This window comes from Diaphorina citri, unplaced genomic scaffold (assembly GCF_000475195.1).
Source record: "Diaphorina citri unplaced genomic scaffold, Diaci psyllid genome assembly version 1.1 scaffold194, whole genome shotgun sequence".
NCBI lineage: Eukaryota > Metazoa > Arthropoda > Insecta > Hemiptera > Psyllidae > Diaphorina > Diaphorina citri.
This window is the reverse complement of record NW_007377631.1, coordinates 134,742-191,297: the sequence shown is the minus strand read 5'-3', so window position 1 is coordinate 191,297 and position 56,556 is coordinate 134,742. Positions and strand designations below refer to the sequence as shown.

Here is a 56,556-nt window from a genome sequence, read left to right as displayed (position 1 = left end):
TAGATGCTAAATTCAATAATTATATCCTTTTGTACCAATTAGTTTTTACTGGTGCACTGAAAGACCCCATTTCTTACTCCCACTGGCTTCAACTACAAAGTACAACACATACTTATGTACCTTCGTAATTATTGTAATAATGTCCAGATTCTTTTATTATAGATGCTAAATTCAATAATTATATCCTTTTGTACCAATTAGTTTTTACTGGTGCACCGAAAGACCCCATTTCTTACTCCCACTGGCTTCAACTACAAAGTACAACACATACTTATGTACCTTCGTAATTATTGTAATAATGTCCATAATTAATTTCAGATATATAGACACTATTTATTGTAGGTATGTAGTATGTGCTTAGAAAGTATTTCTGTAACGAGCAATTTCTACGGCGAATAGCTCCCCTAATGGGTCGTGGCTCATTTTGGCACCCGCTGTCTGACATTGGCTAGCACGCTGTGTACTATCAGTAGAATCAGTATATTCAGTTCAGAATCGGGTATCGTTCACTCAACATGTGATTCTCATACAAATTGTCGCTATCAATTGAATTTCATTAACATTCGATGTGTTACGGTTTTCGAGATATTGTCCCGGTGCAGTTTTGCATTTTCAGTTGTGTTTTTATTTAGTTTTGTTGTGTATTTTCTAATGCGTACATGTAGGTGGAAGTGAGTGTTTGTGTGTTTTCCGAGGCGATTTTTGGAGCTCGGATGGAATTGGAGATTTTGAATTTGGACTCTGATGGGAATTCGTCGGCTATTACTTCTGGTATGTTTACATTGTTTTTTGAGATGCTATTCTAATGCATTGATGGGGTTTGTAAAGGTCTGGCTGGAGGACCTTAAGGAGGCATACACTCGAAAATTTTGTTTGCGAAAAAAAATTTCAGCCCTTAGACCTGATTGAGAGGCTGCCGTAAAACACCTTTGATTCTATCAATTCAAAATTAATGAGGGGTTGACAGACGCTTTTCTTACAAGATTCCCCTGTTATGGAGACTTTTTATCGAATCTACTCGTAAGTAGAAATAGTTCTACTAGATGTACGTAGATATTTAAAACTTTTATTATGATACGTAGGAATATAATGTAGTTCTATGTACCTTCTTATTTGCTGATGGTCTGATAGATGGATGAGTGACAGAAGATAATGAAAAATATAATAATGGAATCGGAAAAAAGAAAACTCTCTTCTCCGCGGAGTATGTTAGGAGACACAAAAACATTTTGTATTACTATTTAGGTACATATGCATGAGTAGATACAGGTTACTTTCAAATAAACACATTCAATGTGATACTTCATTCTAGTTTTCGCTATTTATAAAATAACCTACGTAAGTGATGTGCGAATGTAGAAGATGTTTCTGTGTGAAATTAATGTTTTTATGAACATCATGTAAATATCATAAATTATTACCAAGCAGAAATTCAGAACATTTTCCTTCTTTCCTCGAGAATTTTTGTTGGTATTTGGCATACTCTACTTGTACTTCCATGAAACACACTAACTTGAAAAAAAGAAGCTACGACCTATAAATGGATTAATCGCTTTATTTTATCTTTTGACACTAAAGTACCTATCTAATTTTGTTGATAGAACAGCGGGCTAAGGCAGAATCACCAATTTTCTCAAGAATTTGAACGATGAAACTTGAGACTCAGAGAAAAGAGCGGTAACTATAACATTGATTGCATATTCTTTAGTCTGCATCATTTTTTCAACGCGATTTGAAAAAGATCACTTGACTTGAGTGCACCTCTCAATTGAATCATGTCCTTTATGGGAACACAGGAAGATGTTGCAAATAACGAGGCTTGTTATGAGGTCACCATGATGTCACCTCATGAAAATGACATAAATTAAATATCCAGGTCAGAGCTGTACTTGTCATTATTCGTAGCTCAAAAATCTTGCAACCAGCCTGATTGGTTTCAGGGAATATGTTGTGTTCATTCTCAGCTGTACTAGTAGGTAATCTTCTTAAGCATAATTCTGCTAATTTTCTGTATTGTTTAAGTCTGCGTGTGTGCGATTCTAGAATCTTATCGGAACAACTGATTTTCTTTGCTGGAATTCTTGATAAACTCGTCAGTCATTAGTTGTTGCATTTTTTTTTTTTTTTTTTTCCTAACCACTTTGCTGCATTAGGCTCGCTGTATGTTTCTGTCGTCGAGGTATTTTTCTTTGGAAAATTGCTGTTGGAATATTTTTAATTTTCCCACCCATTGTGAACCCCTAGAATTCCAAGACATGGGTCTTGGTTCCCTGTGGTACAATTGCCATCGGGTTAAGTCAACGTTGAAAACCATTTTCAATGGTGATTTTTCTGATTGTTCTTTATTCATAGTAGATAGAACATGGTATACTATAATTATTTAAGTTTTCAAGTGCTACTTGTCATATGTGTTGTAGTACGAACCACTCCTTGCAATATTTCTTTAGTTTATTATGTAGTTTATTAATTGCTTTTCTTTTCCAATACAAGTACCTTTGGGTTTCTTTGGGGTATATCTAGGTCTTGGTAGCTCGTACATTCATTTGCATGTAAAGTTCTGTCTATTTTCTTCAGTTAGTTGCCATTGTACCAATATAATCTATTGATATTGCGTCCTCTGACATCATCCCCGAAAGACCTCTTGGCACATATCACACCTACACTCCAAATTTCAAGCAAGATCATAATGTATACAGAACGCCTAGACTTGTACCCACTCACATTCTTTGTCAGACCGGCTTCATTTGTCCTTTGTTCAGACATTATCTGTCTTGTCTTGCAGTCTTGTACCTGTTTCTTTGTAGCGGTAACTTCTTATTTGGCAATTGAGGATAGAAGTTGAAACTTATTTTAAACCCATTAGTTTGTTCTTCTGAGAAGGTGTGTTAAAACCTACTTTGTCCAGCTCTTTCGTTCACAAAATGTAACTGTTTCATGGGTTTCAGATTTTTTTGGCAGTCAGATGATTTGATGAGGTAATACGTATTCTAGTTAGAAGCTAAATTTACGATCTCCTAAAGCTGTTATCACGTCCTAACCTACCTCTACAGAGACCCATGGATAGCTTATTTAGCTTATTATATTTTTTTTGATGTCATAGATTGGACGCCTGCCAGCTTCTCTAAAAAATACCTCCTCAGTGGAGAGTGCACGGAATATTATTTATATAAAAGAATTGGTTCCGGTTTACACCTGTGGTTATTAGTTAATTATACCTGACATTGTACCGATCACAAACCTTACCAGTGTAGCAACCTATTGACAAAATAATATTTCAAATTACCATCAGTGTCTTCAGATTGGTCAAATCTTCTCATTCGGGTTAATAACTCTTGGTGTACTAATCTTGAACTTTGTTTACAAACAATTGCATAATCTACTTTGTTGTTTACAAACGATCCAATGTTTTCTTACTTTACCTGTCACGTGTTGGTTCCATTTGCATTCAGGTGTGTTGATCTCTTGGTCACCTTAACTGGACAGCTAGAAATTCCCCGATTAAATTACCATCAGACCAGGCCAACTTATGGAATCAAAAGATCGAAATTTGACACAAATGCTACAATACTTGTATGTTCTTCTTCCGCTTGATTTCTTAAGAATACTTTTCCAAATAATTTTGGTGTTTCAAGTGTTAATAAGTATGTGCTAAAATGAAATGCAAATTGCCAAAATATGGAGGACAACAGTTTCAGACAAAATGGTGTCCTTAACATGTTCCCAAGAAACATGTCAACCTTAGGCAACAATATTTCACTCAATACTCAATTCTAATCACAACAATCTTCTGTCACTTTACTTCACCGTGCGCATTAAATGTTGCAAATTAGGATACCTAATGTTATTAGTTGCCTTGACAGGCAGATGTAAAAGATAAAAGAGTATCCCTGTATAAATAGTATCAGCGTTCACCATTTAACTAGACCATGTTAGCGAAATAGTTCGCTAGAATGACATTCGATGTTTTCTTCAAATATTTCTGCACTTGTGTGACGCTCTAGCTTGCACTTTCTATTTGTGTCATGAATCCACTGACATTTAAATCTACGCGACTGAGCGAATCACTAGAAATGTTTAACCATTACCCAATCTCCAGTGTTCACTCGATGCACGACGGTATTCAGTTTCGTTTCACGTGTTTGTGGTGGTTTTTCGAAAAGAAAAAAAAAAAAAAATTCGTTTTCCCCATTTTTAATTAATTCGAAGTATACAATTCAAGGTTGCGTCATTTGTTCAATAAATCTATACCAGTATAACACACCCAATAGATACTACCATTAGAATCTAACTAGATCCTGATAATATTATCAGATCCTTTTGTCTAATTTGTGAAATGAAAGTTCAACTTTTGCAAAGTGAAGTGTTAAATCATTGGTGATGCTTATCCGTGCCAAGTGTCCGTGGTTAAGTTTACATTGTGTGTAATTATTATTGACATTTTCCAGAGATCGAACCAAGCGAAGGATAAACCGATCTTGCACTCTGACCTGATCTGAACTTTGAAGTCTTGGTTGGATTTCAGACTGGGCGATAATTAACTCATGATGCAATGCGAGATTGAGACTGTCCTGTCTTGACGGTCTGCAAATATTGGAATTCTTAAACAACTCACGAAGTGAACTAAATGAACTGTTCGTATAGAGTGGAACCTTTTTTTTCGTGGGAACTTTTTCCACCCCTGATAGGACGTTCTTTCGTCCTACTTAAAGGTTCTTTTCACAGGCCAACTTCAAAATCTTCGATGGTTTCGCCACCTTGTCCCTCGTCTACCACTCGTCTATGACAACCCAAACATTGAACCCACTGTTCATCTCCGCTCGAAACGAGTTCACAGTTATGTGCAGTCAACATTGAAGTGTAACTAATTGTTCTGGTAAAGATGAGCAGAACTCGGGAGTCCTGTGCCTGCAGTTGTTCCCATGATCGGGACAGCGTCACGTCGATCGGTACCTCGGGCCGGGGCTTTGGGCGCCGATATCTTCAAATCATGGACCTGTTCTATTCTCTCTACAGGATCCTCTTCTATCCAGGCATGTATTACTTCGTTAGTAAAGCTCCTAGGAAACCATCTTGATATGGTTCGTATGTGTCGTTCGCGTTGAGTATCTGGTCTTGCCCCTAAAAGCAAGAGTCCCAGGCACCCAGAGGTCAGAAGTCACATTCACAAAACGAACGGGTTTACAGTCCAAATTTAGAAAGCCATTAAGCTTAACTCTAAAGGATGGGTTAAGATTCTACAAAAATAGAAAGCCATTTCATCCTTAATTTTGGAACTAAACTGTAAAACCGACCGTTGGACTTAAACTTTAAATAAAGACAAGAGCACAAATCCGAATACTAACTGTACATACGAGGGCACTGACGTCAAATACAGAACCAACTTCTCATAGTCGGGCCGACTAAGGAGATGAAAGTTGCACTCGTTTTCTCCGACTTCCGTCTGGTCAGACAAAATGTTCAAGTAGGTGTCCAATAATCCCTGCAAGAGAGAATAATCTGAATGAGACTCGAGTCATAGCAGGGCCGTATTTGGTCCCTCGCCCCCACCCTTAGGCTTCTTTTTTTTACTCTTTACTGTACGTTAGACTCAGAGCTTTGAGCTTCATTTTTCTCTTGCACTGTAGGCCAGACTCCGAAGATTTGGAGTCCCAATCATTAGGTTACCAAAATTGTTCTTTACAAGCGAAAGTGACATGCATTTTAAGACTTTTTCAGAGTTTAGCCCTATCTCAATTTTACAATAATTTTACTATGTAGGTATACGTAAAATACAACAGTAATGAGTAATTTAGCATTAAAGAAATGAACAGTACCTGAGTTTCTTTGAAGTTATACTCGAACGTCCGTAGCTCCAGCAGTTGACGCAGCTTGGCCGAATGGTTTTGCCAGAATTCATCAAAAGTTCTCTCTGTTTCCTCTAGTTGTACCAGTAGCCTCTCCACTGCCGTGATATTGATGAGGACGTAGCCGGAGACACCATAGCCTCTGCATTGTATTACCATAGCCTCTGCATTGTGTGTTACTTCACACAGTGTATTGTCATGTTTTTCATAACCATTGCCAATATTATGAACTCTGTGCTCGGAATCTTTATAATTAACATTGTTATTATGAACAACATTAACCCTTCCTCTCTCTGGGAAACGATTGTGGTTTTTGTAAACCAAAAGTGAAGTAATCTTCCAACACTGTGATATAGGTTTTTACTTTTTTTTATTCAACGAAAAATTTGTATTGAAATTGTTAATTCGTGTGATGTGCCTAAGGTATATCGATGTATTACCTACCTGGTTAGGGATTAGCAAAAGAATAGAATATGCTTTTTTTGCCAGTATGAGACTGAAAAGTCCCTTTAATGTCCCAATAATGTCACTCAAGGAGGTATGTTGATGGTACTAATGGTGTATGAAAATAATTTTTAGCCATAAAATACCAAGGTAATGAAATACCTATAATGCCCCCATGGTTTATTTGAGAAAAAAAAAAGACTGCTCACTTAATACTTGTCTACTTGATGTACAGCAGCTATCCTACATAAATTACCTTTAAGTATTTTTTTCTGAACTGATTATAAATTTATCAAATTAACCAGAATCCTTCAGTGTATGCCTATAAGTTTACCACACATTCACACATCCCATGTCAACCCATACAGGTTCATTAAGAGATACTTAAGTGCAAACCAATTATTTCTAGCTGAGGATTACAAGCTGATTCTCTGGGCTAGTGAAGGTTGTGAAGGGTAACTTTCATTCTATCATTCCTTGTATAATGTACATTCTGCAATACAATCTGTCCCATGCCAATTATGGTGTTTTAATAGGCACTGGATACGAGGTCCGACAATAAAGTTCCCGGAATACCCCATAGTTCCGCCCCTAATACACATCAACCAAATTTTCCAGGAATGAACCTCGTTCTTTCCTCTTTTATATGTATGCGATTCCATTCCTTTCTGATCAGTAGTTTTTAGGTAGTCAGCCGTTATCGATCAACTCATTTTACATTGTATGCGTATTCGTGGTTCAGAGATATATAAAACCTAGAAAATGGCCCCTACGGGGTTCCTCTTAGAAAAACCAAAGTTTCTTCGTTCAATAATGAACAGTTTTGTAAGATATTTGTCCCTACCTGTCCTAGTTAATAGGCGATGTAATTATTTATCTAGCTAATTCTAGCAGGTAGGAACGACTTTATATTTACGTTTGAGGCATAGCATTGACTTTGTCAAGAAGATGAGGGAACCTTGGCAGATAAAGAACCCTACCTTGATTCTTCGCATGTGAATAAAAGTGCATTACTGAAGTTTGTTACCTATCCATAGGATAATATACCTTATCATAGTGTTTGTAGTGGCTATATCTACAGTATTCGTAGTGGTAGTGGCTATATCTACAGTATTCGTAGTGGTAGTGGCTATATATATCTACAGTATTTGTAGTGGTAGTGGCTATATCTACAGTATTCGTAGTGGTAGTGGTTATATCTACATTACAATGACTTGAAGTTGCATTGAACTTGTATAGTGGCTCAGGTACCTGGTACCTACAGACCTACTCTAGGCGGAAGTAAACATTTCCAAAGAAGAGGAACCTAACTTCTCTGCCAATAGAGATTTTGCATTTCCCTATAACTAGGGTACACCTAAGGCCAGCCACTCACTAGCAGGTAGACCTGATGGCAGGTACACCTGATCAGATCTACCTGATAGTGTGTGAGCGCTCATCAGGTAGACCTGAGCCCTGACAGACGGACCTTTTCAGCTTTACCTGACAAGTCTACCTGATAGTGTGTGTTCATCAGGTGTCAGGTATACTTTATCAGGTGTACCTGTCAGTTCTACCTGATAGTGAGTGGCTGGCCTAAGAAAACCCGTACCTAACGAGCTAATCAGTACTGAAACTATAGTCAAAGATCCTCTAATGAATTGGCCATCAGTAGCCATCTCTAATCTCACTGCCCTGAGCAAACTACCAACACAAATATCAATCTCTAATTAAGGTCCGTATTCTGGTACACTGATGATTTTTGATCCTCCAGTATTCAATTTAATTAGAGTTGAATTGTAACTCGATTTAGATTAGATCACTGATGTGGATTTTAACGATTGCATGGTAGAGATGAATCGAAACTGGCAGATTTAATTTGAAAGTATCAAAAGACTGAGTTCGTTTTCATGTTCTTCTCTTGGGTACAATCTACAGTCGATGAGATTGAAAGCAAAGTGACGTAAGCAAGCATGTAGTGAAATATTGTTTAGTAGTTTCGTTTATTGAAGTAGGTATAGGTACTCGAGAAATTGCTCAGTAGGTTGTAGGTACTCGAGAATTTGCGTGGTGTTCACTTATATTGAAAATAGAGGACGGAAACCAAAGATTGGGAACCGGATCAAATATCGAATTATCTAGGGTTCAATACCTATTGGGAAATAAAGCAGTGTTAAAAATCTCTAGTAGGCACGAGTATTAATAGAGCGACGTTTGGATCTTAACAGTATTCTTATTTACACTGATGATGTCAGCAATGGCGAAACATGTCTGTCTGTCTAAAAAAAAAAAAAAAAAAACCTCCCCCTAACTGTGAAGAGTATAAGTTACTGGTGTTCTTCTTTTCAAGATGAATCTTCACAAAGTCATTTTAGAATCTATCAGTAATAGTCCTCAAAACCCTTCTTACAACTTTGGGTAAACATCGACAAGAGGAGCTAACATCATTGAAAATCGCTCTAATAATGTCAATTACATCTTTTGCTGTTTCAGATGACATGTGTGCTGAAACTGAGGAACTCAATGTGGCAGACATTGCGGATATTCTGCATCACCAGTTTGTCACCTTTACCGGTAAGCCCTTTAAGTACTCCTAAGATGAACCGTACACAACCCACTCTGAGTCTTAGGTGTAGGAACATGGGAAAAACAGCCCCAAAGGTTGGTTTAAGCTATACTAATCTACTCCGCTAGGATCTCAAACAGCTCTTCAAAGACACAAAAGGTCGTAGTGACATAGGTCTTGAATAGCCGGTAGTCGATGATCCTATTTATACCATTACCAACCGTCCTCTCAGCTAAAGTTTTCAAAGCCGTAAAGGACCTGACACCTGACCAAAAGGAAGGCCTTTAACTTTCTCATGACCATCAATATACATATGGTTGGGTGGAAGAGCTCCTTCAGGAGAATCCTGCCACATAAAAGAAATCGTAAAAATAATAATTTTGGTAACCTAATGATTGGGACTCCAAATCTTCGGAGTCTGGCCTACAGTGCAAGAGAAAAATGAAGCTCAAAGCTCGGAGTCTGACGTACAGTGAAGAGTAAAAAAAGAAGCCTAAGGGTGGGGCGAGGGGCCAAATACGGCCCTGCTATGGCTCGAGTCTCATTCAGATTATTCTCTCTTGCAGGGATTATTGGACACCTACTTGAACATTTTGTCTGACCAGACGGAAGTCGGAGAAACTGTGGACAGGGTGACCACTTTAATCAAGGAGTTCTCAGCGTTCCACAACATTTGCATGGTACGTATGTACTCTTGTGAAGAGCAATATTCTAAGGTCTCTAAGTGATCTAAAAGATTTTTATATATATGATCAATGATTTATATATATATGTTCTTTTGTTCTATTTTTCTAATACCTTTTTCTCCCTCCTTTGTTTTTCTCTTTCCTTTTAATGTCAGCTATTAAGCTGACAAAAACCGGTTGGGTGGAAGAGCTCACTAGGTGAGAATCCTGCCATTAAAGCCTTAAAAAAAACAAGCTGGGCCCGTCCCTCCGGGAATTTTTTAGCCCGTAGTTTATTCGATCGTGATTAGAGAAAATCAGTACCTATGTACCTACCTAATTTGTTTAATATTCAGTTTATTATCATTCTTGATTTGATTTTTTGATTTTACTTTCATGTAATGATTTAAAATCAAGACTAGAGCCCGTTCTCCCTTCATTCCCATATCATGTTTAAGTCACCCATCCATTTATTGGCCTTCCTCGGCGTAGCTTAACATAGGTAACGCTAAAACCGGTCCTAAATTAACGACTGAAGTGTTATCTAAAACTTTCTCGCTTTGAGTTCATAGGTCGTCGCGACAAATTTCAAGATCACAGCTCATTTGTGTGAGAAAATGTGAAAAAAAATCCCCCAAAAACCACGCTTAATGGCTTTCTAAATTTGGACTGTAAACCCGTTCGTTTTGTGAATGTGACTTCTGACCTCTGGGTGCCTGGGACTCTTGCTTTTAGGGGCAAGAGGTAGCAACATTAGTGCCGTCTTAAAAGTAGGCTAAATCTTCTCTTCCTATCCCGTTAATTATTTTTGGTGAATGCTTCATTTGTAAGAAAACGAATGAAAGAAAGCTATATCAAGTTTTTCATTTTCATCTTCTTCAACCTCTTTCTTTCTCTTTTCGTTTTCTCAACCAATTTTTACAACTTCTTTCTTCGTTTTCTATCTTCCTTAATTTTTCATACTCTTCTTGTTCTATCGCGCTGAAAATCTAATAGAAGAAGCTAGGAGTAATACTTAGTCCATCAGTACCACTATAAACATTGGGTCACAATCACAAATGTCACAATGTTATTGGGCCAGGTGCAGAATTGATTTCTTACCACCGATTCTGGCGAGAATCACGTCAGAAGATTGAGTTTTGGTAGGTTGTACGTTGTCATAATAATGTATTTGAGTGGAAAGTTGATAACATGGGAAGGTTTTTTGAAAGAAAATGGAAATAGAAACCCTTTTAAATTTAGAGATATCCCCCCCCCCTCAACATACAGGGTGTAACGAGAACATCCAGAATATTCGCACTTTAATTCCATTTCCTCAATAATAAACTTTCAACTATGATTTATATTTGTAGAATGCAAGAGGCAGACATGGGCTTTGTGATATTGGTGGACAGGCGAAATGACAAATGGAGCTCAGTGAAGCACACGCTGCTAAGGATATCCGTAAGTATGGCCAGTCGAACCAAATTTATATTGTGATTTATATTTGTAGAATGCAAGAGGCAGACATGGGCTTTGTGATATTGGTGGACAGGCGAAATGACAAATGGAGCTCAGTGAAGCATACGCTGCTAAGGATATCCGTAAGTATGGCCAGTCGAACCAAATTTATATTAGCTTAATGGCTTTCTAAATTTGGACTGTAAACCCGTTCGTTTTGTGAATGTGACTTCTGACCTCTGGGTGCCTGGGACTCTTGCTTTTGGGGGCAAGAGGTAGCAACATTAGTGCCGTCTTAAAAGTAGGCTAAATCTTCTCTTCCTATCCCGTAAATTATTTTTGGTGAATGCTTCATTTGTAAGAAAACGAATGAAAGAAAGCTATATCAAGTTTTTTTCATTTTCATCTTCTTCAATTTCTTTCTCTTTTCATTTTCTCAACCAATTTTTACAACTTCTTTCTTCGTTTTCTATCTTCCTTACTCTTTTCATTTTTTTTCTTGAGTATGAACTATACAACTATGGTCACTTACTGCTTGTCGCTCTTAAGACATTGCTTCGGGAATGGCACGCTGAAATTTTTCATACTCTTCTTGTTCTATCGCGCTGAAAATCTAATAGAAGAAGCTAGGAGTAATTCTTAGTCCATCAGTATCACTATAAACATTGGGTCACAATCACAAATGTCACAATGTCATTGGGCCAGGTGCAGATTCTGGCGAGAATTACGTCAGAAAATTGAGTTTTCGTAGGTTGTCCGTTGTCATAATAATGTATTTGAGTGGAACTAGCGAACTATTTCGCTAACATGGTCTAGTTAAATGGTGAACGCTGATACTATTTATACAGGGATACTCTTTTATCTTTTACATCTATGTACCTGTCAAGGCAACTAATAACATTAGGTAGGTATCCTAATTTGCAACATTTAATGCGCACGGTGAAGTAAAGTGACAGAAGATTGTTGAGATTAGAATTGAGTATTGAGTGAAATATTGTTGCCTAAGGTTGACATGTTTCTTGGGAACATGTTAAGGACACCATTTTGTCTGAAACTGTTGTCCTCCATATTTTGGCAATTTGCATTTCACATTAGAACATATTACACTTCAATGTTGACTGCACATAACTGTGAACTCGTTTCGAGCGGAGATGAACAGTGGGTTCAATGTTTGGGTTGTCATAGACGACCGGCAGACGAGGGACAAGGTGGCGAAACCATCGAAGATCTTGAAGTTGGCCTCTGGAAAGAACGTCCTTTAAGTAGGACGAAAGAACGTCCTATCAGGGGTGGAAAAAGTTCCCACGAAAAAAAGGTTCCATTCTACCACGAACAGTTCATTTAGTTCACTTCGTGAGTTGTTAAAGAATTCCAATATTTGCAGACCGTCAAGGCAGGACAGTCTCAATCTCGAATTGCATCATGAGTTAATTATCGCCCAGTCTGAAATCCAATCAAGACTTCAAAGTTCAGATCAGGTCAGAGTGCAAGATCGGTTTATCCTTCGCTTGGATCGATCTCTGGAAAATGTCAATAATAATTACACACAATGTGAACCTAACCACGGACACTTGGCACGGATAAGCATCACCAATGATTTAACACTTCACTTTGCAAAAGTTGAACTTTCATTTCACAAATTAGACAAAAGGATCTGATAATATTATCAGGATGATCAGGATCTCGTTAGATTCTAATGGCAGTACCTATAGGGTGTGCTGGGTGTGTTATACTGTTATACCTATGTGTTATGGATTTATTGAACAAATGACGCAACCTTAGATTGTATATTTCGATTCAATTAAAAATGGGGAAAAAGAATTATTTTTTTTTTCTTTTCGAAAAACTACCACAAACACGTGAAACGAAACTGAATACCGTCGTGCATCGAGTGAACACTGGAGATTGGGTAATGGTTAAACATTTCTAGTGATTCGCTCAGTCGCGTAGATTTAAATGTCAGTGGATTCATGACACAAATAGAAAGTGCAAGCTAGAGCGTCACACAAGTGCAGAAATATTTGAAGAAAACATCGAATGTCATTCTAGCGAACTATTTCGCTAACATGGTCTAGTTAAATGGTGAACGCTGATACTATTTATACAGGGATACTCTTTTATCTTTTACATCTACCTGTCAAGGCAACTAATAACATTAGGTATCCTAATTTGCAACATTTAATGCGCACGGTGAAGTAAAGTGACAGAAGATTGTTGTGATTAGAATTGAGTATTGAGTGAAATATTGTTGCCTAAGGTTGACATGTTTCTTGGGAACATGTTAAGGACACCAATTTGTCTGAAACTGTTGTCCTCCATATTTTGGCAATTTGCATTTCATTTTAGCACATACTTATTAACACTTGAAACACCAAAATTATTTGGAAAAGTATTCTTAAGAAATCAAGCGGAAGAAGAACATACAAGTATTGTAGCATTTGTGTCAAATTTCGATCTTTTGATTCCATAAGTTGGCCTGGTCTGATGGTAATTTAATCGGGGAATTTCTAGCTGTCCAGTTAAGGTGACCAAGAGATCAACACACCTGAATGCAAATGGAACCAACACGTGACAGGTAAAGTAAGAAAACATTGGATCGTTTGTAAACAACAAAGTAGATTATGCAATTGTTTGTAAACAAAGTTCAAGATTAGTACACCAAGAGTTATTAACCCGAATGAGAAGATTTGACCAATCTGAAGACACTGATGGTAATTTGAAATATTATTTTGTCAATAGGTTGCTACACTGGTAAGGTTTGTGATCGGTACAATGTCAGGTATAATTAACTAATAACCACAGGTGTAAACCGGAACCAATTCTTTTATATAAATAATATTCCGTGCACTCTCCACTGAGGAGGTATTTTTTAGAGAAGCTGGCAGGCGTCCAATCTATGACATCAAAAAAAATATAATAAGCTAGAAAAGTTCCTAGTGCAATAATACAGACGGCTATTATTATTCAACACGTTGAGTGTTGACGTAACGCTATGACAATATAAACATAACAAGGTACCTACTTGTAGACATTGGAAAAAATAAACATGACAAATGAGTGAGAATGAAAAATACAAATATAAAAACAATACTTAAATGATGTTTGGGAGGAGGGCAAAGAAGGCACTCCCAAAGTTCCTCTCAAACTCGCCGAGATTCCTCTCTGCAAATGTCAATCTTTGCTGAAATAAATCTCGGCCACAAACTCCACAAAGATCTGCGCAAGATTTAATATCAACTTGATACATACATATTACATATTGCTTACAAAATAGTCCGTGTGCATAGAAACCACACAAATCACAACATTGTCAGAGAGAGTCTCCTGTTACACCAACACCTTGGTCAGACAGTATCCTGGTCACAACAACACACTGTAAGCAATGGTCATGAAATCCACTGCTAAAATTATTATGAAGGGCCTTGAAATATCCCAGGCTACGTCACTAGTGATAACAAATATAGTACACAGGAACGTATGTAGTATGATACGTGTAGTATGTATCTAGTATTTAATGTTATTCCGATGTATACTAATGGTTAATGTGATTTCATTAGCTATAGTAATAGTAATGAGTCGAACATAGTGCAGGAGTAAGGTATACATTTGTGTTGATAGTAAATAGATACCTTCTTCAACTTCATAGTAAGTATATCTGGATTCTTTTAGGAACCAGGAATGCTGTGTTCAGGTACGTCTTCTCATAAGTTCAGTAGGTACAATGGGAATCTAATATCAATACAATAATACCGACGATCACGTAGGACGTGATAACAGCTTTAGGAGATCGTAAATTTAGCTTCTAACTAGAATACGTATTACCTCATCAAATCATCTGACTGCCAAAAAGAACTGAAACCTATGAAACAGTTACATTTATGAATGAAGGAGCTGGACAAAGTAGGTTTTAACACACTTCAGAAGAACAAACTAATGGGTTTAAAATAAGTTTCAACTTCTATCCTCGATTGCCAAATAAGAAGTTACCGCTACAAAGAAACAGGTACGAGACTGCAAGACAAGACAGATAATGTCTGAACAAAGGACAAATGAAGCCGGTCTGACAAAGAATGTGAGTGGGTACAAGTCTAGGCGTTCTGTATACATTATGATCTTGCTTGAAATTTGGCGAGTAGGTGTGATATGTGCCAAGAGGTCTTTCGGGGATGATGTCAGAGGACGCAATATTAATAGATTATATTGGTACAATGGCAACTTGCTGAAGAAAATAGACAGAACTTTACATGCAAATGAATGTACGAGCTACCAAGACCTAGATATACCCCAAAGAAACCCAAAGGTACTTGTATTGGAATAGACAAGTAATTAATAAACTACATAATAAACTAAAGAAATATTGCAAGGAGTGGTTCGTACTACACATCATATTATGACAAGTAGCACTTGAAAACTTAAATAATTATAGTATACCATGTTCTAGTGAAGTAACACACAATGCAGAGGCTATGGTAATACAATGCAGAGGCTATGGTGTCTCCGGCTACGTGACCACAGGTGAAAGAGTTAACCAACACACAACACACACAATATGGGTGGATGACTTGATAAAAATTATGTAGGTACTCCATTCTTCAAGAAAATAATAAAAATTTGAACAGGAGAACAGGAAAAGCACTTCTGAAGATCATTGAGACCGTCTTTGTAAACGAGGAAATAAGTGAAGGAGCAAAAAATCAAGAAGGTTAACTATAAAAGTTCACTCGGGAATTTTAAATGAAATAAATGCACCTACATAGTCCATAGGTAGGAACTAGCAAGCTAATGCAGCAAAGTGGTTAGGAAAAAAAAAAAAAAAAAAATGCAACAACTAATGACTGACGAGTTTATCAAGAATTCCAGCAAAGAAAATCAGTTGTTCCGATAAGATTCTAGAATCGCACACACGCAACTTAAACAATACAGAAAATTAGCAGAATTATGCTTAAGAAGATTACCTACTAGTACAGCTGAGAATGAACACAACATATTCCCTGAAACCAATCAGGCTATTTGCAAGATTTTTGAGCTACGAATAATGACAAGTACAGCTCTGACCTGAATATTTAATTTATGTCATTTTCATGAGGTGACATCATGGTGACCTCATAACAAGCCTCGTTATTTGCAACATCTTCCTGTGTTCCCATAAAGGACATGATTCAATTGAGAGGTGCACTCAAGTCAAGTGATCTTTTTCAAATCGCGTTGAAAAAATGATGCAGACTAAAGAATATGCAATCAATGTTATAGTTACCGCTCTTTTCTCTGAGTCTCAAGTTTCATCGTTCAAATTCTTGAGAAAATTGGTGATTCTGCCTTAGCCCGCTGTTCTATCAACAAAATTAGATAGGTACTTTAGTGTCAAAAGATAAAATAAAGCGATTAATCCATTTATAGGTCGTAGCTTCTTTTTTTCAAGTTAGTGTGTTTCATGGAAGTACAAGTAGAGTATGCCAAATACCAACAAAAATTCTCGAGGAAAGAAGGAAAATGTTCTGAATTTCTGCTTGGTAATAATTTATGATATTTACATGATGTTCATAAAAACATTAATTTCACACAGAAACATCTTCTACATTCGCACATCACTTACGTAGGTTATTTTATAAATAGCGAAAACTAGAATGAAGTATCACATTGAATGTGTTTATTTGAAAGTAACCTGTATCTACTCATGCATATGTACCTAAATAGTAATACAAAATGTTTTTGTGTCTCCTAACATACTCCGCGGAGAAGAGAGTTTTCTTTTTTCCGATTCCATTATTATATTTTTCATTATCTTCTGTCACTCATCCATCTATCAGACCATCAGCAAATAAGAAGGTACATAGAACTACATTATATTCCTACGTATCATAATAAAAGTTTTAAATATCTACGTACATCTAGTAGAACTATTTCTACTTACGAGTAGATTCGATAAAAAGTCTCCATAACAGGGGAATCTTGTAAGAAAAGCGTCTGTCAACCCCTCATTAATTTTGAATTGATAGAATCAAAGGTGTTTTACGGCAGCCTCTCAATCAGGTCTAAGGGCTGAAATTTTTTTTCGCAAACAAAATTTTCGAGTGTATGCCTCCTTAAGGTCCTCCAGCCAGACCTTTACAAACCCCATCAATGCATTAGAATAGCATCTCAAAAAACAATGTAAACATACCAGAAGTAATAGCCGACGAATTCCCATCAGAGTCCAAATTCAAAATCTCCAATTCCATCCGAGCTCCAAAAATCGCCTCGGAAAACACACAAACACTCACTTCCACCTACATGTACGCATTAGAAAATACACAACAAAACTAAATAAAAACACAACTGAAAATGCAACTGCACCGGGACAATATCTCGAAAACCGTAACACATCGAATGTTAATGAAATTCAATTGATACCGACAATTTGTATGAGAATCACATGTTGAGTGAACGATACCCGATTCTGAACTGAACATACTGATTCTACTGATAGTACACAGCGTGGTAGCCAATGCCAGACAGCGGGTGCCAAAATGAGCCACGACCCATTAGGGGAGCTATTTGCCGTAGAAATTGCTCGTTACAGAAATACGAGAGGAAAAACTTTAGTTCTAAATCAACGGTGTGTCGCGGTTACGCTAAATCGTACATATCAGCTCTTACCACTCTTATAAGTGTATAACTAAACACTAACTACAAAATAAAAATTAAAAAATAAAAAACATAATCTTAAACTGCTAAGTTAGTGGTACAATTTAGCTAAGCGCATTATCATGATCAAATTCTCAAATAATCAAGGATGAAATCTCATGCCTTGGCTATGAACCCGCGACCTCCTGATTATCTGACGAGCGATTACTCACTGAGCTACGAGTACCTATCAAGGCAGTTTCAATGTTCTCATATCAAGTCTTCCGTATTCAGTTTGACAACCGCTGATCTTAGCTGTGTACTTAAGTGGTCTAGTACCAGTCTGAAGTCACTTTAGCCTGTAACTTTAGAATAATCAAGGATGAAATCTCATGCCTTGGCTATGAACCCGCGACCTCCTGATTATCTGACGAGCGATTACTCACTGAGCTACGAGTATCAAGGCAGTTTCAATGTTCTCATATCAAGTCTTCCGTATTCAGTTTGACAACCGCTGATCTTAGCTGTGTACTTAAGTGGTCTAGTACGAGTCTGAAGTCACTTTAGCCTGTAACTCTAAGTCTAAATAGAGTCTTCCAACTCTAGTACCTAGTCAGGGAAAAAAGAACCATTAATTCACGTGTGTTGGTTTTAGTATAACAATGTTCGAGTAGTAGGTATATTAGTATGTGGGAACATAGTAAACTCTGCACTCAATATACTGTGTTAGTTTGATATGGTCACATTGAAATTAAGATAGGGGTCGCGTGAGAGGGTACTGACCCCCGTGGTTAAAGCATTTTGTCATGTGGGTATTGACATTGACTGCACTGAGAGATTTACTTTCTATCATTTTCAATGCTCTCAGAAGGAGTCATCATCTCATCAGTATACAACTACATAACAACATAATCATCGAATAGGAAATTATTAGGACAATTTGAAATGTCTATGACGTCAGTTGTTTAAAAGCATAATGTTGGATTAGATATACATACATTATAAAAGCATATAGAACACACACAAAAGCATATACAATAAGAAAAAGAATAGAAAAGTTCCTAGTGCAATAATACAGACGGCTATTATTATTCAACACGTTGAGTGTTGACGTAACGCTATGACAATATAAACATAACAGATACAATGTAGTAGCCTACTGCTGGAGTAAAGGGACTTTTCAGTCCTATGCGAGCAGTATAAATAAGCACTATTATTATTAAGCACTATTATTACTTATTAACACTTGAAACACCAAAATTATTTGGAAAAGTATTCTTAAGAAATCAAGTGGAAGAAGAACATACAAGTATTGTAGCATTTGTGTCAAATTTCGATCTTTTGATTCCATAAGTTGGCCTGGTCTGATGTTAATATGTTCAAAGATTTTCTAGTTGTCCAGAGAGGTGACCAAGAGATTAACACCTGAATGCAAATTGAACCAACCCGTGAGAGGTAAAGTAACAAAACATGGGTTTGTAAACAACAAAGTAGATTATGCAATTGTTTGTAAACAAACTTCGAGATTAGTACACGAAGAGTTATTACCCGAATAAGAAGACTTGACCAACCTGAAGACACTGAAGGTAATTTGAAATATTAATTTGTCAAGAGGTTGCTACACTGGTACGGTTTGTCATTGGTACAATGTCAGGTATAATATTAACTAATAACCACAGGTGGAAGAAGTGTAAACCGGAACCAATTCTTTTATATAAATATTATTCCGTGCACTCTCCACTGAGGAGGTATTTTTTAGAGAAGCTGGCAGGCGTCCAATCTATGACATCAAAAAATATCATTGGAAAAAATAAACATGACAAATGAGTGAGAATGAAAAATACAAATATAAAAACAATACTTAAATGATGTTTGGGAGGAGGGCAAGGAAGGCATTTGAGGCACTCTTGAAATATGGACCGCCACTCCCAAAGTTCCACTCAAACTCGCCGAGATTCCTCTCTGCAAATGCCAATCTTTGCTGAAATAAATCTCGGCCACAAACTCCACAAAGATCTGCGCAAGATTTAATATCAATTTGATACATACATATTGCTTGCAAAATAGTCCGTGTGCATAGAAACCACACAAATCACAACATTGTCAGAGTCTCCTGTTACACCAACACCTTGGTCAGACAGTATATCCTGGTCACAACACCACACTGTAAGCAATGGTCATGAAATCCACTGCTAAAATTATTATGAAGGGCCTTGAAATATCCCAGGCTACGTCACTAGTGATAACAAATATAGTACACAGTAGGAACGTATGTACATATATTATGTGTAGTATGTAATGTTATTCAGATGTATACTAATGGGTAATGTGATTTCATTAGGTATAGTATATTAATAGTAATAAGTCGTACTCAGTATAGGAGTAAGGCAGTAAGGTATACATTTGTGTTGATAGTAGATAGGTAAGAGATAACTTCTTCAACTTCATAGTAAGTATACTTTAGGTAGTGTAGGAACTAGGAATGCTCTGTCCGGGTGCATCTACTCATAAGTTCAGTAGGTACAATGGGAATCTAATATCAATACAATAATACCGACAATCACTTAGGACGTGATAACAGCTTTAGGAGATCGTAAATTTAGCTTCTAACTAGAATACGTATTACCTCATCAAATCATCTGACTGCCAAAAAAATCTGAAACCCATGAAACAGTTACATTTTGTGAACGAAAGAGCTGGACAAAGTAGGTTTTAACACACCTTCTCAGAAGAACAAACTAATGGGTTTAAAATAAGTTTCAACTTCTATCCTCAATTGCCAAATAAGAAGTTACCGCTACAAAGAAACAGGTACAAGACTGCAAGACAAGACAGATAATGTCTGAACAAAGGACAAATGAAGCCGGTCTGACAAAGTAGAAATTCTATAGCAAGATTTAGATGAGTTACTGTATCTGAATATACAGCAAAGGCTGATTTGTCAGCGTATAAGTGGGCGTCATAATGAACGTAGAATTATCAGAACTAAACTCCTTGGTTCCCGTACTGGGGGTTGTAAACACAAGTTGCTTCGAACCCAGAGGTTGGCTTTCTAACACATCAGAACTCATTACTAGCTGTGTAGTTCCTCCAGTGTCCACCAGAGTGTGGCTGTCTAGGTGATTTTCCAATAGTTGATGGCTTTCCAATAGTTCATTACTATTCAACAGTTGACTATCGAGATGACTAGAAGTTTGAGGAAGAATGACTTCGTACTCTTGAGCGGGATTGTTTTCTATCACAGCAGTTTGAATGGGATTGTTGCTATTAGGAACTTTTACCATGGTACTTGCAGCAAGTTCTGAAGAAGCTGGGGTCTGTTTGATGAGCTTATCTCCTGGAAAAAAAACGAGAAAACACAACTGTAAGACGCATAACAGAAAAACGAGGGAATAGACCACCCAAAATAAGAAATACTTGAAGTACTTGATAACAAAGTCCTTAACTATTAGACCCACTTCAAACTACTCAAAAAATCGAGGAAATGTAAAAATTCCAAGACGAAAAATTTCAAAACCTTCGAAACTTTAGAGCAAAAGAATTAAAAAAAACCATAAGATACTCACGATTTATCTCCTTGCCTGTTTTACAGGCAAATGACTCTTGCTTGACGAACTTAACATGCGGGAACTGGTGTTTGATAAAGTAAAGGAACGTTGTATATCCCATCAGTCTATCATTAGTGTGGTTATCGTTATCTTTACTCGCTCCTTTGGGGGCGAATTGTTTCATATAAAGAGCGTGAATATGTTTCCGTGTGGATTTATCAGAAGAAATGGTAAGGGGAGTACGGCCATACCTAGAAAGAGAGAGTGGAGATTAGAGGAATAGTATAACGAAAAGGAAATTTCAAAGGCCCGGACAACAATGGAGGAGTTGCAAATGGGTAAAAATTATGAATAAATAGTCGATTCCTATGTAAAAAGTTGGGAAAAATCCAAATCTGAGGTCAAAACTCCGAAAAAATAAATGTAAACGATAGTTCCCACGAAAAAAAAAAAAGGTTCCATTCTACACGAACAGTTCATTTAGTCCACTTCGTGAGTTTGAGAATTCCAATATTTGCAGACCGTCAAGACAGGACAGTCTCAATCTCAATCTCGCATTGCATCATGAGTTAATTATCGCCCAGTCTGAAATCCAATCAATGCTGGGCCCGGGGCCCTCTGCCCCGTCTAAATACGGCCCTGCCTACAATAGCTATAACTGCTATAAGTATGTAGATGTTATAGGAAAATTCTATGACAACAATTAGGCATCTATTACAACTTATTGTTTATTCACTTGCTAGGCCATCTATTAGCAGACACAATCCCAACGTAATCGTGCATGTCTTAGGTGTAGATTTTGACTCATTAACATACACGTACAGAGAAATAGAGTTGTGTTTTAATTTGTGTGATTTTTGAACTGGTTTCGTTCGTTACAGTGCTGATTCCGGGTCGTATTCATTTTTGAGAGAAAATTCTTCTTATTCATCTTGAGACTGATTTGGGATATATCTTCGAAATATCAAAATGTCTACATAAAATCCCTAGAACTATTAATAAATATGTATAATCCAGTTAGTAATTTCGTCTCGAGTTAAACTATATTTCATATTCTATCCAGCTGCTTTTATTCTCAGAGAGGACATTTAACTTATTCTATTTTCTATTCTATTACAATTTTGTTCCATTTTCTCTCCCTTTGGGTAGATACGTAACAGTTTTACTTCATGTGGGGATTTTCCCAAACTTTCCCTGTGACTAAGCTTTTTTTCTCTAGATTTGTTGCATAACTAATAGATTGTAGCAGTTTTAAATGACTAACTACCACCTCAGTTTATTGAACGGATAACTTTATTGAATCCGGGTTTGATTTTTTAGTTTATGTACGTTGATTTTAAAGATGTTTTAAGCGTCATGTGTGCGATTTTATAAGTATTGACTTTGAATTCTTGATTTTTTTGAGTGCCATATTTTGGGCTTTTCTGTGCTTTTCTCCATAATGGAATCATTTCTAGTGCAACTTATCACTCCACGGAAAAAACGGCGGAAGGTAACCAGAAATATTGTTTTCCTATTCTAGGAATTTGTGTCCTTTGTACGTATGTTTGTACTTTTTTCATGTACTTGAAACTCCAAATGTCTTATACTTTGCCACTTTTTCATTTTTCTGGGGTTTTTCTTGTATTATAAAATTTTGTTTTAGGTTTAAGATGGATGATCAAAGCTCATGCCTTCTTATCTTTAGGAGCCCAACAATTTTTGCTCGTTTCTGTGTTTTCTCATGTTATTGAAAAAGCAATCTCTGAAGTTAGCAACAAATTCTTCAAGGAGGAATTCAAATTCAAAGTAAGACCAAAAATGGTGCATCTCTGGTAATAAAATAATTCAAGAAATTTACCAATGAAGAAAGAACCAACATATTTCAAGATATTTGCCAAGAAATTTTGCCTTTGGAAAACCATCATAATTCAAGAAATTTTCGCTTTTCAGAAATAATCCTTTAAAATAATTTGAGAAATTTGCCTTTCGAAGTCCAACCTCTAAAATAATTCAAGAAATTTGCATTTCGGGGACCAACCTATCTGACAGACAAGCAGATATTGAGATTTATTTATGTACTGATATATGCTGATCTAATCCGACTATTTTCTGTGTTTCAGCTCGTTATTTGTAGTTGTGTAGAAGAACTGCACCAATATATTGACAAGTCAGAACTGACTGCAGAATACGGTGGAGACCTGGTGTATTGCCATCATCACTGGATTCAACAGAGAATAGTAAGTATGACTGGATTACAGAGGTCAGTAAACAGTCCAGATACTGCTGGCTCCGTGGAAACACCTCTTTCGTCCTCTAATATTCCAGTCCTGTTGGTCAAAATATACGTATACATTTGTGTATCAAGCGTTCCGGGAGGTGCGCGAACGTCAAAAGTTCGTAACGCCGTCGTTACACGAAATAAAGCATGGGTTATCAGCATTTTCATCTTACTTCTATACAGCTGCAATTGATAGCTAAATCCCCTTTAAGGAGATGAACTCTTCATTTCTCGACAAAGTCACAAATTTGGGTTGGGGTTGTGTTTTTTGGGTCACTAGAAGCTATTCGCTGTGAAAACTCATTTTGTTATTTATTATTAAATACCTACTTTAATGTTCAATCGATTTTTGTTAGGTGTATTGCCATCATCACTGGATTCAACAGAGAATAGTAAGTATGACTGGATTACAGAGGTCAGTAAACAGTCCAGATACTGCTGGCATCGTGGAAACACCTCTTTCGTCCTCTAATATTCCAGTCCTGTTGGTCAAAATATACGTATACATTTTTTGTATATCAAGCGTTCCGGGAGGTGCGCGAACGTCAAAAGTTCGTAACGCCGTTACACGAAATAAAGTTTCATGGGTTTTCAGCGTTTTCATCTTACTTCTATACAGCTGCAATTGATAGCTAAATCCCCTTTAAGGATGAAGAATTCATTTCTCGACAAAGTCACAAATTTGGGTTGGGGTTGTGTTTTTTGGGTCACTATTAGAAGCTATTCGCTGTGAAAACTCATTTTGGTATTTATTATTAAATACCTACTTAAATGTTTAATCGATTTTTGTTCCAGGCCCTAGAACAATTTTCAATTCAAACCAGAACGGTGTCTGATCTCCTAGATAAGTTCACCAAACTCTTCCAAGACAGCACTGAGGAGTATCCTATAGAAATTCACAGTATTAAGAATGTGCTTCATGCACAGAGTATAGGTAAGTGACGTTCTTTAGCATAAAGGTTAAGTTCGCGGGCACAACGGTGACCATAGACCATGGACCATTTACCCTCGCCATAGACCATCGCATTGTAGGTACTCGTTTTTCTACTGCAAATATTTCAGCGGTTTACTTTCTGGTGTTCCCGTTTTGACCCAGCACCTGAAGGCGAAGTATTGTATCTCTTTTCGCCCATCTGACGAGGGACTTACTACGGGATGGGCATGCTACGACACAGACCACATGCGTCTAATGTAGCCGTTTTTTTCTTTACTACGATAGAAAAACGCCGGTGAAACACTCACCTTTAAATAAAAAATAAAAACATCCTAACGAAAAAGATGAGATTGCAAAACATAGAAGGATTACCCCTTGAATATCGAACTTGAAATAAAATATTACTTAATGATGATAATAATCTTTGCTCATTTCAGACTATGCTCTCAGGAAAGAGGAAATCCTAGAGGCTGCAAAGCGCGGCGAGTCTCTGCTCTATGATTTCAAATCACGAAGCCGAGAGCCCTCCTCTCTCATCAACATTACGGCAGTAGAGAGGCTACTTGTACAACTAGAGGAAACGGAGAGAACTTTTGATGAATTCTGGCAAAACCATTCGGCCAAAATGCGTCAACTGCTGGAGCTACGGACGTTCGAGTATAACTTCAAAGAAACTCAGGTACTGTTCATTTCTTCAATGCTAAATTACTCATTACTGTTGTATTTTACGTATGCCTACATATTAAAATTATTGTAAAATTGAGATAGGGCTAAACTCTGAAAAAGTGCTAAAATGCATGTCACTTTCGCTTGTAAATAATATGAGATCAAGCGAGTCCTATTGGAACAACTGCAGGAGTTGCGCGGAGAGAAGATACGCCAGTACAGCGCTAACTTTGCGTAAGTTCCGTATGATGCATAGAGATGTGTAAACAGTAAGTGAGATATTACCAGAACTGCTCTTTTCAATGAACTACTCAGACAATGAGTCAGATCCTAACTCCATCTATATACCTTTAGGGAGTTGAGAGTGACTGAGTGAGTTACATATTTTAGGATTTGATTCGTTGAATGAGTGTCCAGTGAAAAGAGTAGTTCTTTTATATAACTCACGTAATCGTTACATAATTGTAGATCTGTAATGATGGGCCTAGTAGGGACCAGTGCGGCAGACTTACACAAATGAGCTCTGATCTTGAAATTTGTCGCGACGACCTATGAACTCAAAGCGAGAAAGTTTAAGATAACACTTCAGTCGTTAATTTAAGTTGTATTCGCTTCGGTGTCGTCTGAGAAAGTTTTAGATAACCCTTCAGTCGATCATTTAAGACCGGTTTTAGCGTTACCTATGTTAAGCTACGCCGAGGAAGGCCAATAAATGGATGGGTGACTTGAACATTATATTGGGAATAAAGGGAGAACGGGCTCTAGTCTTGATTTTAAATCATTACATAAAAGTAAAATCAAAAAATCAAATCAAGAATAAAATAATAAACTGAATATTAAACAAATTAGGTAGGTACATAGGTACTGCTTTTCTCTAATCACTACTGGCTAAAAAATTCCCGGAGGGACGGACCCTGCTTGTTTTCTTTACAATCTTCGATAAAGTATTACTAATGGCCGGGGCCACAAGTGAGCGTACTTGGATTAACTTCGGATTAAGCAATCTGATTGGTTGATTTCCAAAAAATTCAGCCAATCAGATTGCTTAAACCGATTTTAAACTCACTTTGTGGCCCCCGGCCTTAGTAAGGTAACTTTTTCATATTGTAAATATTCTTATCTATTACAGGAGTTCTTCCCAGGTCTGATTCACATTGTGTTTGTACTGCGACCGTCCGGGTTCTTTCAGAAAGCAATCTCTGAAGTTAGCAACAAATTCTTCAAGGAGGAATTCAAATTCAAAGTAAGACCAAAAATGGTGCATCTCTGGTAATAAAAAAATTCAAGAAATTTACCTATGAAGAACCAACATATTTCAAGATATTTGCCAAGAAAAGACCAACCTCTAAAATAATTCAAGAAATTTGCATTTCGGGGACCAACCTATCTGGAGATTTTGCATTTCCCTATAACTAGGGTACACCTAAGGCCAGCCACTCACTAGCAGGTAGACCTGATGGCAGGTACACCTGATCAGATTTACCTGATAGTGTGAGCGCTCATCAGGTATCAGGTAGACCTGAGCCCTGACAGACGGACCTTTCCAGCTTTACCTGACAAGTCTACCTGATAGTGAGTGGCTGGCCTAAGAAAACCCGTACCTAACGGGCTAATCAGTACTGAAACTATAGTCAAAGATCCTCTAATGAATTGTCCATCAGTAGCCATCTCTAATCTCACTGCCCTGAGCAAACTACCAACACAAATATCAATCTCTAATTAAGGTCCCTGTTCTGGTACACTGATGATTTTTGATCCTCCAGTATTCAATTTAATTAGAGTTGAATTTGTAACTCGATTTAGATTAGATCACTGATGTGGATTTTAACGATTGCATGGTAGAGATGAATCGAAACTGGCAGATTTAATTTGAAAGTATCAAAAGACTGAGTTTCGTTTTCATGTTCTTCTCTCGGGTACAATCTACAGTCGATGAGATTGAAAGCAAAGCAAAGTGACGTAAGCAAGCATGTAGTGAAATATTGTTTAGCAGTTTCATTTAGTGAAGTACTCGAGAAATTGCTCAGTAGGTTGTAGGTACTCAAGATATTGCGTGGTGTTCAGTTGTATTGAAAATAGAGGACGGAAGCCAAAGATTAGGAACCGGATCAAATATCGCATTATCTAGGTTGGATTGTTGGACACCTATTGAGAAATAAAGCAATGTAAAAATTGCACGAGTATTGTTTGGATTCATCGATCTCGCCCCCCATCCCTTCGGGGGTCTTAATAGAGCTACGTTTTGGGGAGGAGGTGGGGGGTGTAGAAGTCTTAACAGTCTTCTTATTGGTTGAAAGAACCCTCAAAACCCCAGCTGAAAATCACTTGAATAACGTCAATATTCTCTTCCTGTTTCAGATGACATGTGTGCTGAAACTGAGGAACTCAATGTGGCAGACATTGCGGATATTCTGCATCACCAGTTTGTCACCTTTACCGGTAAGTCCTTTAGTACTCCTAAGATGAACCGTACACAACCCACTCTGAGTCTTAGGTGTAGGAACATGGGAAAAACAGCCCCAAAGATTAGTTTAAGCTATACGAATCTACTCCGCTAGGATCTCAAACAGCTCTTCAAAGACACAAAAGGTCGTAGTGACATAGGTCTTGAATAGCTGATAGTCGATGATCCTATTTATACCATTACCAACCGTCCTCTCAGCTAAAGTTTTCAAAGCCGTAAAGGACCTGACACCTGACCAAAAGGAAGGCCTTTAACTTTCTCCTGACCATCAATATATGGTTGGGTGGAAGAGCTCCTTCAGGAGAATCCTGCCACATAAAAGAAATCGTAAAATAAGTATACAATTCAAGGTTGCGTCATTTGTTCAATAAATCTATACCAGTATAACACACCCAATAGATACTACCATTAGAATCTAACTAGATCCTGATAATATTATCAGATCCTTTTGTCTAATTTGTGAAATGAAAGTTCAACTTTTGCAAAGTGAAGTGTTAAATCATTGGTGATGCTTATCCGTGCCAAGTGTCCGTGGTTAAGTTTACATTGTGTGTAATTATTATTGACATTTTCCAGAGATCGAACCAAGCGAAGGATAAACCGATCTTGCACTCTGACCTGATCTGAACTTTGAAGTCTTGATTGGATTTCAGACTGGGCGATAATTAACTCATGATGCAATTCGAGATTGAGACTGTCCTGCCTTGACGGTCTGCAAATATTGGAATTCTTTAACAACTCACGAAGTGAACTAAATGAACTGTTCGTGGTAGAATGGAACCTTTTTTTCGTGGGAACTTTTTCCACCCCTGATAGGACGTTCTTTCGTCCTACTTAAAGGACGTTCTTTCCAGAGGCCAACTTCAAGATCTTCGATGGTTTCGCCACCTTGTCCCTCGTCTGCCGGTCGTCTATGACAACCCAAACATTGAACCCACTGTTCATCTCCGCTCGAAACGAGTTCACAGTTATGTGCAGTCAACATTGAAGTGTAACTAATTGTTCTGGTGAAGATGAGCAGAACTCGGGAGTCCTGTGCCTGCAGTTGTTCCCATGATCGGGACAGTGTCACGTCGATCGGTACCTCGGGCCGGGGCTTTGGGCGCCGATATCTTCAAATCATGGACCTCTTCTATTCTCTCTACAGGATCCTGTTCTATCCAGGCATGTATTACTTCGTTAGTAAAACTCCTAGAAAACCATCTTAGTGTGATTCGTATGTGTCGTTCGCGTTGAGATCGAACAGCTATCTAGTGATAAAAAATACAAGATTCAAATAAAAAAATATGATTTTATTGAATTTCTTTTACTAGTTCCTACCTTTGTCGGACTATGTAGGTGCATTTATTTCATTTAAAATTTCCGAGTGAACTTTTATAGTTAACCTTCTTGATTTTTTGCTCCTTCACTTATTTCCTCGTTTACATAGACGGTCTCAATGATCTTCAGAAGTGCTTTTCCTGTTCTCCTGTTCGATTTTTTTATTATTTTCCTGAAGAATGGAGTACCTACATAATTTTTATCAAGTCATCCACCCATGTTGTGTGTTGGTTAACTCTTTCACCTGTGGTCACGTAGCCGGAGACACCATAGCCTCTGCATTGTATTACCATAGCCTCTGCATTGTGTGTTACTTCACACAGTGTATTGTCATGTTTTTTCATAACCATTGCCAATATTATGAACTCTGTGCTCGGAATATTTATAATTAACATTGTTATTATGTTATTATTAACAATCTTAACCCTTCCTCTCTCCGGGACACAATTGTGGGTCTTGTGGATCAAATAAAGTGAAGTAATATTGCTTACATTATCTTACCCCAATCCTTCCAACACTGTGATATAGGTTTTTACTTCTTTTTATTCAACGAAAAATTTGTATTGAAATTGTTAATTCGTGTGATGTGCCTAAGGTACATTGATGTACGAGTATTACCTACCTGCTCAGGGATTAGCAAAAGAATAGAATATGCTTTTTTTTGCCAGTATGAGACTGAAAAGTCCCTTAAATGTCCCAATAATGTCACTCAAGGAGGTATGTTGATGGTACTAATGATGGATGAAAATAATTTTTAGCCATAAAATACCAAGGTAATGAAATACCTATAATGCCCCCCATGGTTTATTTGAGAAAAAAAAAGACTGCTCACCTAATACTTGTCTACTTGATGTACAGCAGCTATCCTACATAATTACCTTTAAGTATTTTTTTCTGAACTGATTATAAATTTATCAAATTAACCAGAATCCTTCAGTGTATGCCTATAAGTTTACCACACATCCCATGTCAAGACAACCGAGGTGTCACATGGTCTTCCAATGCATGAAATGGAACTAATAAATCTATTCCTACACTGGTTATACCGAAACTAACGTTAAAGGAACTATATCCAGTTCTCTCACAAATTTGAGCTATCCCAAAATCCAAGTCTTGAAATCATCGATTCTGCCAAATCATCGAATGCGGGAGAACTAATAAGCAATGCATTGAGCTATAGAAACTGTATCCAATATTTTTCACAAAATCGCAATAGTTAGAAATGCTGGACTGATTTATATTAATAAAGAATTACAAATGTACTTCCTTTTTTATCTTTACAATCTTCGATAAAGTATTACTTTAGCAATCTGATTGGTTTATTTCCAAAAAATTCAGCCAATCAGATTGCTTAAACCGATTTGTGGCCCCCGGCCTTAGTAATGTAACTTTTTCTTATTGTAAATATTCTTATGTGTTACAGGAGTTCTTCCCAGGTTATTTATATTGAGAAACCTCGGTGCCCGAGTGGGTATCACACAGGGTTGCATACTGAAGGCCCCTATTTGTTGCGAATTTTTCTGTACCTATCCGCAGATATATTGTTTCTAATCGTACAATCAACATACAAGGATTAAATCAGCTGCATTTGTGAGTCACGTGGGTTATCAGTTGTTTTACATTACCTGCTTCTATGTTGTAGTTATATTGAATACATAATTATGTATCTACATCTAGCTACCTAGGTATGCAGGTATAGCTACCTGCATCCCGCACATGTTTATGCATCACCATGCAGAAATTTTGCATTTGGATATCTACTTCAAATAGGTACAACCGAGGCTCAAACGATTAAACGTCACCCTAACAGGTAGAAACTTTCCCTAGATCTAGACCCTATTTTATGGAATTACTTTGCTCTTTGCATTCCAAGCAAAGTTATACTAACCTCAGCACTGCTTAGTCGTATTCAAAGAAGAAACTTTGCTCTTTGCACAATAAGCAAGGTTAAGGTTACCAACCTCAGTAGTACAGTGGTTAGGACGAAGAGAGAAGGAAGGGAGGATAGGAGAAAGCTAGCCGTTCCGAGAACGAACATTACCCGTTCAGGATAAAATTCGCCTCGGGCGGGAATCGTACCCGCGGCCTAGCGCTTATAAGGCAGACGGGCTACCAACCAAGCTAACTAGGCTGGTCTTGATGTTTTTAAGTCACTACCGAGACAGGAGACCCACATTTTCTAACTAGAAGTCCCAATCTTCCCCACTTTTCCCAGGCTAGGCTGGTTATAAATCGTCTTACACCAAAACCATCTCATTTCAGAACGTCTACAGAAGCGGTGCGACACGCTAAACAAGTGCAAAGAGTTGCAGGTGCGCATAGACAAGGCTAACAACTGGTGCGCCCAGGGTAGAGATCTCCTCGCTTCGCAACACATCGACAAGTGTTCATGTTCTCCGGAGATTGCCGAACAGCTCCTGTACGAGATAGAACACTTCATGGAGGTCGGCATCAATGAGCTCAATATTAACTTGAATACGCACAACTCGCGAGACTTCTATGCCATGTTTGAAGATGCCATTACGCCTGAGACCAAAGCTCTGGTCAACCAGGTAAGTCACAGAAGATCTGAACCTTTTATTAGGGCTGCCTGGAAGAGACTGGCAAGAAACGCCGACCCTATTTTAATAGGAAAAGGCTAGAAAGGAGAAGGAGTAGAATTAGGGCTGCCTGGAAGCACTACTCTTATACTTATATAGAAGGTTCGTACCTTTTATTGGTCTGCACCATCCGTACATCATGCGGTATGGACCAATAAGAGGTACGGAACTTGAAATAGAAATGTAACAAATAATTCAAAATACGGCCATCACAATCACCAAAGACATCCATGTTGAACCCTGTACCTACGTATAGTGAAAGTAATACATGTTTAGCACAGACTAGCATACTAGGATATTTGTAATGTAATACCTATGTACCTACCTATAGTACATGGGACTATAGGAATGTCAATAGTGTAAACATTGGGGTATCACTGATCATCTTTCTGCCTCTTCAGTGTTGGTATTGATTTACTTTTAACTATTCAGCTCTTCGATACCTGTACTCATCTTCATTACCTACAAAAGTATCTATACTCTTCTAGTAAATAGATAGATAACTTTACCTTATAAGACTTTGCAACCTTCATAACTCAGTAGGTATCACAGTAGGCCGGATTTTCTAGGTTCATTTCCCCTTTGAGTGGAAGTTTTTCCAGTTCTTTGCTGAATTTCGTGGTACACTTTTTGAAGAGGTTTGACGGAGGGCTTGTGAAGAAAGACAGGATAGGAGAAAGCCAGCTTTATCTGTTTAGGATAAAATCCGCCCCGGATGGAAATCGAACCCACGACCTGTAGGCTGGCTTTTCAAGTAGGTACTTGGTACTTCAATGCTCTTATCAGGACCCTGTAAGCACAGCCTGTACATACATTATGATACCTGAACCTATACCTACCTATCCTAGCAGATGATATTATTTATGCTTGGTAGAGTAACTATTTTCCAACATAAAACATACCTACTATCAGGCCCCTATCCTTGATTTCAACAAGGGGGGGGGAGCCCCAAATTTAATAATTAATAGACCAATAAAAACTGCGCAATAAGGTATTAACTGGTAATGAAATGAACAACCGAGCTGATTGGAAAATGCTGACGAAAAATGCCGACCCCGTCTAAACGGGAACATGGCAAAGCAAAAGAAGAAAAAGACCAATATTTCAAGTATATTATACATTTTAAGTACAAATAAAAGCCCAAGCTGGGCCCGGGGCCCTCTGCCCCGTCTAAATACGGCCCTGCCTACAATAGCTATAACTGCTATAAGTATGTAGATGTTATAGGAAAATTCTATGACAACAATTAGGCATCTATTACAACTTATTGTTTATTCACTTGCTAGGCCATCTATTAGCAGACACAATCCCAACGTAATCGTGCATGTCTTAGGTGTAGATTTTGACTCATTAACATACACGTACAGAGAAATAGAGTTGTGTTTTAATTTGCGTGATTTTTAAACTGGTGTCGTTAGTTACAGAGCTCACAGAGCTGATTCCGGGTCATATTCTTTTTTGAGAGAAAATTCTTCTTATCCATCTTGAGAGGCTTCTTATTCATCATTCTTCTTATTCACCTTGGGATATATCTTCGAAATATCAAAAATGTCTACATAAAATCCCTAGAACTATTAATAAATATGTATAATCCAGTTAGTAATTTCGTCTCGAGTTAAACTATATTTCATATTCTATCCAGCTGCTTTTATTCTCAGAGAGGACATTTAACTTATTCTATTTTCTATTACAATTTTATTCCATTTTCTCTCCCTTCGGGTAAATACATATGTAACAGTTTTACTTCATGTGGGGATTTTCCCAAACTTTCCCTGTGACTAAGCTTTTTTTCTCTAGATTTGTTGCATAACTAATAGATTGTAGCAGTTTTAAATGACTAACTACCACCTCAGTTTATTGAACGGATAACTTTATTGAATCCAGGTTTGATTTTTTAGTTTATGTACGTTGATTTTAAAGCGTGATGTGTGCGATTTTATAAGTATTGACTTTGAATTCTTGATTTTTTTGCGTGCCATATTTTGGGCTTTTCTGTCCTTTTCTCCATAATGGAATCATTTCTAGTGCAACTTATCACTCCACGGAAAAAACGTCGCAAGGTAACCAGAAATATTGTTTTCCTATTCTAGGAATTTGTGTCCTTTGTACGTATGTTTGTACTTTTTTCATGTACTTGAAACTCCAACTGTCTTATACTTTGCCACTTTTTCACTTTTCTGGGGTTTTTCTTGTATTATAAAATTTTGTTTCAGGTTTAAGATGGATGATCAAAGCCCATGTCTTCTTATATTTAGGAGCCCAACAATTTTTGCTCGTTTCTGGGTTTTCTCATGTTGTTGAACTTCTGTTTCAGGTTCTTCAAAGGATAGATGATGTGGCCGTCATGTGTGAAAAACGACAATCAAACCTCCGCAAACTAGTCAGCAAACCTCCCCGCCCCATTCAAACTGTCACCCCTGAGCCTGGGGTGCCCCTACAACCTCCCCTGGGTGCACCTACTCCTCATATGATCAACTTTAACAAGATCCTCAGGAAAGCGAATACTGTGGCTAGGGTGAGTGATGATAAGTTCATTAGGTAGGACTTACCAAAGTGAAGGTTGAGCTTGAGTACTTTTGCTTTTATACCTATTTTTTACTTCCCTACCTGCCATTCTCTAGATAAGAATCGGGTTCCCAACCATACAGATTACAGCGATATTAAGCCTAGAAATATGCCAGTCTAGTTAGCTCGATTGTTAGAGCATCTGCCTTGTAAGTGCCCGGCTGCGGGTTCGATTCCTGCCCGGGGCGCATTTTATCCTGAACGGATAAGGTTCATTCTCGAAACGGCTGGTTTTCTCCTATCCTGTCTTCCTTCTCTCTTCGATTTCGGAACCATAAAACCTTAGCAGTTACAGTTTCCTCTATCAAACCTCTTTAAATAATAATAATAATAAAATATAGGTATATATAAAAAAAACAATCAAAGTTAAAATACCATAGTAATCTCAGGTGTGTTGATGATTTCCCAGATGGACAATAACAACTCAGTGACTGGGCTCAGTCAAGCGGATCTCGATCAGTTGAAACTCAAACAGCGACACGTGTTGACGGAACTCGTAGAGACAGAAAGAACCTATGTGACAGAACTCGGATCTATAGTAACAGTAAGTCAACAGTACCTAATCTAAAGTAACAGCTTACCAAGCGTGCTGGGCCATTATTTTGGTTGGAAAATAATCGCCTGTGGTGCAGTTCGTGATATAAATAGGGGGTTCAAGATCCTATTCTAGGTCGCATGGAAAAGGATTGAAAATTGATTTTAAACAGGCTGAGGAATATTATTAAAAAGAAAAAAAAAATCGCCTGGGGCACAGTTTACTCATGGTTTACATGGTGCCTACCTACCTACGTCGCGTCGTTCCAAATTTGTGAAGATTCGTACTTCATCTTTGGGAATAGGGTGGAAACTCTTGAAAAAGTAGACTGGAAAACCGGGAAAAGTTAGGGAATTTGATTTTTCCATTTCGGTGGACACCCTGGATATACATAAATCATTAAGAGGGAAAAATATCTGAATAACTAAGAATGTTGGAAAATAATCGCCTGTGGTGCAGTTCGTGATATAAATAGGGGGTTCAAGATCCTATTCTAGGTCGCATGGAAAAGGATTGAAAAATTGATTTTAAACAGGCTGAGGAATATTATTAAAAAGAAAAAAATCGCCTGCGGCGCTGTTTACTTATGGTTTACATGGTGCCTACCTACCTACGTCGCGTCGTTCCAAATTTGTGAAGATTCGTCTTCATCTGTGGGAATAGGGTGGAAACTCTTGAAAAAGTAGACTAGAAAACCGGGAAAAGTTAGGGAATTTGATTTTTCCATTTCGGTGGACACCCTGGATATACATCAATCATTAAGAGGGAAAAATATCTGAATAACTAAGAACACCTTGTCTTCTCATTCCAGGGGTACAAGTCCGAAATGAACAAGGAAGATGCCAAGTGTCTGATTCCAGCCGGTCTGGATAACAAGACAGACATCCTGTTTGGAAATCTGGAAGAGATTTGTCATTTCCATCGAGACGAATTCCTCAAGGATTTGGAAGCTTGCAACTTCAACATTGAACTAGTCGCTCTGTGTTTTACCAAACGGGTAAGGTCCATCGAGACGAATTCCTCAAGGATTTGGAAGCTTGCAACTTCAACATTGAACTAGTCGCTCTGTGTTTTACCAAACGGGTAAGGTTACCCCAATACTCCACTTGTGAAGAATGAAGGTATAAGTAGAGGATATACAAACATTTGGGTAAAACATATTAATAAAAGGTAGGTTCCCACGTAAAACGTCACGTCGTGGGAAACTAAATCCGAAGACAGTAAAAACAGCGGAAAAAAAAAGTTTTTTTTTTTATTTAGATGTTTGATAGAGGGCTGTAACTAACTCTGAAGTCTGACGTAAGGTTACCCCAATACTCCACTTGTAAAGAATGAAAGTAGAAGTAGATGATATACAAACATTTGGGTAAAAAATATTAATAAAAGGTAGGTTCCCACGTAAAACGTCACGTCGTGGGAAACTAAATCCGAAGTAAAAACAGCTGAAAAAAAAAGTTTTTTTTTTTATTTAGATGTTTGATAGAGAGCTGTAACTACCAAGGTCTTACTGTCCCGAAAGCGAAGAGAGAAGGAAGACAGGGTAGAAGAAAGCCAGCCTTTCCGAGATCGAATCTTATCTGTTTTACCAAGGTCTTACTGTCCCGAAAGCGAAGAGAGAAGGAAGACAGGGTAGAAGAAAGCCAGCCTTTCCGAGATCGAATCTTATCTGTTCAGGATAAAATCCACCCCGGGCGGGAATCGAACCCGCGACCTAGCGCTTACAAGGCAGACGCACTACCAACCAAGCTAACTAGGCTGTCTTTTTATTATTTTTCTTATCGTGAGCTCTGCAAGCCGGCCGAGTAGTTCACTCGAAAGACTCTTCTAATTGACAAAATGGAATTAAACAAGTTTAATAACACACATTTCCATTTGTCGTATTGCAGAAAGACACGTTCTACAAGCTGTATAGCCACTACTGTCAGAATCACCCGCGTTCCGAGAACCTGAGGGAGTTGGTGGGTGAGAATAACGCGTTCTTCCAGAGCTGTCAAGTGAAGCTGGGACATAAGCTACCACTGGCTGCCTACCTCCTCAAACCCATCCAGAGGATAACCAAGTACCAGTTGCTACTCAAAGTAAGTCCATGCGATGTCATCTTGTACTTCGATTTTTGATGGAATTAATTCGTTTTATTAAACTTTCTCACACTAAAGACCTTCAAATCATGACACCTTCGTGGTGAAGCAGAAATTTTCTTCACAACTTTTGTGTATATCACAGTATTACAAAGTACCTCGTTTACTATTAATTCTCAATTAGCATCAATCTTTTTACAATGGTAATGCCGCCACTGCTCGCTAATCGATTAAAGTACCTACTCAATTGTCCTCAGGAAGCTGAGAGGACCCCGAAATACAAGCACAGAGCCGAAATTTTTTCGATCCCGCCGGGAATCCAACCCGCGACCTCTAGGTGTCTGGTAATAGAGTGATCAGTGTGTGAATGAGTAAATGGATCTCGCTTTTATAGTCAAGATTCCCCCAGATACACTTATAACTCGGCTTCATTTCCCTAATATCATCTATGTGTTTCAGGATCTCTTACACTATCGAGACAACGAGAAAACCAGTCTAGATCTACAAGAAGCTTTAGACTGTATGCTAGTTGTACTCAAGTGTGTCAATGATAGCATGCATCAGATTGCCATCACAGGCTTTCGGGTGAGTAAACCAGAATCTAAACGCTTCACGACTTTGAATGACCACTTTTCGGGATATCACTGAAGTTAAGAAACATTTTACCTGATTAGAATATGGTCAATATGGACTTGTAGCTGTATAGGTATTTCATGGCTATTGCAGTTTACACTGATGCTCTTAAAGACAATTGAGGACTGAGGTCACTGAGGAACTAGTTTTAATTCCAGAAGAAACGACATTATCATAATTATGAAGTCTTTAAACCTGATCTATCTTTGTGAGTAACGTTATATTTTACAGAATGCTCCAATTTTAATGATTTATTCAGTCCCTACATTTCACAAAACAATAATCCATTCTCAAGGCTTTGTTCGATAGGGCTTTCATTCCGATTGAAAGAGTTTATTGATTTAATATTAATCCTATGAGAAGATAGCACATTAAATTAACCAATCAATAATTCAATACCTATCGGGCTAAATAAATATATTCATTGTTCCCAGGGGAATATCATGGAGCAAGGAGAACTCCTACTGCAAGGATCTTTCTCTGTGTGGTACGAAAGCAAGAAAGATCGACTCAAAGAGTTACGCTTGAAACCCATGCAGAGGCATTTGTTCCTCTACCAGAAGTCAATTCTGTTCTGCAAGAAAACCGCGGCCCATACCAAAGCCACCTACCAGTTCAAACAATGCTTGAAGGTGAGATAGGTTAGATATTGAGGTTTATTTAGCTTGAGAAAGAATTTTTAGATGAAATAAAATAAATAAAAATGAATAAGATGAGTTTATGTTAAACCAACCTCGTTATTCTAGTTGTTAGCGCCGTCCGCAGTGAACTTCAGATCTGGAGGTTTTGTGGTTCAAGTCCAAGTCAAGGCATAAAACGTAGCATAGTGTACGTATCAATCGGGGAACGACATTTGTGACGAGCATTTTTTTTTTTTTTTTTTTTTTTTTTTTTTTTTTTTCACAACATTTATTTTGATGGTCAGATTTTAGTGCCAAAACACGTTTTGGGGTCCCTAGAGCCTAAATCCAAAGTTTCAGCTATTTGTGTGTCTGTGTGTCTGTCTGTAAACAAAATATCTCGAGAACGGTAATAGCTAGAGACTTGAAATTTGGTATGTAGCTGTCAAATGTGACAAGGATGCGACACGAAACTTTTGGTTAAGACCGGTGTAACGCTTGGCGGCATTTTACTGCTTTTTGGCGGTTTTCGGTGTAATTTAACAATATCTCGGGAACGGTATAAGCTAGAGACTTGAAATTTGGTATGTAGTTCACAAATGTGACAAGGATGCAACACAAAACGTTTGTTTGAGATGGTTGCTGCGCTTGGCGGTATTTTGACCGCTTTAGGACAGATTTCGACCGTTTTTTGGCGGTTTCCAGCTATAGCGACAAAACGGTTAGAGATATTGTAAAAGTTAGGGTAAAAGAACACTCAAATAAGCATCATTCAATAGGATAAGGAAAGTCGTGTGATGTTCACACCAGATTTTTTCTCAACACAATTAAGTAAAATTCAAAGGAGAAGAGTTTATTGACAATTATGTTTCCTTCAGAAGTCGTCTAGCACAGTAGTTGAGATTAAGAACAGTGAGTTCTATCGGCTAAAGCTTTGCGATGTTCAACCTCTAGGGAAAAATGAAAAAGAGACTGCTCGGAAATTTTAGAGTTAGTTGAACCAAACTAACCCATCTAAGGTACGTCTTCAAAGGTTGAAAGAATTTCGATTTTGAAGAAAAACTATGGAGTTTTCCAGGCGATTTCGATCGAAGATGTCACACGCTGCTTTACAATAACGTGTTATTTTCTCCACAGATGTCCCAAGTGGGTCTCACAGAAACAGTGAAGGGGGACAGTCGAAAGTTCGAACTTTGGCTGCAGGGCCGTCAGGAAGTGTACATCATCCAGGCTACAACTCTGGAGCAGAAGCAAAGCTGGGTGAATGAGATCAAGCGAGTCCTATTGGAACAACTGCAGGAGTTGCGCGGAGAGAAGATACGCCAATACAGCGCTAACTTTGCGTAAGTTCCGTATGATGCATAGAGATGTGTAAACAGTAAGTGAGTTATTACCAGAACTGCTCTTTTCAGTGAACTACTCAGACAATGAGTCAGATCCTAACTCCATCTATATACCTTTAGGGAGTTGAGAGTGACTGAGTGAGTTACATATTTTAGGATTTGATTCGTTGAATGAGTGTCCAGTGAAAAGAGTAGTTCTTTTATATAACTCACGTAATCGTTACATAATTGTAGATCTGTAATGATGGGCCTAGTAGGGACCAGTGCGGCAGAGTATATGCATGCGTTTTGGCAAGATAGGTACATTGTTTTTGTGTCCCAATGGATAAAAAATAAAATAATAATAACACCTTTTATGTTCTGTTTCGACAGCAAAATGCGTCAGGTCACCTCTCTAGACACCACTCCGCACAGTGCATGTAATCGTTCCATCAGTTCTGATGACACCAGATCTCATCCGGATGAGGATAGCCAAGCTTCGTCAGATTATAGCAACTCAGATGATGAGGACTCCTTCATGGATCATCACAGTGGAAAATCTCTGGTGAGTTTACCGACCGAAGAAAGTAAATATTTATTTTTTGACGATTTTTTTTACGATTTGCTTTTTCCGCGACATCAGCCCTAACTAGGGTGATGGCTTTGGGCTGACATTTGGATTTGGCTACAAATGTTACGAGTGGATGCCCTTCGCATTCAACCTTTGTTATTTCTTTAGCAAGGGAAATTCAGGCTGGTATAGGTACTTCCTGTTTAAAGTCCCCCAGCCAGACTAAGCTGAAATTTATAAATCTAAATTTTTCTAAATCTTCTAACTTTGAAGAACCTGGCAGATGTTAAAGTAGCATTTCTCTCTTTCACACATGGCCTTGTTGCTTAGCGTTAAAAATAAATAAATAATTTTTCTCTTAATTTCCACAGACGGGGAAATACCTGGCTCTAGCAGACTACGATGCTGTGGGTCATAGTGAAGTCTCACTGAAGGAAGGAGACCCAGTGGAACTGCTGAAAGTGGGCTGTGCAGGCTGGTGGTATATTAAACTGGCAGGTAAGACCTGTCGTTCCTGGAACGACCCCCATCCCTAGCCCTACTCCTTTTATTTTCTTCTTGTTATTAGGCGTTTTAACACTACGGACAGTAGGTTGTTCGCGTCGATCGCGATACCGATATATCAAGTTGTATAATAAGTGGAGGGCTTTGAAATATAGGATTATTGAATCAATATAATTATATCCTCAACATTGTCCGATAGGGAGGAAGGTGAAGATAAAGAGGAACGTATGTTAGCATGTTTATCACAGACCAGGATGTGTTGAATTGTGAGGATATCGCCACACTGACATAGGGATTGAGGATCTCGGGTGAAAAGGTGCTTGTGTGTCTGACCAGGTCGCAGTGACATAGGGTGTTTATTATAGCCGATGGCCCTACTTATATCAGTGGCTTTTCTAAATCCAACTTTTCATATGACTCCCAATTTCTTCTTTCTTCACAGGAAGTCAAAGTGAGGGTTGGGTCCCGGCCTCCTATTTGGAGCACAGTGGAAGAAAGACCTACCATGCTGGCACCGGTCGCTGTGCGCATTTATATGTCATAGCTACTCATTTTCCTCACGAGGCTGAGTGGGCCCCGCAACAGCGGAATCAATCATTTACATGATAAAAATTTCTTGACCCCGCCGGGAATCGAACCCGGATCTCCCGCGTGCAAGGCGAGCGCAGTGACCACTACGCCATGGGAGCTGACTTCTATGCTCTTTGAAATTGTCGCTTTCCTCTATCGTTGCTTCCCTCTACCTGCTCGATGCTCTATGCGCTATGATCTCGGCTCCACTATGTTTTTAGACCAAGTAACACCTTCTATGCTAAAGGCCTGGTATTTAGGTATCTATTAAGAAACACAATTTTAACACGTTGAACACCGAGGCCTTTTTTATAGTTTTTTCCCATGTACATAGAACGAAAATTGGATTATTAATTTTGTACAGTGTAGGTCACCGGTGGGTTTCACGGGATGTTGCTGTCTGTACAGTGCAGGTCACCGGTGGGTTTCATGACTGAGTATTATTGCGTGCTCTGAAACTCACCCGTGGACCTGCTCAGCAATGTGTTTCTTATAGTGAACAGATTCTCTTGGAACACAGGAAAAAGAAATTCTGATTGGTTCATGAAAAAATATTTCGAGTTTCTTTTATAATACTTATTCGAGCCAAACCTTTTCATTTGGTACCGTGAAGGTCACGGGTGGGTCTCAACAAAAAAATGGTGTAACGCAAAAACTATGAGAGATAATGAAAATTTATTGAAGCCAACATGATTTTTTTCTTTGAAACAAACACTATCTAAAAAAAAAAAAAATGTACCAGATAAAAATTTGGCCCCTGACACCTTGGTACAAGCCAAAAATTCGATGAAACCCACCGGTGACTTTCACGGAACATCAATAAACCACCATGAAACCCACCGGTGGGTTTCATGGTGTTCAACGTGTTAATAAATTAATTATTCAATGATTAATAAAAATAAACCGTAATAAAAATAAACCTTTCAATCAGTGGCGTAGCGTGGTCTAAATTCAAGTGTAAGGCGTGTAGGGTACTAATTTCCATCATCCATGCTCTTCATGGATTGGCATAGACAAGTATAACTAGGTACCTACCTTCCTTCCCAGTTCCACACTCGCCTTAGTATGCCTGATAATCCTGACTAGGAAAATTGTTCAACTATATATAAAAAAAAAAAATGTGTAGGTACTTTAAATACCCATAAACATTGCATGGAACGCACAGTTTAGGAGTTATAAGCAAAAAACTGACAAAAGTGCGAAATTTCGGCCGTTTTCTGGCGGTTTTTTCAAAAGGTAGGTAGTCACCTACCTAATCAAATAAAAGAAAGAATAAGCGTGGCTTAATGAACTGCCGATCAATATTTGGTGAATAAATACTTACTATTAGAGGACTTAATAAGTCCTCCACAGTTTGGTATGCTGAGGACGCTAAGGTTTGGATTCAGTATTTTACTATACATATATTACTATTGATATGACAACCGAGGTGTCACATGGTCTTCCAATGCATGAAATGGAACTAATAAATCTATTCCTACACTGGTTATACCGAAACTAACGTTAAAAGAACTATCCAGTTCTCTCACAAATTTGAGCTATCAAGAAATCCAAGTCTTGAAATCGATTCTGCCAAATCATCTCGAATGCGGGAGAACTAATAAGCAATGCATTGAGCTACAGAAATTGTATCCAATATTTTTCACAAAATCGCAATAGTTAGAAATGCTGGACTGATTTATATTAATAAAGAATAAAATTACTAATGTACTTCCTCCTTTTTTAGTCCGTCCTTCCTGTTAAGGGAGAGGTGAGCAAGTTTTATAATTTAAAATTTCGACTTCTACCTAACGCTATTGTTTCACAGGAAGAGATGGAGCACAGTGAAGAAGTGATTAGTGCTGGAGAGTCCATGCTACGAGGCAAACATTATATTCATCTGGACAGTGTCGAACCTAAAGTGGACGAACTCAAACGATTAAACGTCACCCTAACAGGTAGAAACTTTCCCTAGATCTAGACCCTATTTTATGGAATTACTTTGCTCTTTGCATTCCGAGCAAAGTTATACTAACCTCAGCACTACTTAGTCGTATTCAAAGAAGAAACTTTGCTCTTTACACAATAAGCAAGGTTAAGGTTACCAACCTCAGTAGTTCAGTGGTTAGGACGAAGAGAGAAGGAAGACAGGATAGGAGAAAGCTAGCCGTTCCGAGAACGAACATTACCCGTTCAGGATGAAATACGCCTCGGGCGGTAATCGTACCCGCGGCCTAGCGCTTATAAGGCAGACACGCTACCAACCAAGCTAACTAGGCTGGTCTTGATGTTTTTAAGTCACTACCGGGACAGGAGACCCACGTTGTCTAACTAGAAGTCCCAATCTTTCCCACTTTTCCCAGGCTAGGCTGGTTATAAATCGTCTTACACCAAAACCATCTCATTTCAGAACGTCTACAGAAACGGTGCGACACGCTAAATAAGTGCAAAGAGTTGCAGGTGCGTATAGACAAGGCGAACAACTGGTGCGCCCAGGGTAGAGATCTCCTCGCTTCGCAACACATCGACAAGTGTTCGTGTTCTCCGGAAATAGCCGAACAGCTCCTGTACGAGATAGAACACTTCATGGAAGTGGGCATCAATGAGCTCAATATTAACTTGAATACGCACAACTCGCGAGATTTCTATGCTATGTTTGAAGATGCCATCACACCTGAGACCAAAGCTCTGGTCAACCAGGTAAGTCACAGAAGATCTGAATCTTTTATTAGGGCTGCCTGGAAGAGACTGGCAAGAAACGCCGACCCTATTTAAATAGGAAAAGGCTAGAAAGGGGAAGGAGTAGATTTAGGGCTACCTGGAAGCACTACTTATACTTATATAGAAGGTTCGTACCTTTTATTGGTCTGCACCATCCATAGATGATGCGGTATGGACCAATAAGAGGTACGGAACTGGAAATAGAAATGTAACAAATAATTCAAAATACGGCCATCACAATCATTAAAGACATATATGTTAAACCCTGTACCTACGCATATTTAAAGTAATACATGTTTAGCACAGACTAGCATACTAGGATATTTGTAATGTAATACCTATGTACCTACCTGTACATAGTACATGGGAATGGGACTATAGGAATGTCAATAGTGTAAACATTAGGGTATCACTGATCATCTTTCTACCTCTTCAGTGTTGGTATTGATTTACTTTTAACTATTTACCTCTTCGATACCTGTACTCATCTTCATTACCTACAAAAGTATCTATGCTCTTCTAGTAAACAGATAGACAACTTTACCTTATAAGACTTTGCAACCTTCTTAACTCAGTAGGTATCACAGTAGGCCGGATTTTCTACTCACAGTATTACAAAGTACCTCGTTTACTATTAATTCTCAATTAGCATCAATCTTTTTACAATGGTAATGCCGCCACTGCTCGCTAATTGATTAAAGTATCTACTCAATTGTCCTCAGGAAGCTGAGAGGACCCCGAAATCCAAGCACAGAGCCGAAATTTTTTCGATCCCGCCGGGAATCCAACCCGCGACCTCTAGGTGTTACGGTTCTGCTTTCGGGTGAGTAAACCAGAATCTAAACGCTTCACGACTTTGAATGACCACTTTTCGGGATATCACTGAAGTTAAGAAACATTTTACATGATTAGAATATGGTCAATATGGACTTGTAGCCTTATAGGTATTTCATGGCTAGGTATTGCATTTTACACTGATGCTCTTAAAGACAATTGAGGACTGAGGTCACTGAGGAACTAGTTTTAATTCCAGAAGAAACAACATTATCATAATTATGAAGTCTTTAAACCTGATCTATCTTTGTGAGTAACGTTATATTTTACAGAATGCTCCAATTTTAATGATTTATTCAGTCCCTACATTTCACAAAACAATAATCCATTCTCAAGGCTTTGTTCGATAGGGCTTTCATTCCGATTGAAAGAGTTTATTGATTTAATATTAATCCTATGAGAAGATAGCACATTAAATTAACCAATCAATAATTCAATACCTATCGGGCTAAATAAATATACGTTATATTTTACAGAATGCTCCAATTTTAATGATTTTTTCAGTCCCTACATTTCACAAAACAATAATCCATTCTCAAGGCTTTGTTCAATAGGGCTTTCATTCCGATTGAAAGAGTTTATTGATTTAACATTAATCCTATGAGAAGATAGCACATTAAATTAATCAATCAATAATTCAATACCTATCGGGCTAAATAAATATCTTCATTGTTCCCAGGGGAATATCATGGAGCAAGGAGAACTCCTACTGCAAGGATCTTTCTCTGTGTGGTACGAAAGCAAGAAAGATCGACTCAAAGAGTTACGCTTGAAACCCATGCAGAGGCATTTGTTCCTCTACCAGAAGTCAATTCTGTTCTGCAAGAAAACCGCGGCCCATACCAAAGCCACCTACCAGTTCAAACAATGCTTGAAGGTGAGATAGGTTAGATATTGAGGTTTATTTAGCTTGAGAAAGAATTTTTAGATGAAATAAAATAATAAAATAAATAAAAATTAATAAGATGAGTTTATGTTAAACCAACCGACCAGTTCAAACAATGCTTGAAGGTGAGATAGGTTAGATATTGAGGTTTATTTAGCTTGAGAAAGAATTTTTAGATGAAATAAAATAAATAAAAATGAATAAGATGAGTTTATGTTAAACCAACCTCGTTATTCTAGTTGTTAGCGCCGTCCGCAGTGAACTTCAGATCTGGAGGTTTTGTGGTTCAAGTCCAAGTCAAGGCATAAAACGTAGCATAGTGTACCTATCAATCGGGGAACGACATTTGTGACGAGCATTTTTACTTTCCTTATCCTATAGGAAGGAAAGTAATGTAATCGGGTCAAAATTTCGATGGTCAGTTTTTAGTGCCAAAATTTTTTTTTTTTTTTTTAATCAATAAGTGCAGTTTGTCATAGATCGTAAGATTGTAAATTGTACTAAATAAACAATAAATAAATAAATGGATCTCGCTTTTATAGTAAAGATTCCCCCAGATACACTTATAACTCGGCTTCATTTCCCTAATATCATCTATGTGTTTCAGGATCTCTTACACTATCGAGACAACGAGAAAACCAGTCTAGATCTACAAGAAGCTTTAGACTGTATGCTAGTTGTACTCAAGTGTGTCAATGATAGCATGCATCAGATTGCCATCACAGGCTTTCGGGTGAGTAAACCAGAATCTAAACGCTTCACGACTTTGAATGACCACTTTTCGGGATATCACTGAAGTTAAGAAACATTTTACCTGATTAGAATATGGTCAATATGGACTTGTAGCTGTATAGGTATTTCATGGCTATTGCAGTTTACACTGATGCTCTTAAAGACAATTGAGGACTGAGGTCACTGAGGAACTAGTTTTAATTCCAGAAGAAACGGTATCTATACTCTTCTAGTAAATAGATAGATAACTTTACCTTATAAGACTTTGCAACCTTCATAACTCAGTAGGTATCACAGTAGGCCAGATTTTCTAGGTTCATTTCCCCTTTGAGTGGAAGTTTTTCCAATTCTTTGCTGGATTTCGTGGTACACTTTTTGAAGAGGTTTGACGGAGGGCTTGTGAAGAAAGAAGGAAGACAGGATAGGAGAAAGCCAGCTTTATCTGTTTAGGATAAAATCCGCCCCGGATGGGAATCGAACCCACGACTTGTAGGCTGCCTTTTCAAGTAGGTACTTGGTACTTCAATACTCTTATCAGGACCCTGTAAGCACAGCCTGTACATACATTATGATACCTGAACCTATACCTACCTATCCTAGCAGATGATATTATTTATGTTTGGTAGAGTAACTATTTTCCAACATAAAACATACCTACTATCAGGCCCCTATCCCTGATTTCAACAAGGGGAGGGAGCCCCAAATTTAATAATTAATAGACCAATAAAAACTGCGCAATAAGGTATTAACTGGTAATGAAGTGAACGACCGAGCTGATTGGAAAAGGCTGACGAAAAATGCCGACCTTGTCTAAACGGGAACATGGCAAAGCAAAAGAAGAAAAAGACCAATATTTCAAGTATATTATACATTTTAAGTACAAGATAATCCTGTTTGCTGTCTAATGTTATTTCGTTTTTAAGCATTTTGTTATCCTTTCTTTTTAAGAACAGGTTCCAAAGTTCCTTAATGATTAAAATTGTTTAGATTCTAGTAGGTTTTAGTGATATTTAAATATTAGAGGTAGGGTACCTAGGTAAAGTAGGTTTATGGATAGTTGTTTTTTCCGTTCTATATTGCACCTTTATTCATTAGGCTTAGCTTATTTTGGTTTTACTGAACCTTAAGTTAGCGTGTATTATAAATCAATTCTAGTCACGGTTTTGTAGGGTCAGACATTCTTGAAAATTCTTATATAGGTACCTACGTTTGTAACAGGTTAATTCTTTGAACCCATAGACCACCTTAAAAATCCTGTCATTTAATTTAGATTCAACTGCATGTGAATATACAATTAGGCTTTCATTTGTAATTAGGCTTTTAAGTACTACATTGAAAAAAAGATTTTTTATTCTCTCTTCCTAGTAGTTAATTTGGTATTGTTCGTTATGTTAAACGTCACTAAGTATTTATTTTGTTAAAGCAGTTAGCCCAGGATTGATGGTACATTTTGTCCCAGTTATAAATACTCGTAAATGGCCAAGGCTACAATCTGATTAAACTTGGTTTAAGATAAACAGTGGGATTAAGCAATCCAATCGGCTGAAATGTGTAAAATCAACTTATTAGATTGCTTATACTTATGGTGGATTTCACCAATGACTTAATGAGAGATATGGGAGAATTTTCAAACATCCAAAATGGAGTTTTTAAAGTTTTTAAGAATTTTCAAACATCCCAAATGGAATTTTTAAAAAACTCCCATTAGTTTAAAAAATTCTCCCTTTAGTGAAATCTCTCATCAAGTCATTGGTGAAATCCACCATTAGTCAACTAGGGTAAATTAAACCAACTTTAAACTCAAATTGTGGTCCCAGTCCTAAGGAAAGTAAAGAAGAGTGTCCCTGCTCACTTGTTTACAAATAGTTCCACTATTCTGGAAACAGGTTACTATGTCAAGTAACATGATAAAGAATGATAGGTATGTACTATGTTTTCACTTAACAAATATATATGTTGACATATATATTTGTCAAGTGAAAACATAGTACATACCTATCATTCTTAATAGTTCCACTATTATTTGGCCTGTAGCATTGTAGCATCCCTGTTGTATCACCCCTCTAGATGTATTACGCCGACCACTCACGTTCAAACTGTCAGACAGACTCTGTCAGACCGCCGGGACGTGTGTGTTGAAAATGCTTCTGACTCAGACGGTCTGAAAACTGAAGCCCGTAGCACATTGGAAGCGTAGACGGCGACTTTAAGTAGCGCTGCAAAACCAAACCTATGAAAATGACCTAACCTTCATAAACTCTTTATCATTTTCGTAGGTTTGGTTTTGCAAGCGATTACGCGCTACTAAAAGTCTCGCGAGTCTGAAGTTGGGACCTTTTTTTGCCACACACCTTCCGGTAGACGGTTAGGTTGTATTTTTTACGGAGAACTTGTGTGTTCTCCCACACAAGTTTTCAGACTGTCTGAAAACTGAAGTTGGAAGCTTTTCCTAACACAAACCTTCCATTGGTCAACCTAGATTTGTCCAACAATCGAAAACGTGAGTGACCGGCCTTACCAAAACCTATTTGCTCATATGAATGTACAAGTTATATTAACCATTCTCCTTTGCCTTATCCCATTTCTATCGAACATCGAACTGTTTGGATAATCATTTGACTAAAGTACCTACCTACTTACTCCATGCATACCGTAGCTTTACCTCGTCACAACATATTCAGTAGAGAAGCCTTTTAGTTTAAGCTGGGCCCGGGGCCCTCTGCCCCGTCTAAATACGGCCCTGCCTACAATAGCTATAACTGCTATAAGTATGTAGATGTTATAGGAAAACTCTATGACAACAATTAGGCATCTATTACAACTTATTGTTTATTCACATGCTAGGCCATCTATTAGCAGACACAATCCCAACGTAATCGTGCATGTCTTAGGTGTAGATTTTGACTCATTAACATACACGTACAGAGAAATAGAGTTGTGTTTTAATTTGCGTGATTTTTAAACTGGTGTCGTTAGTTACAGAGCTCACAGAGCTGATTCCGGGTCATATTCTTTTTTGAGAGAAAATTCTTCTTATCCATCTTGAGAGGCTTCTTATTCATCATTCTTCTTATTCACCTTGGGATATATCTTCGAAATATCAAAAATGTCTACATAAAATCCCTAGAACTATTGATAAATATGTGTAATCCAGTTAGCAATTTTGTCTCGAGTTAAACTATATTTCATGTTCTATCCAGCTGCTTTTATTCTCAGAGAGGACATTTAACTTATTCTATTTTCTATTACAATTTTATTCCATTTTCTCTCCCTTCGGGTAAATACATATTTGTTTTCGTTTTGTTGAACAAGAACAATAGATGGAGAGAAGATACTAGCTTGTTGAAGTTTGTACATCATTTCTATTCAGGCAGAAGCTGGAAATGAGAATGTAGGTATACCTATCTACTTAATGTACCTACCTATGTACTGGTATAGAGAAACAAGAAACAAACAATAGATCTGTGGTTCGTATTCAGGGTGAAAGATAACGTAGAAACACACTATTATCACGTCACGCCACGTCACGTGAGCTCATGGGGAGCCAGAAAGATATAGGAATGTAGTTAAGAGTTTTCCCTCATAATATTGTAGGTAATTTCGTTCCAGATAGCGACACTGCCCTCACCCCTCACGTCACGTGATAGTAATGTTGTTGTTTACTAATGCAAAGGAATTGATTATTATGTCATTTTCCTAAGGGGTGATAGTAATGTAGCTGTCCTGAACGAAATCACCTACATCTGACTCCCCATGAGCTCACGTGATGTGATGATACCTAGTGTGTTTCAACCTATAGAAGAAACAGTGCAGCGTAGGAATACATATACCTACCGGGTACTTGGTACCTGATACCTGAGGTGTATTTTTCTTTTGGAAACTGGGACGATTTCCCCTCTTGAAAGATTAACCATTTGTGAAAGTTCTTTTTTGATTTCGGGAAGATAAAACCATAGCAGTTACAGTTCCCTCATTCTAACCTCTTAAAAAAAAAGTTATTGGCCCGCTCTAATATGGAATGTTGCTTTCAGGCTTTAGGGTCGCTGGGCGGAGCCTAGATAAATTAGGAGTAAGAAAGGAAGAAAAATTTGGATGAAAAGGACTAAAATAGGTAGAAGGAATGAGCGAGAGAAAGACGGAAAGATAGAAGGAATAGAGAGTGAAGAAGAAGAAAAAGAAGGGATTCTCCTTCTCCAATCACTTCACATCATCTTTCCTGACACTCCACTCCCCTCCTTTCTATTCCCTTTTCATTCTATCCTTCTATTCCACTACATTCCTCTCCCTTCACTCCTTCAGCACTCCCCCCGCACTTCAGTTCTATCTTTTTCACTGACACTCCTCTTACACTCCCTTGCATTTTTATACTTTTCTCTACTCCCCCTCTTCTTTTCTCCTTCTCCAATCACTTCATATCATCTTCCCCTGACACTCCCCTTCACTCCTTCAACACTCCTCCTCTCCTTCCAGTCCCATCTTTTTCACAGACACTTTACTGTATCTATTCTCCCTCTTTTTCTTCTTCTTCACTCCTTCAGCACTCCCCCCGCACTTCAGTCCTATCTTTTTCTCTGACACTTCACTGTTCTCTTCTCTCCGTTCACTCCTCCACTACTCCCACTCACTGCCAACATTTGAAGACCTCTTGATTATTAAAAACAGATAAACAAAATACAGTCGAACCTGGATAAACGAGAATCCAAGGGACCAGCTCATTTTTTGGTTTATTCAAGCGAAAGGAAACGTTTCAATGCAATATCTCTAGTAGATCCTACCGCGGGTTGTTGCTCCTTGAAAGGCAAGCACACATTGTAACAACCGTCGGGTAAAAAAAAAAAACTAGTATAGCTCCGCTATACTGTAGTAATAGAAAGTAAAAAAAAAGTTATTGGCCCGCTCTAAGTAATATGGAATGTTGCTTTCAGGCTTTAGGGTAGCTGGGCGGAGCCTAGATAAATTAGGAGTAAGAAAGGAAGAAAAGGACTAAAATAGGTAGAAGGAATGAGCGAGAGAAAGACGAAAAAATAGAAGGAATAGAGAGTGAGGAAGAAGAAAAAGAAAGGATGAAGAGAGAGAATTCTGCCTTGTAAGCGCTAGGCCGCGGGTTCGATTCCCGCCCGGGGCGGATTTTATCTTGATGGGATAATGTTCGTTCTTGGAACGGCTGGCTTTCTTTGGGAGGGAGATAGCAATACTGATATGGAATACAATGTGTCTCACAACTGTCAATTTGGCAAATGAAAAATTCCTACCTCTTTTTTTTTTCGCATACTGATGAGAAAGAGAAGTGGAGGGAGGGGATTGAGATAGACAGAGGAGGGAGGGGGGAGGGAGAGAGATAAAAAAAATGTAATGGAATACAATGTATCAAACAATATTAAATTTCTGTACATTTCTCTCTCTCTCTCCCTCTTTCTGTCCTCTCTCCTTTCGTTCTCTCGCTTTCCTCTTTCTTTTCGCCCAATCTTTCTCTCACTTTCACACAAGATCGCTCTCTCTCCCCTCCTCTTTTTCATCTCATTGCCCTCTCTCTCCACTCTTTCCCAGGCTTATTATTTTTCACGTTTTATTTTTAACTTCCTCATTTCATAGTATACCTACAGCTTCGCTATACCTTACTTATTGTAATACCTAGATAATAGAAAGTAAAAACTGACAATTTTGGTAAAAACTGACCTAATGCGTTCTGTATCTTGGTTGAGTGTCTCTGTATGAGAAAAGCTTCAATATTTCAAAACATATCGGATGCAAATCGGGCATAATTTCCCCCTGCTTACTTACATGCTTTTTAAAATTCAGCTCAAGTAAGTAGGTATTATTAGGTTTTTAGTAGATAGCTAGGTATATATATGCACCTATAAGTAAGTTATCGAAACTACATACATATATTTCAAATATTTAAATGGTGATATTATTGCATAAATAAGTCGTACCTAAATTATTTATGTTTATACTTATACTTTATTACACTGGAGGCTTTTACAAAGAGTGCGTGAATTGATTACCATATTACATATTACCAAGCTTGGGACGAGGTATACCTACTTGAAAGGAATCGATTTCCATATTGGGGAGATTTCCATTTTACATACATGGGACTTGAGAAGGGAAAAGCTTAGGGAGAAAAAAGTACAGTCGAACCTGGATATAAGAGAATCGAGGGGACCACCGTTTTAGCATCAGTCAATAGGATAAGAAAAGTCGTGTGATGTGCACACCAGATTTTCTTTTTCTCTTATTTCCAGGTTTCCACTTTATCCAGTTTCTTTTACTATCGAGGTTCAGCTTGGTGATTTTCTCTTACTTATAGGTATCCCAGGTTTTTGGCTCAAAAATGAACAAGGGCCCAGAAAATTTTCTCTTACGTATATCTAGGATTCTCGTATAACCAGTTCTCTTACATCACAGGTTTTTGGCTAAAAAAGAAAAAAAAAAAAGGAAGGGCCCAGAATATTTTCTCATATCTAGGATTCTCTTATATCCAGGTTCGACTGAATTCAGAAAGATATTCACCAGCGCATGGCGTGAAGTATGGCTTGGTGAATTTCTGCTTTGCATATTCACCACAGGGTCTACAGGTTTACACATGGCTGATAACAATGGATATTGAATATTGAACAAGATTTCTGCTGAGACCAAAAGGGTGAATCGATGTTCTTTTTGAACATTCGTATAGTTTTTCGCACCCATTCCACATGGCTGACAACAATGGATATTAAACAAGATTTCTGCTGGGACCAAGGGTGAATCTCTCTCTCTCCCTCTCTTTTGCTCGCTTTTCCTTTCTTCATTTCTTTCTTTCTCCCTTCCTCTCCGTTCTTCTCTGGCTGGTTTTTTTCCTCTCTCTTTCTACTTAGCTCTTTCTCCCCAACACTCTCCTCTCTTTTTATTTCTCTCTCCCTCTCTTTCTCATTTTCTTTCTCTCTCAGCTAGCTAAGGGTATTATTTCTCAGTTAAAACCTACCTTCTCCCCCCCATCATCGTCCCTTCTCTTGTCCCATTTCTCAGCTAAGAAGACTCTCCTCTATCACCTCTTCCCTCTCTCCTTCCCTTCTCCTCCTTCTCCTCTTTTCCCTTTTTAGTTACCCTCTTTCCCCTCTCTTCCTCCTACCTCTCCGGAGGGAGAGAGATAGAAATATGTGTCGCTCGTAGCTTTGTTGAGCTTAGATCTCTTGGTCTTGTATTCATTCTTTTGTCCTACATCCAGACATCCTCCAAACTCAACCCTTTCCCTACTCAACTTCATCACGTGTTATATACAGGGTGAACATCATCTCGTATAATATGTACCTACATACAGGGTGACAACGTTAAAATCCGGCCCTTATTTTCTGTTCTAAACTTTTGTTATATTATGTTATTTCATTTTATTTTTTTTTTCTAAATAATGTCCAAAGGACTTTTATTTATTAATACAATCTAGTTACAAACTAATAAGTATTTTTATTCTAATCTTAAATTACTAAAGGGATCTAAAACTAACTTTTGTACATGGACCCAAGTAGATTATGTTATTAAATTCATAAAATAAACGAGACCTTGATTAGACTGCTGGGGTAAATGGACTTTTCAGTCTCATTCGAGCAGGATATACAAGGTAAGTATATTCTATTCTTATGTCCGCCAGGCTGCGATTCACACTCAGACCGTCTGAGAGTTCTATAGGGTCGCAAGCTTTTTCCGCCCCACGTTCAGATTGTCTGATAGACCCAGGTCTTTGTTCAGTGAGATCTCTCTTGCGATTCTATAAACCCTTTAGGCTAAAAAACGGAGCAGCGGAGAGCAAAGTGCATAGAGCTTCGGGCTGGTAAAGGGAAGGAATGATGGAGAGAAGCGACGATTTCAAACCGCATAGAACTGAGGGCAAAAGTCTCGGAGACCATTCAGTTTTTGTCTTCCATTCATTTTAAAATAGACCTTAACAATAGTTAGACTGTCAAAAAAAGCCAGCCTAGTTAGCTTGGTTGGTAGTGCGTCTGCCTTGTAAGCGCTAGGCCGCGGGTTCGATTCCCGCCCGGGGCGGATTTTATCCTGATGGGATAATGTTCGTTCTCGGAACGGCTGGCTTTCTCCTATCCTGTCTTCCTTCTCTCTTCGATTTCGGGATGATAAGACCATAGCAGTTACAGTTCCCTCTGTCAAACCTCTTAAAAAAAGTCTCGGAGGAAAGAAAGCTTTGTCTTTTGCTCTCCGCTCTACTCTGTCAGTCTTACAAAATATGTGGGTCACTCTGGAGTGAAAGGACGGGGGGAGAAGGTCCGAAATGTTGAAATGCTTGGGGAAATTCTTCAAAGTTTAAAATATTTTCCCGTCCTTAATTTTCCTCTCTGCTTCCTCTTCCAGCCTCCTTTCTTTCATCTCCTTTATCATATTCTACTCTTTTCCTCTTTCTCCTTCTCCTCCTCCTCCTCTTCTAGCCTCCTTTCTTTCATCGCCTTTATCATTCCATTCTCTCCCATTCTTCTTCTTCTCCTCTTCTTTCTCCTTCTCCCTTCTTCATCCTCCTCCTTTATCATTCCACACTCTTCCTCTTTCTCCTCCTCCTCTTCTAGCCTCCTTCCCATTCTCTCTCGCATCTCTGCCTTTATATTTTTACTCTCCCTCTCCTGCTACTTCTCCTCTTCTTATTCATCCTTCTCCTTCTCTTATCTTATCTTTGTTCTTCCCCTTTTTCTTCCTCTCCCTCCTTCAACAATTTCTACTATTCCCCCTCCTCCCATCGCGTGTCCTTTTGTCATTTTTCGCTCTCATTCTGTCTTCTTTGTAATCTTTTTTCTCTGTGTATATCTCTCTCTCTCTCTCTCTCTCTCTCTCTCTCTCTCTCTCTCTCTCTCTCTCTCTCTCTCTCTCTCTCTCTCTTTTTTCTCGTGTCATTGCTAGCGTGTCAAAAAATGTAGATAGGAGAGATGGGGAAATGCAAGATACTGATACTGAATGAGACAACAGGTACTTACAATATGTACTTATTTGAATTGAATGTAATTATAAGGTAGAGAGAGAGAGAAAGAGTTCAAAGAGTAGAAATAAGAAAGACATGGTCCTGTGAAATGAGAACTTATGTCTCAAATCAATACACACAAGGGATCAAGCAATCTGATTGGCTTGATTGGCTGATTTTTATTATTTTTTTTTTTAGTTACAAATCAGATTGCTAATCTCAGATTAAAATTACTTTCCGGACCCGGCCATGATTAGTAAAAAAAAAAAAAAAAATTTGCTGTATTATCCGGAATTTTGCTCTCTCTCTCTCACTCTCCACATAGGATTATCTCATTATTTCCTTCTCTCACTCACTCCAAGACTCCAATTCAACAAGTCATACACGTGTATAACATAAAATAAAAAAAAACCTAAGCGAGAAGATCCTTTGGGACCAATGTCAAGAGTTTGTTTAGCCATGTGTGAGAGAGAAAGTGAGATTGCTTTCATTTCCCTTTGATGTCAGCATTTTTTTTTTTTTTTTGCCTGTTTTCTGTTTCACAACTTCCTTCTTTAAATCTTTAGTTAGGTACAACTTAAAAAAAAAAAAAATAAATAAATAAAAAATAAACCCGATTGCTACATACATATAAGAACTTTTTCAAGGCAAATGTTCAGAAAAGTTTCCCGGAAAAGTCTCTGATAAGATCTTGGTAAGGTTTCTCCAACTTTCATAATTGACGATCATTGGTCCAGGGATCGAAGCCACGATCTCCTGTACATAAATCAGCGAGTGGTGCTGATAGTACCATTTCACACCTCACACTCCATTCTATCATTAGGGTCACTGGAAGGTCAAGGGGGTTTCACACGATATTAATATTGTCCCTCCACGTAAATACTTAATACCTTAAATATGCTAATAATTACCTACCTTGGGTCATTAAAAACATAATTTATATACGACTCTGTAGCTTTTAGGTATTCTCCAGGAAAGGGTTGCCATATTTATTTATTTTTAATTGTTTAAAAGCACCTTCCTGTATAGAGATTTATTTTATTTCCAACACAGTTCTTATAGTCCTGTTCATAGCCCTGGCATTACTGGCAGTTTCCTTGTGTTTTGTTACAAATATTTAGGTCATACCTACTCGTAAGTACAGTGCAAAAATAACATCGGGAAAAATGTTTCTTTCAAACCTATACCTACTTACTTTTAACTTGCTGTAACCAGAAACGCGGGGATACATGTAGACTTGCATTTTTTGTCGATCGAACCCGGACCTTCTGCATGACAAACCATTTACCACTCGACTAGAGGTAGAAACACTACCCTCATGTCACATCAGCTCACACGACGTGAGTGCAGTGTGTTTCTACCTTAACTGTGATCTCATGCATTTCTATTTATCCCATTCACAAGCACATACCTTACCTGTTCAAGTTGCAATAGACAAAAAAGTTCAAGTAGGTGGGTACTTAATTCAACACTTTTGATTGTTTAGTTCGTGAACATGATTTGGGAGGCACTTTGGGCAATAAAATGAATAAAGGGGTCAGGTGGTCAGTCTGTTTGCTATTTATTGGAGGGAAAAAATGAAGGTACAAATACCTTTGCTGATGGTGGAAAAAAAGAGTTTTCCTGACTATTTACTGTTTAGGTACTTAAATTCATCGATTTTATTTAGAATTGTAGAATATACAGTTGGAATTTCGTTTTTAGTATACGTAGGTAGGTACTTACCTACTTAGGTA

At 38.0% G+C, this 56,556-nt stretch overlaps 2 protein-coding genes across 2 annotated transcripts; one reads left to right on the top strand and one right to left on the bottom strand.

Annotated features, from left to right (window-relative positions):
- Positions 1-10,533: 10,533 nt before the first annotated feature.
- On the top strand, positions 10,534-46,859 carry LOC103505783 (guanine nucleotide exchange factor DBS). The gene is made up of 25 exons (XM_026821022.1): positions 10,534-10,940; positions 19,678-19,690; positions 22,776-22,876; positions 23,191-23,307; positions 24,144-24,282; positions 24,720-24,961; positions 26,078-26,191; positions 27,307-27,387; positions 30,503-30,542; positions 30,995-31,284; positions 33,647-33,847; positions 34,307-34,441; positions 35,244-35,429; positions 36,319-36,510; positions 36,970-37,095; positions 37,578-37,775; positions 38,901-39,106; positions 39,479-39,650; positions 40,028-40,154; positions 40,603-40,667; positions 42,538-42,667; positions 43,120-43,409; positions 44,944-45,141; positions 45,758-45,883; positions 46,836-46,859. The coding sequence occupies exons 1-25, from the start codon at positions 10,833-10,835 to the stop codon at positions 46,857-46,859; spliced, it is 3,621 nt and encodes a 1,206-aa protein (XP_026676823.1). The 5' UTR covers positions 10,534-10,832.
- Positions 20,417-21,357, bottom strand: LOC103505773. The gene is made up of 2 exons (XM_008470137.3): positions 21,107-21,357; positions 20,417-20,877 (listed from the first exon to the last, which is right to left on the bottom strand). Exons 1-2 carry the CDS (start codon positions 21,270-21,272, stop codon positions 20,447-20,449), a joined length of 597 nt encoding a protein of 198 aa, XP_008468359.1. The 5' UTR covers positions 21,273-21,357; the 3' UTR covers positions 20,417-20,446.
- Positions 46,860-56,556: the final 9,697 nt, after the last annotated feature.

What these genes read in the sequence shown, in the direction of transcription:
- LOC103505783 (XM_026821022.1), top strand. Translation starts at nt 10,833, where the DNA reads ATGATTTATATTTGTAGAATGCAAGAGGCAGACATGGGCTTTGTGATA. An exon ending in CCAAAGCTCTGGTCAACCAG is followed by an intron (nt 31,285 to 33,646) that starts GTAAGTCACAGA and finishes CTTCTGTTTCAG; the next exon opens with GTTCTTCAAAGGATAGATGA. An exon ending in GTGGTATATTAAACTGGCAG is followed by an intron (nt 40,155 to 40,602) that starts GTAAGACCTGTC and finishes CTTTCTTCACAG; the next exon opens with GAAGTCAAAGTGAGGGTTGG.
- LOC103505773 (XM_008470137.3), bottom strand. Translation starts at nt 21,272, where the DNA reads ATGAAACAATTCGCCCCCAAAGGAGCGAGTAAAGATAACGATAACCAC. An exon ending in AACAGGCAAGGAGATAAATC is followed by an intron (nt 20,878 to 21,106) that starts GTGAGTATCTTA and finishes TTTTTTTTCCAG; the next exon opens with GAGATAAGCTCATCAAACAG.